Source organism: Neophocaena asiaeorientalis, unplaced genomic scaffold (assembly GCF_003031525.2).
Source record: "Neophocaena asiaeorientalis asiaeorientalis breed wild unplaced genomic scaffold, Neophocaena_asiaeorientalis_V1.1 scaffold100, whole genome shotgun sequence".
NCBI classification, from domain to species: Eukaryota; Metazoa; Chordata; class Mammalia; order Artiodactyla; family Phocoenidae; genus Neophocaena; species Neophocaena asiaeorientalis.
The window spans coordinates 4,722,271-4,794,359 of record NW_020173955.1 but is presented as its reverse complement, the minus strand read 5'-3'; the positions used below and the strand labels follow the sequence as shown (position 1 = coordinate 4,794,359).

At 39.3% G+C, this 72,089-nt stretch overlaps 1 pseudogene; it reads left to right on the top strand.

The window, feature by feature from the left end:
* Positions 1–35,013: 35,013 nt before the first annotated feature.
* On the top strand, positions 35,014–35,841 carry LOC112404829 (ubiquitin thioesterase OTUB1 pseudogene; annotated as a pseudogene).
* The last annotated feature ends 36,248 nt before the right edge of the window (positions 35,842–72,089 follow it).

Genomic DNA, 72,089 nt, shown 5'->3' with positions numbered 1-72,089 from the left:
CAATTATGCATCTAATTGTGGGTTGGTTGGTTGGTTGGTTTATATTTGGGTACAGTCTCCCTCACAATGAATTTGAGTCAGTTCTGAAAACACATGGTGGCAATTTGAAGCTATGTCCTGCCCCCCAAGTTGTATGAGGCCATCACACTTTTCATTCCTGCCTTCCTTGTCCCTGACCAGGTTGATGTTGTTCTGATGTTCTGCCAGCTACAGCCAAGCACCCCACAAAGCAGATCAATTCCCTGGTGAAGGCTGTTGAAATTCAAATATACGTATTTATCAGTTGATTTTTACATTTCTCCCTCCAAAATGGCTCACAGTTCTCAAGCCCCCAAAGGTGCAAGGGGCTATTGTAAATCTGGCCTGTTTGTGTTAAAAAAAAAAAAAAAACCACATCAGAATGGGCACCAAGAAGCTCTCAACTCTGGCTTCCCTGTGTGTCTATTCTTAGCCTGAATATGACCCTCCTCAAAGGAGGCACCCAGCAGCATCAGGGAAATGCCTGTACCTCCCACTCTGGCTGCACTAAAGCTCCGTCTCCTTGATGCCAGAGACCTGTCACCTTGTATTTCTTCTCATCCTAACAGAGTACATGGTCCCCCTCAAGGATCAGAATGCAGCCCATCAGGGCACTTAGAAACTGGAAAAAAAAAACCCAGTCTTGAGAAGCTAGACATTCATGTCAGTATACTCTCCCCAGATCTATGCACGGTTCTGAACGTGGTCACGCGACTTGTCTTCTTGACTCACCTGCAGGGAGCTTTCTTCTCCCAGTTGCATCCCTGTCTGAACTCCACAGTGATGTCTTTACTTTCCTTGGGGATTTCCACTTGATTTCCAAATAAAGGAAAGAGAATGGCAGGGCCAGGGGGACTTGCACCATTTTAGCTGCACCGGCTCCCACCACCCTCTCTGCTCTATGACCCAGCCAGCACTTATGATGCATTGTCCCATCACCTTCACCATTTATAGCACAAAAGCTATTTAGCGAGTGCCTGCAACCCTTCAGCCTGCAGTGCCTTGACAGCAGAGGTTATAGGAAAAAAAAAAAAAAAGAGAGAGAGGGAGATGAAGAGAGAGGGAGAGGGAGAGAGGGAGGGACGGAGGGAGGGCGGGACGGAGGGAGGGAGGGACGGAGGGGGAAAGAGAGAGAGAGAGAGAGAGAGAGAGAGAGAGAGAGAGAGAGAACAATGTGCAATCGGCACTGCATTAGAGATGGAAAAAGTACTTAAAGCCTGCAACATTCATCAAGACTGAATACATAAATGCCACATTTTGAATAAGCGAAGCAAAAGACAATGACAAAGGAAAGGCGCATTGCTTCAGGAATCTCTATCATTTTCATTTGCTGCTGTCAGGAACCTGTTTTTTGCCTCTCACTCTATCAACCATTATAGCATTAATGAAGTAACCTCACATAGTTATTGACTGGCTTGTCAGAGGCCCTGCCTGATCCCTTAATAGAAACCATTGGTCTTCAGTTAAAAATGGGGTGAGCTGGGAGGTGCTGTGGGCATGTGCTGAATTTCAAGTGCACTCCTGAGGTTATCAAAAGCCATGAAATGCAAATTATTATATTTTTTAAACACACAGATTTCATGCAACTGAGCATATAAAATTGACTAATACTGTACTTTATGCACACCTTATAATGTTTTCAAATATGCTCTGCATATGTTCTTCTCCCAGAAAGTTGTGGGTGGTATTTGAATTAAGCAGAGGTAGGCCTAGTTTATTTTGTTCTTGAGTTCTCTCCTGCTTGCTGTAAGCTGGTACTTCTACCTAGCATAGAGACATGCTGATCCACTGTCTACTCAAGCACCACCATCAGTCTTTTGTCTGAATTTCAGTCTCAGATCAAAATCATTTTTCTTTTGTGATTTTCTTTCCCCATCTAAAGTATCCAAATCTTTAAACCAGTATATCATTTACTAGCAACTGCAGACTGGCAGGAAGTCTAAGGAATAAATTCTTGTCGCAGAAGGCAGTAAACTGGAAAAATAATCCTAGATGTAGAGTGTTTAATTCCAGTACCACAATACCACAGAGCAGATGTGTTAAAACATAAGCACAGTAAGACAGAAAATGGCAAAAAAGAAAATAAAAAGTCAAGGACAAAAAACTTGGAAAGCTGGTTATATTTCTGAATCAGGAGGAGCAAAGACAATGACTACAGGGTCAAGCTTGAAGGTGTCTTCAAAGAGACACTGATAAGAATGCATAGCTAGCTTTGTTTTTTGGGCACATAGCATGCTGGCTTCATATTGGTATTTAATTGGATCATTCTCCCAGTATAATGCTTTGACCTTTTCTCAGCTTCTCTGGGGAGGAAATGTGGTGTCTATGTCTATAGCATTATGGTTCCCCCAAACTGGCTCTCTCTGACAGTAGATTATGTGCATTTCTTACCTTTGGGATCATCCAAAAACTAAGAACAAGAAGCTCAAAAATTTCTTCTCTGCATATTTTACACTCAAATACCTTGCTGCTTCTCTTTGCCATCAGCGCTACCTCAGCTCAACTGCTTCCTCACATGGATAATCTGTAGGCTCACCGAAATACACTACATTTTCTCATTTAGAAGCAAAATTTAAGACTTAGCCACCACATAAATATTGATGGTTCAACTTCCAAAGGTTCAAAGTAGTTGAGAAATATTGACCGGCTCCCATCTTTAGTCCATTACATTCAAGCAACTATTTCATTAACCTGGATAAAGAATGAAAATGCATTTCCTTCTGAGCCATTTGTTCTCTTTTCGATTAGACCCAAATTATTCAAGAAAAACATATTTCTCGCAGTTTCTTTCATATGTCCACAAAGCCAACAAATCCCCACATCGTCAGGGTGCAAACTACTCTTGATCTCGGGCATTAAGGTGACCATTCATTGACTGCATTAGAAAGATATTTATCATGAGGTAGAGAGCACTGATCCAGATGTGAACAAAGATCACAAACTTTTTAAAGGTATAAGCGCAAATCAAAATTAGAAACGTATCACTCACTCACAGCTACTTTCAAATTTCTATTACATTTCTTGCATGTTAGCACACATATAAAAATAAACTCTTACAACTTTAAAACTGGGAGCCACCTTCATGTCATTTTAATTCAGTGTTCTCATGCTACTCATGAAGAAAATGGTGTCCCAAGTAAGATAAGTGACTTGTTCAAGGTCACGTAATAAGTCACCGACATTTATGCATTCATTTATTCAACATACATTTATTTGAGCACATGCTACATGTGAGGCACTGGAGTAAAACCTGGAGACATAAAAATTATACATACTTGGTCCCTAATCTCAGCGAGCTTATGGAATTGTGGTGAACCACAGACTGTTTAATGATTTGTGATAAGTGCTCTAATAGAAGTAGAGAGATATTAGCAACCTGAGAGGGGAACAATCATAGAAGGCTGCCAGACAAAGGAATATTCAAGCTGAGACTTGAAAGATAAAATGGATTTAAGCGTAAGAAGATAAAGAGATGGAAAGAAGAGCTTACTCTTAGGTATTAGGCCAAGGACATGACATGTGTGAGAACTCGCAGGTGAGAGGTAAGATGGTGCACCCAAGAAACAAAACAGGATCATGCAGACTGGAGGGTGGGCTATGAAGTGAGAGGAGGCTGGAAAGCTGGAGGAGGCCATGTTATGAAAGGCCTGTGGATGGAGGTAACAACTCTGAACTTCCTCCTTAGGGCATTCTGAAGTCATTTACAGTATTAAACAGGGGAGTGAGCAAATCAAATTTAAAATTTATAAGATCAATCCGGCTAGCACTCGAAGGAGAAAAGTACAAGGCTGGAGAAAGGGAAAGTTTAGTTTTAAAACTAAAACGAGATGAGAGAGGAAGATGTGGACAATAGCAGTGGGGATATTGAAGAGATTATACAGCAGTAAATCTGACAGACCCTGGTGACGCAGTGGGAGGAGGTAAGGAAGAAAGAGGAGGGAAGCATGCTTTCCACATTTCTGGTTGGGGCAAATGAACACTTGATAGTTTCATTTGCTGTCATAGCAACAGGTGGAGATCACTTTTCCATAAAAGAAAATGATGAGTTCTACTTAGGTTAAATACTTAATGGTCATTCAGGTCATCAAGTGAATAAATATGGCAAAAATCTAAAGCAAGAATGGAATGTGGGCCTGCAGATCCCCCATCCAGTGCTTTTTCTCTGTAACCGTATGAATGATTCCTTCTTGTCTAAAAAGCTGAGTAGTCAAAGCAACTTTCTACAAAGTAAATATTAAACAATTTTGAGACACAGTAGAGAGCTTCCTTGGAATATGCACTTAGACTTTTCAGTTCTCACTAGGTTTTATAGTCTCAAAAGTTATGGTACAATTTTCACCTAGTACATTATTAGTTATAAAAGAAAACACAGAGATAATCATCCTACATTTCATGCATTTACCACATTATAGCTCACAAAGAACTCTAACAAATGTGAGTTACCACATTTCATCTCCCAAAGGAAATGTCCTTTGCATTGTTTCCAGTCATTGCCATGACACAGATTGTCACAACTTCTTGTGAAATGTCCATGTCAACCCTATGACATTGCTTGAATACCCAGATCCACAGCCAGCTGCCCTCTGGAATTCGCTCTACACACGCTCATCTGTTAATAAGGGAACTGAATTAGAATATCCTCAAGGTCCCTTTCAGCTTTAAGTTTCTATGATTCCAAGCCTGAGGTCTAGGGTTCTAGGATATTGAATTTTTACTACATTATTTGTAAATTAGAGACACACATAAGGAAGAAAAAGAAATGCAGACGATGTTAGAAAACTCCAAGAGGGAAGTGTTATTAGCAGGAGGAAAGAGCTTCAGCGGAGAATCACTGAGATGGTGAGACCTCTTAGCTGGCAAAAGAGTAAGAAAGTCATGGGAAATAAGGGGAGTTGGGCACATTATTTAAGCATCGTGTTGACTCAGATCCATGCAACAAACACTCCTGTTTCCCCAACTTAATGTGCAGGAGTAGATTCCTAGACGGAATCAAAAATCACAAAGGGAATAATTGTATTTTCATCTTATCACCATTAAGAAGCGGTAAGCTCTTCTTTTTCTTGTTTTTCGTGGTGACAAACTGCAGTAACTAAGAGCAAGGAGTCAAAGACTGTAGGAGAGGCAGAGGGAGGAAAAGGTGTTCGTTATTTTATCAAATCATGGGTCATGTATATAATTTTTTTTAAACAGACATACCCACACACAACCTGCACACCCGTCACACATACATATGTATCTATATGTCCACATGCTCCCCATGCAAATGCGTGTGCATACACCCCTCACACACATGCACACGCCCACAATGACACACGTGCATACAAGTGGCCATACACATACTGGCAGCACACTTCCTCTTTGCTTGGGCTGCACAGCCACCCTGCCACTCATGCTTCCTTCCAATGGACTGGCCACTAGAAAGACACTGTGGTTTGATCTGGGAAACAGCAGCTGGAGCTTCTAGAGGTGTGGTCTCCCAAGCTATACTTCTCTTGTTGATTTTTCTTAATGTGCTATCAGCATGATATTGCCAAGTGCTCTTTCCCTCTAATGACAATATTGCCCACAGCTCTCTTCTTCAAAGGAGTAGAGAAATGAGTGGGCCATATAGTGTTCTGCTCAAGCCCATAGTTTCTGCTTTTTAAAATGTGTTTAATGAGAGGACTTGTCATTTGTAGAAAGGAACAAAAAAGTCAAGGGCACATTTAGATTTTCCATACTAATTAGATGCTTATTCCCAGGGAAGCATTTGGGTTTTCAATCAAATCTCCAAAGTTTGTTGGTCTCCTGGATTAAACAAGTCCCCTTCTCCCCAACCAGGCTCTGCTTTTGTTTCATTATGTAGATCTGACCTTTACGCCACAGAGGTGTTGGCACTGAGAAGACACAATGAGAACTTTCTCCCCTACTAAACTGCTGAATTCAAGATGGCTCCCATGGACAGCCACTGCTATCACAAGGCTCCTCTGAGCCTTGCACATACTTTTCTGGCTGCCCTGGGGTACCGATGCTCATGAACGCCTTCTCTGGTGAGCCTCAGAGATTTTTCTAGCCAAAACCGCCTAGGCCAAACCAGAATATCTCCAAGCAAACTAGAAAAGTAAATCAAATCCCCAGTGGCATCCTGAGACCTGAGAGTTGTCATAATGTCTCAAGCTTCCGCGCTTCATACAATCTTCGGCATATTTTAAGCATGCAAATGGGCCATCTTTTCTTCTTGGTCTTTCTTTCATTTTATTTTTAAGGACTCAGGAGTGGCAAAAGAATCAGCATTCACTGGACTCAGTAGGGCATCAACTGATACTCTTACAAGGGGGTCAAAGTGCAGGATGCTGCCCTGCCAGAAACTTTTTTTTCACAGAGGGGATACAGTCTGGAATATCCAAATGTATCAAGAATTGAATCCCCATGCTGGGTTATTTGAAACTCCAATAGACACACCACTATGGGGAAATTACTTAATCTGCTTCAAGATTTATCGCTATTGTGCTCCACGCATCAGGTTAAAATAGAATACCTCAGAGAGGCCTCAGCAGGTCAGGAGTCTAATTCGCACTGCAAGTATTTCACAGCATATTACAAAGTTTCGGACAGAGCCTTTAATCCTCAAAATCATTAAAGCCTACCTTTGCATTGATATGCATATAAAAACATTCTGCCAAATGAATCTGCTTTACATTGCCCTCAAAATACTGCTGCAACACAGAAAAGAGTAGGAGTCTGAAACATTCTCTGGTTCACAGGGGTAAAGTTTATCAAAAGGTGAAAGAGAGTTTGTGTAAAGCAAAAAAAGGAACTCTTGTGTTGGATTAAGATTAAATGTACGCTGTCAAAAAAAAATAGATTTTTCACCTGTCAGGCAGTCATTTTTACAAATGTAGGATATGGGTACTGATTAGTGAAAATGCTCTTTCTTATGTGAATTGTAATATAACCCTTTGCTTCCTTGCCCTTCATCTTAGAGTTCCCCCTTTTGTGGGACTCCCTTATACGCTGTTTCAGTTTCTAGGAAAAAGGTTAAGAGGTACATTCAGTGCAAAGTAGGATTGATCTTTCAAAATCATCAAGTGGGCTTACAGTGAAAGAGGAAAGCAATGCCCAGCAAAAACAAAGAAACTTCTGCACCGTGTGGAGGCTGTCAGTACATAAGGCACCAAATTCCATTTTCATATAAGAAACACATGAGAACTGGCTCTCCTGACACTCGCGCTGACATTTCTCTGAAATTCTTATGACTTTGTCATCAACCCACATATTTTCAAAACAAATAGTCTCGTGTTTGTTTGCTTTAAAAACAAGATGCCATTGTCCTAGATGAAAACGCGACTCTATGGTAAAAATGTCAGCATGAAAACACAAGGAAAGAAAAAAAACTGAGAGGAAAATAAAAAATAGAGTCTAAGTAGCCTTTTCTACAGGCATGAATATTGGTGATTAAAAGTGATTTCAAAAACTATGGCAAATATATTCTTATCTCTCATAAGAATACTGGATGAATAACGATAGGACGTTTAAAAGCAATTTGTTTTTATGACACTTTTTTGTGAACTTGCAGAAATTAGTGACAACAACAACAAAATCAAGGGCTATTGACATCTCATAGCTGAAAAGCATAAGCTGGCATCATTCTGCAACCTTGTTTTCCTTGGTAACACGCAGAGTAAAAATAAAATATATCTGGCAGTTGACAAATGGCAGGGTGACTTCTGGAAATTGTATTATAGATTATCCACCAAATGAATTGTTTCTCTTTACTAAGATGTAAAACTGTAGACCTCAGGAAAAGCAATGCAGATGTAACCGAAAACCATAAGGCAACCCCACCTCCATCCCACCACTTTTTCAAGTAGGCTGTGCTAAGCTGCAATTTTCCTATGTCTGTTTGGACAGAATCAATGACTCATGTCAAAAAGCTGCCTTTCTACTCTTTTCAGAAAGTCAGACTTGGAAAGTGATCAGATTAAGATAAGACCACACAATCTATTTTATATTTCTTAAGAAAATACATATGAAAAAAATTTAAGTGCAAAATCAGGTCACAGAATCTCACTCATTTGCTTAATGATAAATAGAAAATATAAGCAGCAAGTATGTGACAACTTTTATTGGATATTTTTCAGCCCCAAACAATGAGTCCTAGAATTCAGCTCCTAAAGAGAAGCTTTCTGAGGTAGAATCTGAAGGAATGGAAAGAAGGATGACTGAGGGCAGGAAAACTCATTCTAGAACCAGATCTCCTTCAAGGCACCAGTAAGCCTAGTACTACTTATCGCAGCCAAGTTTCCTCAGTTCTTACTGAAAGATTAGCCATGTCTATGGCCTCATCCAGCTGGAACAGTCTAATTTGTGTAAGTCATAGCAATTGTAACAGACTTAATTAAACTTGCCTGTCAAATTTTATTTCAGTTGTCTTCATAACTCATTTCTGAAGTCAGTGATCAAATTATATTCAGTGTTGGTCAGAGATTTTCAGTGGCCAAGAACACAGCTGTGACTATTGACAATCTTGATCTAGATGTCATTGTCCCTTATTTCTGTATAGATGTATATTGCTATTAGAACCTCTGTGCATTCTTAGGAGTGGAGGTACAATCACCTGTACTCCATCTTTCTGCAGCTATAAATGCCCTGATGCTGGTTGCTTTGCCATTAACACTTGGGAAGTTAAGAAGGTTAGCAGTTAGGGAAAGAGGCCACAAAAACAGGCAGTGCTAAAAAAATAAAATAAGCCCAGAAGCTTAAGGAAATAAGAGGAGAAAACAAAATATGATACAAGAACTCTGAAGAATTAGGGAGTAGTCTATATAGATAAAAGGAATGGATTTAAAACAAAAAGTGTTGCTAATGAAACATATGTGTGTGGCTAACAGTAGGAAGACAGTAATTTTCAAAAATAATAACACCTGGCTAAGGGGAACAAATTAAAAGTGACGATTACCATATATGATAACATGTATTCACCAAATGTCTGTCCTCTCAGGTACCCATTTCCTACAGATGGTTCCATCCCTGCTGCCTACAGAATGAAGAAAGAAGTGGCTCCATTCAAATAGAGGATTATTTAGCAGTTGTTTGAATCCAGGGGCCTATAAAGTCATTTTAAGTCATATTTTTGCTTTTTTTTTTAATTAAAAAGGCTTAAACTCTCCCCTCATCACTTGTGGGCTGAATTGGTTTGATTCAGAGAGGCAGTTATATATAAGAGCAACCACTCTCTATTGAATTAGGGGATCTCTCATGCAACACATCTCACCAATTACAAGGTAGGGATGCAATTCTATGATTTATCATACATTATACTGTTAAGTCATATAACATTATAGATACAATTTGTACCTATCTCTCTGCAGATTAGAGAGGTGGCACATGAGGAGAGGATCATTAAACACAGAGCAAGGGCAAGGGCCAAGCTCTCCTCTTTAACAAGCTGCTCCAAGTACCACCTCTCTAATCCATGGAGAGGAAATAATAAATTGTTCCAGTAGCTTATTCCAAATGGTGCTCTTTGGGGCTGTGGGTTTTATTAAAACAAAGAGATGCAGGAGAAAAAACATCATTTCTATGTGCGCAAACAACAACTTGGGATTTATTGGGATGATTTCTCTCATTCCAAAGGTGATGGGATTCTTCACACTTGCATGAATATGGGTGTGTGTGTAGATGCACAACATACTCGTGGATGCAAATCCATATCCCACACGAGCAGAGTGAATATTGACATTCTAACGTAAATAAAGACAAATTACAGAAATTTGATGCTCAGATGACATCATTTAGGCACTGCATTAGACCGCTGCTACCCACTAAAAATATAACGCAAGCCACGTATGTAATCGTACATAGTAACTACACTTTTAAAGTATAAAGAAACAGGTGAAATTAATTTAATATTTTATTTAACCAGATACATACAAAACACTATCATTTTAACATGTAAGCGAAATACAAACTATCAGTGAGATATTCTGCATGATTTTCTTTATGCTACGTCCTTGAAAGTTGCTATGTATTTTACAACTAAAGCACATCTCATTTCAAACTCCGCATTTCAAGAGATCAGTAGGCACATGTGGCTTGTGGCTACCATATCAGATAGCACAGCATTAGAACTATGTATATCTTCTGTGACTCCACGGTCTCCATTATGGCTTTTCTGCTTTGTTTGGAGAAGGGTGTATTTTTCAGCCACTTTACCCAAATAAGCAGAAGTTCTCATAAGTACAAAATGGATGGAATGGTATTTCACTACACTGAGTATAACTCTTTTCAATTCCACTGAGATCTAGGCTCCTGCTGCTGAAAAGGTGAGTTCTTTAACCTCTATCTGCTTTGCCCATATTTCCTTTCTAAGGTCAATAAACGTGGACATAAATATCAACCTTAACAGACAGCCCAGACTACTCTTATTGGAATATCCTATCTGTAATATTCTTTTCTCTATAAGGCTTCTGTACCACCACTTCCAGTCTTATTAAACTCAATTAGACTTTCTTTTGCCCTGACTACACCCCCTTAATAATAGGAAAATTGTATAATCCGCTTGAATGGCAGTACAATGAGGTAGGCAAAGATGTAAGGCCACCGTTAGGCTGCCTCATAAACCCTAGCTTGTCATGGGACAAGTCATTGATTTCTATTGGCAATCTCATTGTAATTTCAGACTTAATTTGAATTCATTCTTTGCTCCTCTCTGAGGTAAACAATGGGCCAAAGAGTAGAAATGGGCTAAAGTGAAAACACAGTAATTACTCTCAGAAATAATTGGGTAACCTGACTTGTTTGATATCTGAGAAAGCGTAGGTTAGCTGGGCCCCGCGTAACACCTGAACTCATTGCCCCCCAAATTAGTATCCGTCTCTGGACCTTGGAAAAAGCAATTCAACTGTGACTACAGTTAGAGAACTAGTGATGGGAAAGGTGAAAGGCAAGTCATTTGGGGGAAGAGAGGAGAAACAGAAGTCCATTACTTCTATATTAACCTCACTCATTGTACTCATTAAGATATATAACTGTCATACATATATGATTGTATGTTTGTTGGAAAGACCATGAGTTTGGTTGGGTCGGACAGATTTGTTCTAAACTGCGGCCCTACCAGTTATTTGTCATGTGGTACTGGCAAGTTTCTGTGAACCTTAGTTTTCTCATCTGCGGTAATGGCTCATCATGACGTTTGCCCAGCTGCAGTGGCCTGAAATCTGTAGTGCTCCCGAGATCATCGTACACTCAGTCATCTATGAGCTTGGGAAGAGCATGGCTCAAAGTTTGTTTAGGAATCAGGTATATGGTAACAATGAGAGAAAGGTAGTCTTTTTTTTTCTTTTTAAAGGTTCTACACAGCTCCATATTACTTAGTTTCTAGCATTACTTCCTTGCCGGCAAGACCCCATTCCAGGAAGCTAGCCTACATATTTTAGACAGTCAGTCAAAAGTTCTTTGTGAGGCTATGTCTAGTATTTGGACTAAGTTCCTCCAGTGTGGAGTCAGTGCAGATGGGGGGATGGTGGCAGTATTCGTGTAAATTCTATCAGGAAGGGGCCACAATAATTTCTTCGTCTGTACTCCCAAAGTCTTTTGTGTTCACTAGACTATGACTGGAAGCCAGGATTATCGTCACTTCCGTTGTCTATCCCAGTGCTGATGTATGACTGTCCTTCAGAGCTCTCATATACTGGTATATATAATTATATGAGAGAGAGAGTGGAGGGAGGGAGGGAGACAGGGAAGGAGGGAGGGAGGGGGAGGGAGAGGGAGAGAGAGGAAGAAAATAAATTCATATATGTAAAACATATATACAGCATTTTCCATGCCGCTTTTTTTGATCCTCATAGCAGCCCTGTGAAGTGAGTTCCAAATTGTCCCCATTCTAGCCTTCTGATGGGTTAAGGTTGTTCAGTTTGCATCGCAACCCAACTCCTGCCCCTTAGACTAACAGCTCCCATTTACTCATTTATGGGCCTCTGTTGGTCTGTGACAAAATTTTAAGTGATCCAAAGACAAGGCCCGTGCCTTTCTGCTGATATTTTTTTCTTGAGAAAAACTCTCAAGTCTAATATTATGTTATTTCTATGTCTTAATCATCTTTGAAAGTCTTTTATAGTCATGAAGTGATGTCAATAGATAAAAGGAACCTTTTTAAAGCTCTTGGAAAACCAAAATGTTGACAAACTTGTATCCCTTATTAAAAAGAAGAAAATGGAAGGAAGGAAGGAAGGGAGGGAGGGAGGGAGGAAAGGGAGAAAGGAAAAGAGAAATGTTTTTACTAATCAGTGAAAGCAAAAATCTGGGAACCACAAGGTTAGGTAAAATGTGTTATATGGTCCTTTTGCTTAGGTATTCTATTTTCTTTGGGGAAAATAAGGCCAAGACAGAAAACAATCAAAGAATCATTGGACAAAAAAAGTAATAAAGTATTCCAGCTGAAGGGAATCACAGGGGTAGACCAATAAAGACTGTGACATCAGAGAAACAAGTGATATGCAAGGTTCTAGACCTGAAAGAATACATTATAAAAACCCAATGGGGGAAAAAAATTAAAACACTTCAGAAAAACTCTTATATAGCACTCATCATCAACAACATGAAAGGCTTGACCTGAGAAATGATAAGGAATAAATAAGTCCTCGCTATGGACTAGATGTTATGCATCCCCAAAATTCATATGTTGAAACCTAATCCCCAACGTGATGGTATTTGTAAGTGGGGACTTTGGGAGATGATGAGGTCATGGGGGAGAAACCCTCAGGGTGGGATTAGTGCCCTTATAAAAGAGACCCCAGAGAGCTCCCTCACTTCTTCTGCTATGTGAGAACACAACAAGAAGTCAGCTGTTTATGAACCAGGAGAGGGCTATCAAAGACACCAAATCTGCCAGCAACTTAATCTTGAACTTCCAGTCTCCAGAACTGTGAGAAATAAATGTTTGCTGTTTAATTTTTGTATAGCAGCCCGAATGGACACAAACAGTCCACTTGTCTGGGCATCAAGAGAATGTGGACCACACCAAGCTCTGAGACCATTTTGCATGTTGTCTAATAAGTTCTTAGGGTCTCAAAAACTTAGTTTCTTTTTCTGTGACATGGGGAGGGATGAACGAACGTATAGATATTAAAGACATCTTCCAGCTCTAAGATCTCTTACTGTAATGATAATAATCATTATCATTGAGATTATCCCATTTTATTTATGAGATCACTGAGACCAGGAGAGTCAGGAAAGAGTGACGTGCCCAAGGCCTTGAAGTCAGCTAAGTGGCAGAGGTGGAATCTGAACCCAAGTTTGCCCTCTCTTGATTCCATCAAGTTGCCTCACTAGTCTACTGTGTCATGAAACCCTTACCTGAAACCCAATTTTATAAAGAAAGGAATGGCTAAACTATTTAAACATTTTTCATATTTCATAGACGACCATAAGTATGAAAGAAACACTCTGGAACTACCAGCAAAACCCCTTGTGACCCAGAAAACACCCCACCATCACATGCCCAATATGCAATGAGGTAATCTTACCAACATTGCACCTGATGGAATTTTTTCTTTTGAGATGGATTTTTCGTCAAAGCTTGGTCATCATAACATGATATTCAGACTTGAGTCAGACTTGAAATTCCTAAACTAATGAAATCATTAATATTTGCTATAATATGTCCATTTGTAATTAAACAAAGCAGAAATCCTGCCCAGGCCTGTCTCCTCATTCTCTTCCACAGGCTTAAAAAGAGAGAGGAAAAAATCATTATGACTAATATTGCTGGATTTGATCACCATGTGAATGCCCAGTCCCTGTCAGACACCACAGTGGCAGGGGAACTACAGGCCACCACAAATGGTGTGACAACTGTAGGGATGATCCACTGCCAAGGCAGTGGTGACAGAAAAATGCAGGGCATTTGCGTCCACGGGTCCACGTCAGCAAAGTCCTCAGAGGTAGGGAGAGGAGGGTGAAGCAGACTGAGAGGGCTTGAGAGTTTTCCAAACCTGATCCCTTATTTCCCCCACCTCCAGCTCTAAACTGTGAAGTACTTCCCTGATGTCACTGTTTCTGATGCCTGGTTTTTGCCAGTGGCTAAAGTGGTGGTCTGCATGACCTCACCCATGTTGCATCCCCTGCATCCTATCTCAGCTCCCTTCATTGGGCTATAGACTGGAAGTGGGTGGGTAGCTTGGGCAGGAGCACAGAGCAGTCCCCCAGGGCTCCCTGGGACTTTCCTCTCACAAAACCAGAGCAAAAGCAACATGGCTACAGGCAGTGCCAAGAAGCCTCAGGCAGAACAGGAAACAAAGAGGGTCGTTTTTGAGGCCAAGAAGATTTTGATTAAAGCACTTCTCAGGTTTCTCTCAGCCTGTGGCCTGAGGTCAGCACACAGATCTTAGTCTCTTAGTCCTGGCAAAAAGCAGGTGGTCAGGAAGAGTTCTTGCCCTGAGAAGACCCTGGGCTAACTCCTGACTTCACAGTGGTCCTTATTTTCCTAGCTCCTTTCCAATTGTCAGAGATCATATTAGTGCAGTTGTGAAGGTTTCGCATAAGGATGAACAGAAGGGTTGTTACTGGCTAGTGAGAGGAGAGACGCTTCCCATCCAAAGGAGAAAAACAACCCTCTCCTAATGAATAATGCTGGGACTGAGTGATGGTCTCTCTCTCTCTCTGTCGCTCACTCTTTTGCTCTCTCAAGTTAAAATCACAGAGCAAAAGGCAGAAGAAAATAGCAATGTGTTCCCATGTTGAAGTTTGTCCTAATGCGAATCTGTAAGGAGCTCACAGTCATGTATGGGGACAGATCGTCCCTATTTCCCAAACCAAGGACACACACAGAAGGTCAGTATTGAGACACGGTACAGGACTTTGCAGCACAGGGCGATTCCATTATGATTAAGCCTTTTCTCAGCATCCCCTGTCCTCATACCCCCTCAAGCCACCATTAAAACCTCAGCATTGCATCACCTCCTAACGGAAGTGAGACCCACAGTTGACTGGGGAGTGGAGTGAGGGTAAAGATATGAGAATACACCTGGTAATGATCAAAAGGAGAGAACGCTAAGGAGCTCACAGATCCTGAGAGAGGCGGGGTCCAATTTGTGCCAGTGTGGCCAAGTCACCAAGAGGCCAAACAAAAGGTCCTCACTTGGAAATGAAATGCTACGCTTTCCCAGAAAATAAATTAAACAAACACAGTGACCCCTTAGGTTTGATATCATCGCATTAATACTAATAACAATAATAAAGCTGACATAGACTCATAACCTGTAATTTGTAATATTTAGCTCCACGCTTCATATCTGTATAAACGTTAAAGCCTGTTTTTCATTAATACCAATACAAATTGGATTTGTTTTTCTGCCTCTAATTGATCCTGCCCTCCACTCCTGATTAACTCTTCCTCTCCCTCATTTTTGCAGGTACTTCCTTATTCAGTGTTGAGTCAAAAATCTAGGCTGTCCTTCCTGGAGGGCCCTTGAATCCCACTTAACCTGGCTGGTGTGATGTGCTCTGCAGGAGGGAAGCAATGAAGCAGAACAGGGATGATCACAAATTGAGAACTGTTCTTCCAAATAATGGGAAGGGGGAAATTAGACAAAGTGCCTTTTCCATCATCTCCCCCATTCCTGTCCAACTTTGCATAAGGAATCCCTGGGACTTGTGAAAGGTATATTCTCTCTGCATTTGCAGAATGACCTCTAACGAGGTCACTGTCACTCCCAAGGCCTGTGTGCCCTGGCAGGACTGGCCACTCCAGACCAGCCACAGGCAGACAGCAGACTGCTCCGCGGAGCGTTAAGGAAGGTTGCCGGGTTGGCCAGGAGCTACTCTCATCCAGTAGCTGTGTGTTCTGGAACCAACCTGGAGACATTAACACAAAGGCCTGCCAATAAGCTAACATATAACATATGAGATATGTTTGCATATCTTAAACACATTGAAGGGAGAGACAAATGCCTGGTGGGAAAAAAAAAGAAAGAAAGAAATATGAACTCAGCTATTAAGCAGCTATAAAATGTTTTGCTCTCTTCCCTATTTCGAAAGCTTCCATAGTATAAACAGTGGTCAAAAGTTCAGTGAACTGTCTTGTAGTGTGGGGTTCCATTCAAACGGGGCTATTTTCTGCGAGTCTCCTGACACCATATCTAATTTCCAAAATGAATATGCTTTAATTTTCCTTCTTCATGCATTGTGCTTTTTCCTCATTTAAAACAGCAACAGCCTCTGGCAGTAAAGGACATCACATTTCTGTGCGAGATGAAGCTTTTTTCCCCGTATGCAGGGGAATGACATGGGTCAGGGGAGAAAAAATATATGCAAAAAACAGCACACCCCACTGACCCCGGTATATTGTACATTACAATTTTGCCATTTCCAATATAGGTTCATTTTGCAATGGACCATATCAACCATATTTCAGGGTTTAAAAAAAGGCGGGGGGAGTGGTAGGCAAGGCATTGTCTGCATACAGTATGTCCTAGTACAATGACCCAGTTGTCTGATTAGGGTGTAGTGTCACCTACAGAGAACATACACGGACACATACACAGCTCTAACTGCTCAGTGCAGGGTACACTTGCAAAAGAGATACCAAGTGTGGATCCTGCCAATTAAAAGAAGCAGTAAGGGACTTCTTTGTGAATGTAGCCAAGAACAGCTAACTATTTTTAATGACATGAATGTCATATTCAACAACTCTAAGTTCACTTGAAAGCACCAATGTTCCACTGCCTTATTGAGAAAGACCACAAATAGAAACTGGGCACCTTAGAGATCTTAACACCTCTACTTACACATATACATTTACATACACTTGTGTGTGTGTGTGTGTGTGTGTGTGTATCTCAAAAGGTCTAGAATACATAGAGATATGTATTCTACATATAGAATCCTCTGGCTATAAAGAAAGTTGATCCGTATACCCTGTCTGAGATTGTAAATGATGTTTCACAGTACTCTGAGGCTTGGAGGAGTGTAAAATATACACCCAGGGCAATTGTAATAAAAAGATTCTAGAATTAGAAACTTATTTAAAGAATTTAGAATCAGAAACTTATTTAAGTCATCTTTTTCTAACTCAGGTATCTCCTAGAACTCAGCAGTTAAATAAGATGCTTTACATGATAATCTTAAATTTTGACATGTACAAATTATTTAACATAGATATCTATAAAGATGGTATATGGGTTTTTCCTTGCTGGGTCACTTCCTATCATGAATAATTACTCTCACATTAACATATTTTCTATTAGTCAAGCCCTACTCAATCAATCCATTGATCAATCAGCAAGTATTTTTTGAACAAGATATAGAAGTTGTGAAAGGGATATGAAGCATGGCCACTGACTCCAAAACACCTACAGTTCAGCAGATGAAATCAAATGAACAGGCTTGAAATCCCTTGACAGTAAGCACTGGAATTTGAAACACCAGATACATATTTGGTACTTGATTTAAACTGGGCTGTACTGGCAATAAGATGTATAAAGTTGATAAATTAGTTCTGTCCAGAGTAGTCAAAGAAGGCTTGATGAAAGAGGTGGCACTTCATCTGGACACTGAAAGATGGACAAGACAATGAGAAAAGGAAATGATGGGGAAAGGAGGGTAGTTTGGACAGGGAGAATCACAAACACAAAGACACAGGGGCCAAGAACTTGTGATTCCCTTTTTAACTGCCATGAGCATATCTGTGCTTCATACAGGTACACAGTGCTCATAATAATGGCCTTCTCTTGGGAAAAAAAAAATCAATGATCAGCAATACAGACTCAGAGTCCTAGAAACTTAGGCCCCCAGGCACTCATAAAACAAGAGGAAGTGAATGGGGATTCACGTCATTAAGTCCATATGCCCAGTACAGCAACCATCTCACGGTGTGCTCATTACTCCCCTGTGAGTTACTGTTCCATTTCACAGATGAGGAAAGTTCAGCTAAGAGAGGTGAGTGTGCCAAGGGTCACTAGTGAGTGCTGGCGCTGAGCCCAGGCAGTCTACCTTCAGAGTCCAAGCACGTTCAGCTAAATAGCACTTCCCTTCCAAGAACTGGTGACTGTGAAAGATGAATAAACAAGAAAAGGTATATTATAAAAGGCTAGAGACTCTTCACACAAAGATAAATAATGGTTATATTGGAAAGCATATGATAAAATTGGTGGACTTTGCTTTAGGAAAACCCTATTAAAATCTAAACCTAGGCTTCCCTGGTGGCGCAGTGGTTGAGAGTCCGCCTGCCGATGCAGGGGACACGGGTTCGCGCCCCGGTCCGGGAAGATCCCACGTGCCGCGGAGCGGCTGGGCCCGTGAGCCATGGCCGCTGAGCCTGCGCGTCCGGAGCCTGTGCTCCGCAACTGGGAGAGGCCGCAACAGTGAGAGGCCCGCGTACCGCAAAAACAAAATAAACAAACAAAAGAATCTAAACCTATTAATCAGGTATATTAAGGAGTAATTACTCACAGGAAGGCAGTTCTCACCATGGGGTTACTTTAACCAGCAAGATCTCTAGGCACACTTAAAATAGGCCCCCATTTACAATGAATTTCAGGCATGCTATAAAGAACAAAGTGAGTTGCCTAATACCAAAGTCTTTTAAGCCGATCAGTTACAATATTACCTTACGTCAACCTTGCTCAGCACTGTCCAATAGAAATAAAATGTTAGCCACATATATAATTTAAAATTTTATAATAGCCACATTGTAAAGAAAATGAAATATGTGAAATTGATTTTAATATTACATTTTATTTAATACAATATGTCCAAAATATTATTTTGATAATCAATATAAAATTATTGAGATAATTTTTTTTACTTTTACTTTTTTGTATTACCTTCAACATCTGGTATATATTTTATACTTACAGTTCTTCTCAGCTAAGATTAGCTACATTTCAGTTGCTCAATAGCCCCATTCAGCCAGTGGCTATTGTAATGGATGGCACAGATCTAACTCTTTATATCTCTATTTTAAGGTTACACTTGGCTTTTACTGGAACAGACTATTGAGAACCCATACTAGCACCTTAATTCCAGAAACAATCTGTTGTATACCTATATTTAATATCTTCCTCTCTGAGAGCTATCCTAATTATACTGACCTACATGGAGGTAAGCACTGACAGATATATTCTTATGGATACAACTTTCTGGCAGGAATATAGCCATACCTTTCTCTTCTGGCATGGTTGGCTGACATAAAGTACAGTTGAATCATACCACCTGAAATCTTGAATATGAAGGCATTTATTTCCTCCTTTATTATATTTTTTAACATCCTTATTGGAGTATGATTGCTTTACAATGGTGTGTTAGTTTCTGCTTTAAAACAAAGTGAATCAGCTATACATATATGGATATGTATATGTCCCCATATCTCCTCCCTCTTGCGTCTCCCTCCCACCCTCCCTATCCCACCCCTCTAGGTGGTCACAAAGCACCGAGCTGATCTCCCTGTGCTATGCGGCTGCTTCCCACTAGCTATCTATTTTACATTTGGTAGTATACAGAGTGAAGTAAGTCAGAAAGAGAAAAACAAATACCATATCCTTTATTATTTTTAATGTAACAACTTCCAAAAAAGTATTGGAAACAATCATGGTAAGCAGAGTGGGAAGGAGGTAGGTGAGTTAGCTACACTAAGAACCCAAGCATTAAAAACTGAATACGATACATTACAAGAAAATGAAATATGGCCAAACTTTCTCTGTAAAGGAAAACTAATATTGCAGATATTCAATGGGAAGAGAAGTTTTCAGCATACAGATCAGGCAAAGAAGAATGGTTTCCAAGTAAAACAACTTTACCCCTTGTGGAGGAGAGATATTTCAATTCTGTAGCTGCATGTACAATTTTGACTAAGAGAGATCTCTTTAATTATCAGTACTCAGAAATCTGTCACTAACCCTTTGTGATTGGCCCTCCTCCCCTCCATTCACGGGCCTCCAGCCTTGAAAATAGTTAGTTGTTGGATAAGTCATGGCTGTTCATCTATATCTAGTGACATGACGCTGGGAGCAAAGGTCTACTTCCCCAAAATGAATTGGATACCATGACAGTCTCAAAGTACAGCTTCAACCCTTACGGCTCTTCCAAAGGCCTCTGATATGGGGGAATCTTTTGAATTCTAGCAGACCAGCTAGCCTACAAACATTCAGCTCTGTAGTCAGCCAACTTGATAGCCCCAAAGTTCTTTAAAATAAATGAAACAAGTTTAATATTCTCGGGCAGGGATCATTCTTGTAGACAAGTTGTCGACACATTCACCACACACTGTCCAACAAACCATAGGGGAGGAAAAGAGTGCAAGGTGATCTGGAGAAGTAGGCAGCACTCCAGCACGTGCAAGGATATCGTTCCCCATCTCATTTGCCTATTTTGTTAACTGAGAAACAATAACAGTCTTCCAAAATCTCCCAGCTAACTAAAATAACCTGAAGACTCTGGGGAACTGTATATTGGCAACAGTTCAACAATCAACAAAAAGAACAATAAATGAAAGCTTTAATTAGATCATTTAACTTGGGAGTGTAAAAAAAAAAACTATATTAGGGAGCAGCTATTGGGATGTATCAAATGTGGAGTCCAGATACAGACATTGCAAAATGAAATCAGGCAGAAGGCCTAAAACTCTTGCATAGCTGGATCTTTTCCCTTAGTACTTAAAGTCTGCATTCCTTTTTCCCATGATGCCCCACTGATTTGCAATTTAAATTGTGGTATCTGTACCACATTTATCGCACCTATTGCTTATCCATATATAAATCTATTTTAGAGCTGAGCACTAAGTTAGAAAGATTTGTTATGAATGTCTTGTTTTAATATTTTATGTACGTACTATAATGTGATTCAAAGTGCTGTTTGTCTGAAATACGTAACGATGTGTGCTGTGATCAGGCTTCTGTTCTTCAGGAAATATATTTAAGGCAAAACAATTAACTCATCTGTGTGTAACACAGAGTCTGCTCATGTTTTACATCACTTTAATGCACATTCATCCTCTATCCCCTCTTCTATGGAATCTTGTTATAAACTGGAGTATGGGTGTCTCATCTTCCCTAGGTCAAGATGGGAATCGCTCTTGAATTTTCTCCTCTATCCCCCTTTCCATGGTAGAGGAAACCCTCCTTGAAATCAGCAGGCTGTCTCCAAGTAGACCTATGATAATGGGGCCCAAGAATCTGAATGTAGGGAAGGAAACTATTTTTTGAGCCCATACCAGTGCAAGGTACTATCCTAGAGCCTTCAGATATTGTCTTAATCCTCACCAAAAAACTGAGGTGGTTATTATAATGCCCATCTTGCAGATGGAGTCACTGAGACTCAGGGAAGATGCATAAATTACCCAGGGCTCCCTATGGACGAGTGGTGGAGCCTCTTGACTCCAAATTCTTACTCTTTCCACATACCATGCTGCCTCCAGTGCATTCCATTTTAATATACCCCAATTCAAAAGAGGACCATTCAACATAAAAACTACGTTTTGCGATACATCACTCAGCTCTGTTTTCCAGTTCATTGGAAACATCCTCCCATGTCTGGTGAGTGATTGAAGAAACTGCATTTTCAACACAATTCCCACAGTCTCCCAAAGATAATGAGTAAACATGATGTGTGTATGTACCTATGTATGAATAAATAAATAAACAAAATGAAAGTAAAGAGATGAAAAGGTAGACCCAGCTTATTTAAATCATGTGCGTGCATTCACAGACTGATGCGAAGACTGACCTTGGGAAACACAAAGGGGAAGGCAAGCCCACTCTCCCACTCCAAAAAGCATATGAGCAAAATCAGGTAAATTAAAGACAGCCTTCCCTGACAGATTAAATGCCCCTATTATAATCTCTCACAGCACTAAGTAGCTTAGCCCTTGTCACAGTTGCAATTTTACATTTGTCAAACTATTTGATTAACGTCTATTTCCCCTGTAGATTACATCTTTCTTTTTTCTCCATCTGTGGCATCCCTATTCCCTAGCACATAGTAGATACTCAACAATCATTTCTTGAATGAATAACAAATGAATGATTGAATGAATTGTGTATTCCCACTGTTCATTTCATAGGAATTTGTATCATAGAAGGATTTAGTTCCATAAAGCTCAGGCCAGCTAGTAAAGCCACATCCCTCTTCCATATCAGTTGTCTCTTCTGGTCCTAGCCCTGTAACCTGCTCCCTGCCATAGCCTGGAATCATCCCCCAGTTCCACTACCAAAAGGTGTGTTCTGAAGCAATTGCACTGATATATTCCATGTGGGTTAGTACTAACGTGTGTGTGTGTGTGTGTGTGTGTGTACAAAGGTGAACTCTCAAGGCAAGAAGAATATCACTGCTGGTGCTCCTTTACTGGTTAAATGTTAAGTCCTTCCTCTCCAATTATTTGGAATAGTGGTTACCTAAGAGCAAGGATCTTGATTTTCCATCTTTGTATCCCCAGCTCTATGAAGAGGACTTGCACATCTAAGGTCTCAACAAAGGGATCATTTGAACCAGGTCCCTGAAGGGAGGGCTCAGAGGAGAAGCACCCTGAAATCATTCGGTAGGGGCAGGCAGTATAGCCTTCTCACGAACTTCAGGCCAAATGAAAATAGCCTCAGCACCTTCATAGGGCGTTCTCATCCTAGGACCTCTCAGTTTATCTCTCATAGCTCCTGCCAGGCAGACCAAGAGCTTATGACTATGGCAGGAGAGATTCAAGTGCCAACCATTTGCCGAAGTCTGCATTCAGCCCACATTCCTTTTCCTCCATCCCTGCCATGCCTTGTTGGTAAAGGGACTGTAGGATACCAGATTCACTGGTCTGAAAATCCTTATGTTCACCAGTAAGGAAATGTACCTGCTTAGCCAAAATCCATGTGAATACTGATTTTTAACTTGTTAATTTTCTTCAAACATGTATTCACTAATACCTTTGGCAAGTGCCTGTGTTTTTGCTAATTCGGTTGAACTCAATGAGCAATATACTGAGTTCCTACTATGTACATATCATGATGCTAAGTATCACAGGTGACAAAAAAAACAGATTAGTGTCTACCTCCAAGGAGGTATAATAGGGAAGACAGACATGTATGCAAATAACTGCCACTCAGTTACTTATCCTTTTGGGTTCCAAACTCTGATAATGTAGAATTTGTGTCTTGTGTCTTTTCTCCCAAGGAAATTGCTTAATACTGGGCTTATTGGCAGTCCTAAAATGTCTATATATGAGAGACTCAGGGATTAAAATTTGTTTGGAAAGGACAGAAGAGCTTGAATTTTCAATTACTTCAAGCTGTGTATGTAAAACTGAAAAATAAATGTTAGTTGTGCATACTTCAAAGATTAAGAAAGCATGTTAGAGGTTTGGTATGAGGAGAGGATGGGCCTTAGCACCAACCGGATAAACTTTTAAGAAACCCTAGTTCTACTCTTTATTTCTTTCCTGGAAATCGTCACAATCTATAATTACATTGTTTATTTATATTTACTTGATGATCTGTCTTCCTCACTAGAATCTCATATGAGCAAAGGCCTTGTCTGTCTTGTTTACTGCTGCATCTCCAGTGGTTTCTGGCACAAAGTAGGCTCTGGATCAGTATTTGTTGAATAAATGTATGACAAACATCAGAGAATACTGACCTCACGAGAAGAAAAATGTGTACTGGTATCATACTTTACCCAAGCCTAAGTCTACGGAGAGAAGTAGACACAAATCTTCTCATGGGGATAAAATGAGACTGAGAGGAAGAAGTATCACCACTTTGCCTGAAATAATTATTCATGACATGTCATTTCTGATGGACAATGGGGGAGGTGGTGATTGCATTTTCTTATCATACCTAAGTACCTTTGAATAAAAAGTGCACAGTAAAGAAGCATTAAGAATATCATAACCAAAAGACCCATCTGGATGTCAAGGTCAGCACCCTGGAGAAACACTGTAAGCGGTCAATACTCATCCTCTGGAGAAGCAGCGCACGGCGCTCCTGGCCTCACTTCTCCATCCAAAGGCTTACTTGTCAGTGTGCTTGCATCTGTCTAACCGTCCTTTTTTAAAAATAAAAATCCTGAAGAAGAGTAAGTTCTCGCTGAGACCACTTGTCTGGCATCCTGGGAAGAACTCAGAGGACTGTTCATCTATTTAGTGAGAGAATTTTCTGTGCTCAGTAAATTCTGTTGCTTTGTAACTGCAACCTGGTGCTTGGTGTATTCCCTTTCCAATGCTCTAGATCCCTCTTTGCTTTTACAACTATGGGTCTGGTACCCTGTAGGTGGTTTATTCTGGGTATTCAGTGATCTTAAAGCCACAGAGCAGCAATCTCTCTACTTCATATCATGAGTACTCAAGGGGATGTCTAACTCTGGAAATTAACTACATAACTTTTAGCAGGAAGTGATAATGAAAACAAAGAAACACTTCTTCTCTCCAACCTGAATCTCCATCCAAATAGTTGGAGGGCTTCCTTGGCGGCACGGTGGCTAAGAATCTGCCTGCCAATGCAGGGGACACGGGTTCAAGCCCTGGTCCAGGAAGATCCCACATGCCGCGGAGCAGCTAAGTCCATGCGCCGCCAACTACTGAGCCTGCGCTCTAGAGCCAGCGAGCCACAACTACTGAGCCCACACGCCTAGAGCCCGTGCTCCGCAACAGGAGAAGCCACCGCAATGAGAAGCCCGTGCACCACAACGAAGAGTAGCCCCCACTCACTGCAACTAGAGAAAGCCCATGCTCGGCAACAAAGACCCAACGCAGCCAAAAATAAATAAATAAAATAATAACAAATAGTTGGAAAACTTAAAACTGAAAAGCAACTCATTTCTAAAGAGAAAAAAAGCAACTGAGTAATGATAGTTAATTCTCCTTTTATACTATTTATAAATGAGTTGCTCATTAAAGTCTGTATTCAGGCCAGAACTTGAGGCTAGAAGAAACAAGCAGCATATTAAAGCACCCTTTGGTCCAGAACAGATCCAGACAGAAGCCTGAATCCCAGGTAGTCACTGCACGTGAATGTCAACGATTCCAAGGTGAGAGCAGCTGGCTTTGTCCATTAAATCAGAAAGTTGTGAAAAAGATATTGCCTAGTAGAAGGTAGGCTCATTAAATGGTTGTTCCATTATCCACCATCCAAATCCATTCCAAATAGAGAAGAAAAACTCAGTAGTACATTGATGGGTTTTGGTATCATCTTTGATATAAAAGAAAAGCTTTATGTCTTGTTAGGAGTGGAGTATATGTTGATCCAGTATATATCTGTATCTGTACCTATGCCTGTCTTGGGCCACACTTTTCCATCAGAGACCCATCCCTGGTCCTTCATCACTGGCCAAAGCAGAGGAAGAGAATGAATCAAGGTCATATGGGAATTTTTTACTCAGAGATCACTGGCAGTTACCCAACAAAATCATTTAATGCCAAGGAATACACTTCACTAAGCCTCCAATGGATCTCCTAATTTTACTCTTTATTTCCTTCATAAAACTCCTCTCAGTCTATGATTACCATGTTACCACCTTAATTTATATTTTCTTGTTGATTATCTGTCTACTCCGTTAAAAAGTAATCATCACCGTATGTGCAGAGATCGTCAGTCCATTAGAACCTAGAGATAATTGTCCAGCCCCTTATTTCTAGCACCCCTTCATCCCTAAGACTTCGAATATGGAAAATAAAAATTTCCCTCACTGACCACTTGCAGTTTTATTTTAATTCTACTACATGCAGTTTTTTTTTTTTTTACTTGTTAGCAGAAAACTTTACTTCCTACTCACACAAGAAACCGTAGACCCTCTGTGCCCTAATTGGTTGCAATGAACAGAAACACTCTCACACTAGTGGGAAGTTGAGAGGAAGGGAATTTTGTTGTAGGGAAATAAAGAGGTCTCATGGGATCTGGAAAAACTGCAGAGCCAGTTGTGAGAGCTCAGGAAACAGAGAAAAACATGCAGCCTCAGCGATTCTCGTCTCTCATGGTGTGGTTGCTTTTCTCTTTGCTCCACTGTTTTATCATAGCTTTAATCTGTACATAACTGCCAAGGCCACATCTAACCCTACTCTCCCTTCCATCTCATAGTTTTGAATTTCGGCACCTGCTGATAATCAACAATGGTACCTCGCGCACAATCGCAGAACTGCAGAGAAAGGAATTGGATTGGCTCCATCTAGCTTTTTTTAGAGGTGTACCATGTTACTGACATGCCTCTCTGGAGCCACACCCCTCCACCAGAGGTCCATCCTTGGTCTATCATCATTGGCCAAGACAAGCAGGGAAGAGAACAGATCAGGATCATATGGGAAGCAGGAGCTGCAGAAGGGCAGAGCTTCAGAGAAAGGGGCAGTGGGAAGGCAGTGCACAAAACAGGTCATGGCACTGTCAAGTTCCTATTAGCCATGGTGGTGCTATTTATAAGTATCTTAGAACATATTACATGTAGCTCAGATAATGTGGTTCACTCCTATCTTCCACCAATATATAAAAACATAATGATTAAGAAAAATGAATATACCTTTCACAATAGGTTATGTAGTATATGTGCTAGTATATTCTACTTTTCACCCTTCTAGCATGAGTACTTGATAACAGTGAATATGTTGCTTGTCTTGATGATGATAATAATAACTAATCATATGATGCTTATTATATGTCAAACAGTTTTATAAGCTCCTTATATCTACAAGGTAACTTAACTCTCACAAAATCCCCATAAGGTAGGCATGGTTATTAATCCAATTTTGAGATGAAGAAACTTAATCACAGAGAGATGGGCTACCATGGAGCTAGTAAATGGTGTGGCCAGATCTGAATATGGCTCATCTTAAATACTAAATTAAAAAAATAGTAACTGATAACATAAAGTGCTATTTGATTCTAAACTCCCCTTTGATATAAGAAGCTTCACTAATGCCATGTTTTGATGACAGCTATTAATAAGTGCCAACTTTGTGCCTTGCCAAAGAATAGGTTATATGCAGCTTTATTTTTTGCCTTGCATTTGCCAGTTATTTAGAACCCAAGGGGGTCCCACTACTAAAATACAGACACTCCCAAAGAGTTCTCTTCTCCCAGCTCTAAGAGAGTCATGATTGAGAGGGAAAAGATGCCAGCCCTCAACCACTGGCTCTCAATGTCTAAGGGAGAAGAACACTGACCAGTCTCACCCCAGGAGATTTCCCTAGTTTGCCCTCCTCACTTCCATTTTTAGAGATTTTTAATTTCACCCTCTTGATAAACAATAACAGATTTCTGGGGGAAAAATAGCATAACAACTTTATTTTTTTCCCCAGAAAGCCACTTTCACAGCAGATGGAACTCAGCTTGCTATCGCCCAAATCTTAAGCAAACCTGAAATGCGAAGATTCCCTTACACTGAGGGCCAAGCACCATCCCATTTTGTGTCTCTTTAACGGACACTTTGAACCAGTGTACACTTCCTTAATCTGGCCCCATTATCAGCCTAATAATACCTCCCGATATTCATAAATGCCTAGCAAGACTTTCAGCTATTTTGTATGAAGGAGAAATATCCAGCTAAATTGAGAAGATTACCACATCACCACATACATCAGTGACAGGCTCTGTGCTATTACAGTTGATTTTTGTTGACAGTTGGCTGTAGGCAGTTGTGTTTCAAATGCCTTTTTTCACTGGGAAATTAAACAAAATCCCATGCAAAATGCAGCCCTCCAGTTCAAAAACTGTAAATCCCAAATTAGCATTTCATACTTTAAAAGGTAGCACTGCACAATTTTCCATTGAAAGGTCTCTACAGTTGACACAAATGGGTGCTTCAGACGTGACACTAATGCTACTGGTGTCTTTTAAGAAAGCCACCTTTTCAGATATTATTCTTCCTCTCTCAATAATCTGCATATACTACAGTTCTCGCCTATGGAAGAATAAAAAAGAGGAGAGAGGACAAAAATATGACTTACTGCTTTAAGTAAATTATGTTCCCAGAAATTTCCAAACAATAGGGTAAATGAAAAAAGAGATGGGTTAATTAAACCTCCTTGAAAAGAATAAAGGAAACCCTGGCATCCAAAGGTTAAATATCACTTCTTCCACTAAATATTAGCAAGAAAAAGGTACTTCTATAAGCTGGAAAGATATCTGTATCTAGGACAGTCCTGATATAGGAACTTCTCAACTTTGCTTCGAAACAGATTAGAGCCCAATTTAACGAAATTTTAATATGGGGGGAGGAGAGTCATAAGACTGACATTGAATAGGGCCATTTGATTCTTAAGACTGGAAATCTATTTTCCTTCCTACCAGGAGACTCTTAGCGTGAAAGTGTTTTAAACAGTGCCATTCCTTCATCCAGAACAATTGCTATTTAACTGGGGGGAAAAAAATAAAGACAATAGTTGCCAGTAGGCTATCCAGGACACAAATATATTTAGAGAAAGAAATTTAATATTTCTGGACTGTAGCACAAGCATAAAATACTAGTGAGGCAGTTTCATGCCAATCCTTTTGCAAACATTTCACCAACAGCACTTGACTCTTGGCCATAAAAAGTTAAATGTCCAGTGGTTAGAGCTGTCATGCAAAGGTCAAATGGAGATGAGAAATCTTGGCCCTGTACCTTGACCACCTTCAAAATTTAAATACAGCAAAGTTCTGCACTCCTAAAAATAAGTGTTTATATCCTGTAAGTTTACACAGTCCAAGGACAACCACCACCTTATTTCTGAATGAACATGTAAAAAATAAATATTATAGCCCATTTAGCTTAGTGATGGCTAAAAGCATGGGACCAAGTTCATATGAGGAATGGAAAACTTACTTCAGCGAAGTGGCTGGAAAACTTGAACTTCCTCCTAGATGCCTCTGAATTAAATGGCCCAAATGTAAATTTCATTCCAATTTTGTTGTTCTTGGCTAACCACGTTCTAAAGGTAACTACCAGCCTATGACTTCAGATAAACCTTGCTTCCACAAAATTTAGTGCTTATCAGATCTGAAGCGATTTACTGGAATAGATGCCTCAGCTCTGCCTTTTCCTTCCTCCCAACCATATAGTTTATCTCCTCATGAAAGAACTCAACCTCAAAAAGGTGGGCTCAAGAAGAAAGTCATGCAAACTAATCTACGGTAATGGAAAGCGGATCCATGGTTGCCTAGGGCTGGAATGGAGTGGGAAATGACTGCAGAGACGCAGGAGGGATCTTCTGGAGGTGGTCGAAATGCCCTGCACCTTGATTGTGGTGGTGACTACAAGGATATTGCATGGGTACAGTTTACTGTACATACAGCATACTTCAATCAAGTTGACTCAACAAAAAAAGAAGCAATTAAGACATAGGTGTCACACTCCCGTGAGACAGAATTTCATACAGAAGCATAGTGGGACACCTAAGAAGGAACCCAGCTCCACATTAATTTCATAACAAGGAAAATCTAAACACTATTTAGTTTGTATTCTTAATCAGAGAGTAAGCAAAACCTAAATTACATTCTTGCCCAGGTGAGGACAAGAAGTGTCCTGATAAAGTAGGGGTAAGTAACATCATAATTACATGAGAAACTAACTCTGGATTAATTACTCATTTGGGGTCAGTTAAAAAGAAAAAGAAAGAAAGAAAGAAAGAAAGTCTCCAATTCTCTGGGGAATTATTGAGCGATGTACCTTTTGTCTTAGTTTAAGATTTCCCGAAGTTCCTGGAACCATCACCTTAATGCTTCTTTACATATTTCTCAAAGACACAAATATCTGTTCACAATTCTGAAAATTATTGTTTGCAGGACAGAGGCTGTGTTCATGAACATAAGTTCAGCTTCCCAAAGACAATAAAGGCAGTTCAGTGGTGGATATTTCTTCTCCACTGCCAGTCAATTATGGCTCATTAAACAGAAGAGGAGACACAGTCAGAGGAATATAGGAGGGTGCTGCTTTAAGAGGTTGGTATCACAAGAAAATTCTAAATTACAAAACAAATACAAATTACAAATCTAAATTAAAAATAATTGTTCCCCTTCAAGAGGATTTTGTACTCTATAAAACTGGTATAGACCAAAAATATGCTTTAAATACAAATCTCCTTCAGTCCATTTAAAATGTTATTTAATTTTAAATCGTTTAGAGAAAACTTCAGGAATATCTTGAGTATAAAGCAATTTGATTATGAACAGGTGTTAATGTATCCCCCCCAAGAACACACAGCATACCTTCTTTTTCAAAAAAATCAGCAGATATCACGTAATTGCTCTAATTTTGGCCTCCATGACATTCCTAATGTCAGGCAATGGGAAATGCAGATTGCCCTATTTTGGATGGGAAGTTGAATGCTGAGAGCCTAAGTGATTTTCCTGGAGTTACTCACCAAATTGGTAGAGATGGCCCAGTAACTGATTTCCAAATACAGTACTGTTTCACTAGACAAATGCTCCTTCATTCTGTAGTTATATTTGAAAAATACCATTTCCACGTTGTCTTTTATTCTTTTCAAAGAGCTTCTCATACATTATACATTCATTAATTTATTCACTCATTAAAGAAACATTCATGGGGCTTCCCTGGTGGCGCAGTGGTTGAGAATCTGCCTGCTAATGCCGGGGACACGGGTTCGAGCCCTGGTCTGGGAGGATCCCACATGCCGCGGAGCAACTAGGCCCATGAGCCACAACTACTGAGCCTGCGCGTCTGGAGCCTGTGCTCCGCAACAAGAGAGGCCCGCGCACCACGACGAAGAGTGACCTCCGCTTGCCACAACTAGAGAAAGCCCTCGCAGAAACGAAGACCCAACACAGCAAAAATAAATAAATTAATTAATAAACTCCTACCCTCAACATCTTCAAAAAAAAAAAAAAGAAACGTTCATTAAAAATCCACTAAATGCCAGTCCCCAAATGAGCAACACATGACCCTACCTTCAAGAGTCTCAGATTGTAGTTGGGGTAAAAGATATATAAACACTTATAACCAATAGTAGAGTCCAATGATATAGGTAGGTGTAGGTGTTAAGATAACACTGAGGAGACTTATTAGTTAAGCCAGCCTCTTGTTGCCAAGAGAAATTAAAGAATTCTTGAAAGAGATAACATCTGAGCTGAGTTATGAAGACCTTGTTAAAGTTAGCCAGGAGAAAGAAGTGGTAGAGAGGTATGTGTGCGAAGGAGGGCTGGGAGTAATGGCAATAGGATAAAGGAGGATAAAACGAAGTCCCAACATTTTAAAGGAACTTAGGAAATAGAGCATTTGCATTTGAATAATAAAAAAGTAAAGACTCAGGGGTCTGAAGCAACATACACAAGCTGTTAGTTGACAGCAATCAGTTGATTCTGGCTTCTACTTAGCTCTTTTTCCAATATTCCTCACTGCCAATTCAGGTGAAAACAGTAATTAAATGTTTGGTTTTTTGTAAAAACATGGTTTGTTATTGGTCTTGTTTCACCTTCAAAAAAATATAAAATACTATATCAGAATAATAATTTTTGAAAACATTAGTTTGTAGTTGAGACCATCACCATCCATATCATTTTTTCCCAAATGGTCCCTACATCTTATTTCAAAATAAACCAGGGAGTAGATCCTGTCTCTATAGTGCAAATTGGGGGTGTTAGGGTTGGGAGAAAAAAGGCTAAGAGAAGAAAATTAACTTGACAAAATCACATGGTAAGTGGCAGAGTGCACACTTGAATCCAAGTTTTCTGAATTCCCAGTTCAAGGTCTTTCCACTATACTCCAAGTTATCTCTGTGAAGCATGCAAAGGAGGATTTTTAGTATTTTTTGCCTTAATACGTCACTGTTCATTTTTTATTATTAATGTAATACACGCCCATTATTCCTCACCTTAAAAATCAGAAGTATTATTACTGTGGGTGGGGGAGGGAGTTACATGGTGGTAAAGAGGTCAAATACTTAGAACCTTCAAACAGAAGCCACCAATGTCCAGGTTACCGGAAAGCTACACACCTATAATGTCACAGTTAAAACATGCAAAAAGATTAAATCTACTTCTGATGTTAGAAAATAACAGCTTTTATCCACTTGTTCCCAACACCCCCTTCTAAGACACAGGGCGAAAAAATCTTTGCCTTATTTTGGTACCATAAGTTCAGAGGAAGAAATAATTTGCCATGTGATTTTTCAATCACCCAGCTAAATTCAAGTTCCCTTTGACACGGATGCTATTCCCAATTCAACACTGCTAAATTTTAACTACCCTCCCTTTCAATTAGCTGGGTTTCCGTTTGCTTACTTTGTCCGTGGTTATAGCCTTCCCTCACAGACCTAAGATCACTGTTTTCCTTCCTCTTTATGCTCTGTGAGCATCAAGTATCATGGGGCATGCGTGTAATTGTCAGTGTGAAAAAGCCAGCTGGAGGCATCACAATCATGTCAATATACCAGCCAGCAAGAAAACCTCCGAGGCCATTGTTTCTATTTAGATATAACATTACATGGATTGAAAACTGCTGCTCCTACAAACTTCTGGGTGATATGATAGTACCATGTTTTCATACTTTTATACAATCAACTAATAAAAATATGTGTGTATATATATGCATAAATATTATATATTTACATATATAAATATATATAATTGTAGCAAAGAAAATAACATTCATCATTCAGAACATATGCAGAATCAGAAATTATTTAATTACCTGTACTACAAAAGATGGAATCTTAGGGCTCTGAGAGACTGCGAGAGGTTAAGTAAAGCAGATCAACTCGCTTGCTAAGAACTGAGGTGAAATTCATCCAACAAAGACTGCTGTTTTCTCTCAGCAGAAAATTCTCCACCCTTAGAAAGTCTCTCTTTAGGTCTACCTTGATATCATGTGTGGTGTCCCATGTTCTTCCTGGGTACCAATGTCTTGTTCAGTAATCACTTAATCTCCCTTCTATTGCTCAAAAACAGTGAACAACAGAAAAGAGTTTCACTACCACCATGTAATATTCTTACGTATTCAGAGCTAGTGGCCGTAGATAAGTGGAACAGAAAATGTAACAAGATGGAGAAAATTTTATTTTCTATATCTCCTCTAGGGGAGAGAAATATATGTGGTAAGAAAAAATACTTTGCTAACCCCTGGGATGACGGTGAAGGAAGTGAGGCAGGCATTCTACAGTCACAATAGATAGTTGACAAGCTACCCTCCAAGAAGATTCAAATCTGGTCAACTGTAGACCTACCTGTGCTGACAGAGAATGCACGTTTGGAGCAAAAACTAGATTGTTCAGGATGTTAGAAAAGGATTGAGAAATGCCACAATAATCTCCTTCTCCTGCCTTCCCCTACATAACACAGTGCTTTTACCCTAGTTAACTGTGGAACAAAGCCACCAAGTTATTATCCTGCCAAGCAAGCCTACATGTCTTAGTCCAGCTACCTGGCTGAGTAGCCTGGAAACTTGATGACTTTGAATAAGGAACCTGAACCTTCTTTGCCTAGCTCTGAACTAAGCACTTGATATAAATCAATGATTTCTAAAATTTTTTAAGCTAAAAATTCTTGATTCAAATGAAAGCTTACCATTAAAAAAAAATAATAATAGTGACAAACTCTGAATGACAGGTGAAAATGGAGGAGAGTGACAGTAAAGAGCCTCAAACATTCTGAGTGTCCCTGAGGGAATGCCATGGAACCCCTGGTGCTCTGGGGAGAAGGGTTACAAACTACCAGACTACATGATCACAAAAGCTTCTTCCGGTTCTGAAATTGTAGGAGTCTCTTAAACCTTTCCAAAAGAATGAAGTGGTTAACTTTAGAGTGGGAGTGACATTGGCAAAATGGCAGAGCTCTCATTTCCCCACCAAAAAAAAAACGTTGCAAAACAAGAAGAAATTGTTAGAATCAACTTTATCAGAGCTCTGGAAAACAGTCAAAGGTTTACAGCAACTAAGTGGACGTCGAATTAAAAAAAAAAAGGCAACTTTGAGACAGTAGGAAAGCTTTATGGCATTTTTACTCATTCACGCCCCATCCCCTCCCCAGAATAGTGGTGATATCAAAGCAGCAGCAATTCAGATTCCCACCATAGGACCCTGGTCCCTGGTTCAGCAGGGAGCAGAGTAGAAATTATCCACCAAGTGTGACCTGAAGGATTAGTACAAGGTGCTCACCTCTGTTTCATCTAACTAGAAACTCAAGCCATAAAAACAGTTGGTATTGCTCAAAAACACGCAAGCCAAACTAACCAACCTCAGTTGCCTGGGGCAAAGGATTATAGTCAAAACATACAAAAGACCACCTAAGGCCTGAGAACAAAAGCTGAGGAGAGTTTCTTTAGTAAATCAGAACATGTAAAAGCAGGCATATATGCAGGGAAATACAGAAAATCATGTGCATGTCCAGAGTATGATGAATGCTCAGAGAAGACTTGAGAATACACTAAGCTTTTACCTCAGACGGATCCCCACACTCAGTGCAAGCCTGCCTGAGTGCTGAAGGAGTGCCCTGGCATAGAGTCAACCTGAAAATACTTGGAGAGGTGTTGTTTGTTCAGCACTGGCATTCAAGGAAATCCATGTCAAACTTCTAGCTGAACATAAGCTAAGGTATAAAGACCACAGTGGCCACACACAACAAGGAATACACAACAAGCCTTTGCAAAAACAGTTTGGGGAAGTCATCAAACAAATGAACTACTACAGCATTCAGCAAACAAAACAATCATCAAACCCTAGGGAAAGGGGGCGAATCTGATTTCCAGATTGCAGGATATGAGAGAGAGAAAGGGGCAGAAAAAAATATTTGAAGAAATACTGGCTGAAAAGTTCCCAAATTTGATGAAAAACATGAATCTATAAAGCCATGAAGCTCAACAAATCCCACGTAGGATAAACTCAAAGAGACATACACTGAGACACATTAATAGGCCACAACACAATCCTCAATAAATTTTAAAACATTTAAATCATACAAAATATATTGTCTGATCACAATGAAGTTATAGTTTTGTAAGAAAACTGGAAAATTCGCCAATATATGGAAAGCACACTCTTAAGTAACCACTGGGTCAAATAAGAAATCACAAAGGCAATTAGAAAATAATTAGAGATGAATTAATTAAAAAGAACACAAACTTATGGAGCAGAAGAAACATCTGGGCAGCAGCTCCAAAGGTGTTAACTGTCTTGTCTGTGCTGAAGCCATCATGGCTCAGCAAGAGAATGCTGTGCAGAACTCTGGTCTCTGAGCATCTGGAGCTCTCAGTTCTGTGCAAAGAGTATGCTGAGGATGACAGTGTCTAGCAGCATGAGATCAAGAACCTCCACGAAAAGTAGTCGTATATTGGCAAGATCAGGCCTGATGGGAACTGCTTCTATTGAGCTTTCAGATTCTCCTACTTGGAGGCACTGCTGGATGACAGGAAGGAATTGCAGTGGTTCAAGGATATGCCTGCTAAGAGAAAAGAGGACCTGGTGTCCCAGGGCTAGGTCCACTGTTGAGGCTTTCCACAACATATCCATGAACTTGACTGAGCATGTAGAGAAGTGGACCCCAGTAGCAGACCTGTTGGCCTCCTTCAAAAACCAGAGTAACTCTGATTACCTGGTGGTCTATCTGGGGCTGCTCACCTCAGCTACCTGCAGTTTAAGAGCAAGTTCTTCAAGCACTTCATGGAAAGTGGGAAAACTGTCAAGGAGTTCTGCCATCAGGAAGTGGAAGCCATGTGCAAGGAGAATGACCACATCCACATCATCACACTGACTCAGGCCCTCAGCGTCTTCATCCAGGTGGAGTACATGTCCTGCAGTGATTATGGCACTACTGACACACACACATCTTCCTCAAGGGCTCAGGACCTAAGGTCTAACTTCTCTACTGACCTGGACACTATGATATCATCTATAAAAAGGGTTGGCTCCGGCCTGCTACTGCAATGCCTGCTCTGCCCTCTGCCAGGTGCTAGACATGTACAGAAGACTTTTTGTGGTTTTAAAGTGATCATATTTTACTCTTCCCACTTTCCCTGTCATAAAATCTTCCATGTTTTGTTAAAGGGGATGCTGGTGGTAAAAAACCAAAACCAAAACCAAACAAAACTCATGGGATGCAGTGAAGGCAGTATTCAAAGGGAAATATATAACTATAAACATTTACATTTAAAAAATAGATCTCAAATCAATAAACTAACTCTGTACCTTAAGAAAGTAGAAAAATAAGAGCAAAGTAAAACCAAAGCTAGCAGAAGTAAGGGAGTAATAAAAATCAGAGTGGTATCAATAACAGAGAATAGGAAAATAATAGATAGAATCAATGAAACTGAATGCCGGTTCTTTGAAAAGGTTAACAAAATTGACAGATCTTTAGCTAGACTAACAATAAAAAAAAGAGGACACAAATAACTAAAATCAGAAATGAAAGGGGATATTATAAATGATTTTACAGAAATATAGAGGATTGTAAGAGAATACTATGAATAATTTACTCCAACAAATTATATAGCTTAGGGGCTTCCCTGGTGGCGCAGTGGTTGAGAGTCCGCCTGCCGATGCAGGGGACACAAGTTCATGCCCTGGTCCGGGAAGATCCCACATGCCGCAGAGCGGCTGGGCCCGTGAGCCATGGCTGCTGAGCCTGCGCATCCGGAGCCTGTGCTCCGCAACGGGAGAGGCCACAACAGTGAGAGGCCCGTGTAACACACACACACAAAAAAATTATATAGCTTAGATAAAATGGACCAATTCCTAGAAACACAAATTATTTAAACTCAGGAATAAAAAATCTCAACAGACCTATAACAAGTAAAGAGATCAAGACAGTAAACAAAAGCCTCCCAATGAAGAAAAGTTCAGAACCAGTTGGCTTCACTGCTGAGTTCTACAAAACATTTAAAGAATTAACAACAATTCTTCTCAAGCTCATGAAAAAATTAGAAAAGGATGGAACACTTCCTAACTCACTCTATAAGGCCAGCATAATCTCAATACTAAAGCCAGATAAAAGACATCAAAAGCGAAGAAAACTACAAATCAATATTGTTTATGAGTATATATGCGAAAACCCTCAATGATATTATCAAACAAATCCAACAGCATATCAAAATAACTATGTATCATGACCAAGTGGGATTTATTTCAGAAATGCAGGGTTGGTTAAACATGAGAAAAATCAATCAATGTAATACACCACATTGACGAATGGGGGGGAAAAAAAACACATGATCATCTCAATCAACCCAAAAAGGCATATGACAAAATATAATACTCTTTCATGATAAATCACTCAGAAAACTAGAAATAGAAGGAAACTTCCTCATCATGATAAAGGGCATTCACGAATACCCACAGCTAACATCACACTCAGTGGTGAAAGACTGAAGGTTTTCTCCCTAAGATCGGGAAGAAGACAAGGATGCCCACTTTCGCTATTGCTATTCAACACTGTACTGGGCAATTGGACAAGAAAAAGAAACAAAAGTCATCCAAATTAGAAAGAAAGAAGTAACACCTCTATTCACAAATGGCATGATTCTAAATGTAGAAAATTCCAAAGAACATACAAGACAGTTACTAGATCTAATAAATGAATTTAGCAAAGTTGCAGAGTACAAGATCAACACACAAAAATTAGCTGTGCTTCTGTACACCTGCAATGAATAATCCCAAAAGGAAAGTAAGAAGCAATCCCATTTACAGTAACATCTGAAGAACAAAATATTTAGGAATACATTTAACCAAAGAGATGAAAGACTTGTAAACTGAAAACTACTAAACATTGCTGAAAGAAAAGGAAAGACATCCTATGTTCATGAGTAGAAAGGCAATACTGTTAAGATGGCAATACTACTCAAAGCAAACTGTAGATTCAATGCAATCCCTCTCAAAATTACAACAGCCTCTTTTGCAGAAATGGAAAAGCTGATCCTTCAAGTTCATATGGAAGTGCAAAGGGCTCCAAATAGCCAAAATAATCTTGAAAAGAACAAAGTCAGAGGACTCAAGTTTTTTATTTCAAAACTTACTATAAAGCTACAGTAACCAAAGCAGTTTGATAGTGGCTTAGGGGTAGACATAAACACCAATGGAATAGAACTGAAAGTCCAGAAATAAGTGCATACATCTAAGGCTGCTTTAACTTTTGACAAGGATGCCAAATCTACTCAAAAGGGAAAAGAACAGTCTTCAACAATAGTGTCGGTACAACTGAATTTCCACATTCAAAAGAATGAAATTGGGCCCCTATTTCACACCATATACAAAAATTAACTCAAAATGGATCAGTAATCTAAATACTAGAGCTAAAAGCATAAAAGTCATAGTGGAAAACAGGGGTAAATCTTCATGACTTTTGATTTGGCAATGAATTCTTAACAATCGCACTAAAAGTGTGAGAAACAAAAGGAAAAATAAATAAATCAGATTTCATGAAAATTAAAAACTGTGCAGCAAAGGACATTATCAAGAAAGTAAAAAGTCATCTTACAGAATGGGAGAAAATATTTGTAAATCTTACAAGGGTATAAGATCTAAAATAGACAAATACCCACTACAATTCAACAACAAAAAGACAAACAGCCAATTCAAAAATTGGCAAAGAACTTGAATAGACACTTCTCTGAAGATGATATACAAATGGCCAATCACGTGAAAAGATGCTCAGCATCATTAATCACTAGGGAAATGCAAATGTAAATCACAGTGAGATACCACTTCACACCTACCAAGATGGCTCTAATTTAAAAACAGAAAATCATAAGTGTTGGCAAAAATGTAGAGAAACTGGAACCTTCATACATTGCTGATGGAAACGTAAAATGGTGCAGCTGCTTGTGAAAAACAATTTGGTGGTTCCTCAAAAATCTCAACATGAAATAACCACATGACCTGGCAATTCCACTCCTAAGTATATACCCAAAAGAATTCAAAACAGGGACTGAGACAAATACTTATGTGCCAGTGTTTATATCATTTATAATAACCCAAAGTATCCATCCATGGGTTAATGGATTAATAAAATGTAAGATATAGCCATCCCTCGGTATCCTTGGGGGGACAGGTTCCAGGACCCTCTATGGATACCAAAATCCACTGATGCTTAAGTCCCTTATTTAAAATGGTGTACTATTTGCACATAACCTATGCACGACCTCCTGTATTCCTTAAATCGTCTCTAGATTACTTATAATACCTAATACAATGTGAATGCTACATAAATAGTTGCTGGCATGCAACAAATTTAATTTTTGCTTTTTGGAACTTTCTGGAATTTGTTTTTTTAGTATTTTTGATCCGTGGTTGGTTAAATCTGAGGATATGGAACCCACAGATATGGACTGACAACTGTATACTCACAATGGAATACATTTAATCATAAAAATGAGTAAGTTCAAATACATGCTGCAACATGTATGAACCTTGAAAACATGCTAAGTGAAATAAGCTGGAGACAAAAAGACAAATACTGTATGATTTCAGTTGTATTAAATATCTAAAATAGGTAAATTCATAGAGATAGAACATAGATTAGATGTTACCAGGGATTGGGTGGTGGTAAGAATGCTGAGTGGTTGCTTAATGGTTACAGAGGTTCTGCTTCGATTGAGGAGAAAAACTGGAAATAGATAGTAGTAAATGATTGCACAACATTGTGAACGTAATTAATGTCAGTATACTGTACACTTCAAAAATGGTTAAAATGGCAAAAGTCTGGAATATACATTCTACCACAATAAAAAAATTTAATAGGGTGAGATTTAAGGAGGCTGTTCAATATTCCTTAGTGCTTCACCTTTATTTCTGTTTTGAGTCACTGGGTTAGTGGTGCCTCTTTAGTATATCCAATAATCTAGCAAAGTTCTCCTTAAGCTAGCACAAGAAAATCTATGGAAGAAGAAGTGAAGTGTGTGTGTGTGTGTGTGTGTGTGTGTGTGTGTGTGTGTATAATGGCCTACTCTTTTGCATTCGGAAATATAATTATCCATAAAGCAACACAGAAGTGAATAAAATTAATGTACAAATATAAACCTACATATAAACACATAGGGTAAAGGGTATACAATGTTTTTGATGCAATAAAGCTTCTGTTATTATAATTTTGCATGGGTTTTCCTGCTTTTCAACACATATTGTGTCTAATCTTTTCATGGTTTTTTCCTTCTTATTTTTTTCTATAGTGTTCAAATGTTAAATATGACATCAACACTATTTTGTTGCTTAGAAGCAATGTTTCAATGAACCCCATTAAGATTCTCTTCCCTGTCTTATTTGAAGTCTGCCACTGCTGAAATGTCTCCTGTGTTCTCTTGTCTTCTGAGGGCATCCTTTTCTTCTGGGTTTCTCCATGAGTTCGAACTCCAATCTTTGCCTACCCCAAGCTACTCCTGATTAACTTTGCTCTTTCTGAGTAAATAGGTCAGCACAGAACAGCCTGACTTCAAAAAGCATCATTTTTCTGTAAAACCTAACATAAGCTAAATAAAGTTTTATGATTCAACACAACAAAACCCTCATTAGGAATGCATAACTGAGTTTTTTCATGGTCTACATATGCATAGTGAGGTAAGAGAGTGGAGAAGAGAATCATCTGCATATCATTGGTCAGGCTCCAAACAGCCATGATATTCAGTGGACAGCTTTCGGGGGAGGCAGAGATATCTGAAACAGGGGCCGATGGCGGGAATAGAAAGAGAAGGACTGTAAGTGACACTGGTGAGGGATAACTATAATATCTATCAACTGATTAGAAGTCTGAAATATGGAAGAAGGAAACTCAAAGCTCACAGAGACTGGAAGAAGGTGAAAGAAACCAGCTGTTTTCAGGATGAGAACAGAATGGAGGAAAAGGGAGTTTGAGGTTCTAATGGGATAGAACCTTAAATAGGAAGAGTTTAAGTAGAACACTGAGATTCAAAAACTGAAAATCTCAGGAGAGAAGACAGAGCAAAGGACTCAAAGAAGCAGCAAATGACATGGAAAAGGACCAATTTTAGAGGTAGTAGGACCTAAAGGATAGCACGGAAAGCAAGCACAGAGTGAGGGGCAAAAAATATTCCATAGAATGTAAGGTGGGAGGAGTGACTTGGATTTGGGAGATAAGGGGTTATGAATAATATTTAAGAAAGTTATTTCTTTGTGGTTATGGAACTGGGAGTCACACAGCAACGGAATGAAGGTGGTGAAGTAGGCAGGGGTGTTAAAATACAGGCAATTCCTTCCCAAAGGCTAATAATGAAAAGAAAAACAAGAGGAAAATAGCCTGTGGAGGTAACAAGACAGAAGGAGGTTTCTATTTTATTAATATTTTTAAATATAAAGGTGGAGGTAAAACTCACAGAGAAATAAATCAATTCATGGGAAGAGAAGGGCTAAACTGAAGGGGGCAAGAAAATGGAGTAGAAGAGAATGACTGAAATCCAGGACAAAGCTGAAAACCTAGCCCTGGGAAGAGGAAAACAACTTCTAAAACAGAGACAGGAGAAATGAAAGCCTAAATAAAAGAAGACACAGACGAATCACCCAGAATGACTTCAACAGCCTCAATTCAGCAGGCCCAATGTTCTCCGATGAAACTGAAGAGAGAAGAGGTGGCTTTGCGGTTCAAAGGCAGAAAAGTGATTTGAAAGAGAAAGTCAGCAAGATAAGGAGGAAACAAGAGAGGAATAAAGGAACTACTAAAACAATAAGCAGATGCCCTCTTGGAAGTAATGGAAGTTCAAGGGAAGCCTAGATTTCATTAAAGCAGGCGTTGAGAGATTCACATGTAGAATAAATGAAGGATGGTGTAGCATTTGCTTATGAGAAAAACAAGGCTCCTAAGAGATAGGCAGAGGGGCAGAACAGGAGAGGAACCCAGGACGCTGGGTAGAACTGTGGGGATGGAATGAGATAGAGATGTTTTGTACCTGCTAGGAAAAGCCGTGGCTATCTTATTTACCAGCATGACTCTCCAAAACTGGGTGGAATTTCATTAAAGATGTGGGATTCAGTAAAGGAAAGGCTATCTGGTTCATGATTGGCAAATGATACTTGCCACCTCTTCCCCTAGGCTCAGGAGAGGAATGTGTGGTGCTGAAAGGGACAGATTTTGTTTTCACTCCTGTTGGCTGCCGGCATGGGGCCCAGCAAAAGCAGAGTCACGCAAGTGCAAACTTGCTGCTTTTTAAGCAACGAGCTGGCAGGGAAGAGATCCTCTCTTTATCATGTATTTATTTATTTATAATTTGTATAGCATCCATATCCAAATGGATTTGAGGCAGTCTGCAATAAAAACACATGTACACATGTCACAAGATACTTAAACTAAAGGTCAGAGGGAGCCTAGAAAAAGGAGGATAGCTCTTGCAGCGTGTTGCTCTGCAGGAAAATAACTAGGAAGAAGAGACGGCAGCCTGAGGACAAATGTTTCTCAGGGGCGCGCTCCCATTGCTGGTTTTGTCCATGACAACCACCAGAGAAAACCTTTTGCCTTGGAGTATGCCCAAACCAAAGGTCCCAAGCCCAGAGAGAGAAGAGTAGGGTCTGGTGCTCAGTGAGAAGATGCTGTCAAGTATATGTGCATTGTTCCCACTGCCTTCAGCCCAGGAGGTAACACTGCTGGGGTGTGAATGGATTTCCTGATGTCAGCAGAGGGGACCAATCCACCTCTGTCTCCAGGAGACTTGTCAGATGAGACTCTCGAATGCCAAAGTCAGTGTAAGCTAAAGGCAAAATGTCTAGACCCCAGGGCCTTGGAATCAGCTCCATTTCACTGCTTCCTTTACACACAGCCTCTTCTTCACATGCATTAAAACCTCACCGAGGCTGGTTTCTAGGTCTGCACAAAAGACCATTGAATGCCATCCAAGAAGTCCTCACTCTCTAAGAATCCTAATGGAGCACCACCACTGTGACCACACACAGGGCAGGCACAATGACCGAGTGGGAAGCAGAGGCCTGCCATCCAGTCCCAACGGGTGTCTGTGACCTCACTTTGTACGCCCACACAATGCAGCTTTCTTTTGATACAGGGCAGGATGCTGCCCTAAGAAATTTCAGAGGGAGCCCTTCTCTTCTCACACTCTACCCCCTGCCAGTGTCCACCTGAAGCTGACCACAGCTGGAGCATTTTCTCACAGGCCATAAAGAGTTGGCAGTGGCAGGTAAGTACTAACAATCTGATACCTTCTGTGACCCAGACACACTCTCCATAGTTGGCTGTTGCTGCAACTGGGATTTTTTATAAAATGGGCAATGCAGATGGGTTAAGGGATTTCACTTACAGTGTCTTGAATCTTTTGCTAGTAATATCCAGAGGCAGCTATGTTTATTAGCGAAAGAAGTAAATAAATAAACAGAAAAATGCATAGAGTACTGACATCAGAAGGGAAGAAGTATAAAGACATTCATCAGAAGTTTTTACTAATTTAGTTCTATTCCTGTTTGAAGAAAATGGTTCTCCATTGTGCTTAACACAGCTGAGGACATCTGATGGATTAGAAGTGTTCTAGGACAATGATATCTCTGGTAAATGCAAAGATCTAGGTGCCACTGGCATAGAGAAGAGCCAAGTTTTGGCCCACTCATGCTTTTCCTCACTGTGGCCTTTCCGAGGACTGAAGAAATGAGTCTCATGGGAATTGGCAGAGTGGTTAGTTTGGACCAGCCTCATCAACAGTGTAGGTCACAACTTGGTCAGTTCAGGCCACTCTGCTTGTCAACTCTCAAGGTCAAAGAGTTGATAAGATGGGATATCACAGTGCCTCCATCAAGGGGGCTAGTTTCCAAGCTATATGTGTCCAAGATTTACCATATTTCTCTGGCAGCTTGAGCGTTACACTACTTCCTTGTTCTCACAAGGAGATGAAAATGGAGGGAAGACGTTACAATCTCAAGTGTCTGTGGAAATCACCCACTGTAGCTATTTTATTAAGGAGGGATGTGCTTCCTGCCCCCATTATTCTAGGCAATTGGGTATTAACTCTCACTATATTTGCTACACTAATGGTTTCTCCTAATAGCCCCACCCACCCTAACCACTAGTTGAGTTCAAATGCCTTGACATCTGTCTCCATAACTTTAGTCTTTCTCTCCACCCAGCCTGAGTGAGAGGCTTGCCTTCCTTCCATTCCGCGTCATGATCTACAGTAATAGGTTCAAGAGGGCGGAAACTTGGTTCCAGCCTCCATGATGCTTTGACTCACCCTCATAAAAAGTTATTGGTGTCAGCCCTGGTCTAGCAATTGCCTCTCCCCCCACGCCCCCTGGCTTGAATAATTTTACTTCCCCCTCCTGCACCATACAATAAACTCTAATGAGCTCTCACATTCCTTCCTCAAGCACCCGCTACCTCCATGTCAAACAAGGAGAGAAAAATAACTTCCTGCTGAAAATCCACATGGCCGTGAAGTTCTAAGCAACTTAAGTAACATACAGAAGCAGGTCACACTTTACAGAAATGCGAATCCATCAAGTATAGGGAAAAGAGAGAATATGATCTATGTGCAGGGACAGCATCAGCCCTAGCCCACAAAAAAGGGGGGAGGGGAAAAAAACAAACAAAGAGAACTTGAGAACCTGAGCTGAAAATAACTTTTCAATATTTTGTCCTAGGATTTGTGTTATATACTTCAATATGTAACAGGAATGCCAATATAGATGACCTGTTCACACTTTTATAGTTAATTTCACCAGGAAATGAACCAACATTCCTTAGCCCCCCACTGTGTGCTAGGCCTGATTATCTTCCATTATCCAAGAGTGGAAATATGGGTTTAGAACCATTTCTCTCCCCTCTCCCCATACACATTTTCTGAATACTTCCATCAAATATATATATATATATATATATGTAATCACACCCCATAAAGACATAGACACAACTGCACATTCAGTTTCCTTTTTTATCTCTTTGCCCCTTTTCCTGGCTCACATCAGGTAGATTTCAGCTTAGAATACTCCAAGGGCTATGGGATGGAGAGGTGATCAGCTCTGCTTCTCAAACTACCATACAACCACTGTAATGATTGTCCTGCATGGGACCCCATGCTCCTTGCACGAAGAAGGATATGACTCGGCAGCTGCCTAACCTGGAGCTCCCTGTGGAGGTCATGTTTCCTCCTTGGGCCTCCTGGGCCATAATGACCCCATGAGCACTCACTACCCCTCTTGCTTTCTAAACTTTCACATACTTGTTAATTTCTTCCTTGTGTATCTCCCTGTGGTAATAACTGAAAATCTCTTAGAATATTCTTCAACGTTTTCATACTTTCAAAGGGATAGCTGGAGATAGAGCACGTCCAGGTAAGAATACCCCATAGGCCATGAACAAGGAAGAAATACATTCTGAGCAGAATTAGCAATGTCCATACAGAAGAGGAGGAGAGATAAACCAAGATTCTTATCTCATGGACCACTTAGTATGTGAGTGGGTGGGCTCAGAAAGCAAAGAAACTTACCCGTGGGCACTCAGCAACTAACTGGGAGAGCCAGAGGGTGAACATAATGCTTTCTGATTTCAATTGCAACACTGGCTGCATTAAACTCCACCCTTCTAAGTTGGCCTCCTGGACTGTAATATATGCTCTAATTAATCCTTGCTTCACCTGGCTTCTAGGTTCATCATAGAAAATCACTTTCCTCTAGATATCACCCATTTGAAATTTCAATGGCTCCAAGGCCAGTTACTTACAGCTGAGATTCTCAGGTGTTTCCCCTGCCTCTGTACGCCTGATGGGTGATGTTCATGCGTATGGTACTGGATTTCTTGTGCTGACACAGTAAGCCTTGTAGCTCTAAAGCCACCTTCTTTCTTACCATTCAGTGATTGCACTGGTATGCAAAAGAATGTGAGTGACGCTGCTTACCCAAGTAATCAGTTACCTGCTTCGGTAGGAAGTCATACTCTCCATCTGCTGAAGCCCCTGCCTCAAGTACTTCTGGAAACTTCCAGAGTATCTCACAGCATCTGAGCTGTTCTTTGTGCTTCAGTCTTTCCAGCTACTCTATTAAGGACAGTAACTCTCTTTCAGCTGTCCTTTACTGCTGAGGAGGTATGTGGCATTCTGCGTGGCATTCTATTAGAAGACCCCAAAGGCAATGTTCTTTAAGCCCCAATACGGGATGTGTATTTATAGCCTCTGTCATATCAGGGCCCAGATATGCATCATGGGGCTGGAAAAGAAGCAGATTCCAGGAGCAGCCGCCATGTGAACACAGGCTGCTGTGTGCTGATGAAGGCTTTGTCACAGCCTCACTCGCTGTATGCTGGATTTATTCACCCTTAGATTGATGGCCTTCAACCCCACCCAATGGATGTAATGGATATGGTACTGCATGTTCCTCATTCTGTCCCACTAATTGGCCAAGCTGGCCCAGTCATACCTAAATTCCAGCAATGGACAGTAGAAGACTTCATGGTATGCTAAGATTCTTACCACACGTGATTATAAAAGTAGCAACTTTAATTTACATAAAGCAAATGTAGGTCAAAGAAAATCTCTACTAGATAGTCTTCCTAGAATCAAATTACTGATACACCTCACAATGGATTATGACAGGTCAGCATGTTGCAATACTAAAGTAAAAGTGGCTGGCCCATAGGAGGAAAGCAAAACCATCACCCAGCAATTTCCAAAGTGGACATGCCCAGCATCATTTTCCATTACTTCTTGCTTAGAGGTTGCACTTCAGTCCATGGTTGGAGCACTGCCCTGGCAAAGGTAGTGCTCTCATCATTTCTGCACCATTCATAATGGTGTTCCCAAAGCCTAAAAACACTCCCCACGCTGTTCCCACTTAGGGAATGCCTGTCAAATGTTAACCACCATTCAAGGCCCGAATGCTGCCTCCGCCAGGAAGCATTCCCTGATAACACCCATCCACACTCTTCACCATCGAGTAAACCTGAAGGTCGGAAGTGCTCCTTGAGCACAGAGACTATATTAAATGGCAAGCAGTATGTGTCATTTGGTTGGTTGAAATGCTAAGAATGAAATAAATTAGATGGTTATACTGGGGCTTTAGGGTCCAGAGTTGAATTCCATGATGTTGCATTTTCTCTGTTAAATTTCCTATCTATAGTGAACAGTACAAAATAAAATTTCTCATAACAATATTTGTGAAAAAAATATTACACGACATTGTAGGAATTTGAACGGTTTACGCATTCATGTCTCTATATGTAGGTGCTTTCACAGGCTCAATAAATATTTTTTTCAAAAAAAAATGTAGATTATATAGGAAATATCATTTATACTTACAACATAAAAGTTGATGTAATAATCCCAGAATATATAAAACTCATACATCTCTATCTATTGATCTATTTATCTAAAGAAGTTTAGTAGATTCATGGCTGAAAATACTACCCACCCATGCTCTGCAGTGAACAGAAGTGGAATGTTCTATAAGGTAACCAGGTTGTCTGAAAGCAAAGTAGATTCTCTGTAATTCCCATTTTATAGAAATTTATAATGCCATATGAATCCTAGTGGTGTAATAGCCACCACCTCCTCCTTATACTTCACACTGGAGTTGCTTTTGTGCCTTTCTTTTGGGAGAGGTAAATTTGAGGGTAGTAGCCACTATTTACAGTAAAAGGCTGTTATAGCATTTTTCAAGGAACCAAAACAAAAAAACGTTCTAAGTGGGGATGTGGTAAAAGGAAGAAACAGTGTACCTCGGGGAGCTTCTCAAGGGCTTTCAGAATTGAATAGCTTCCTTGGGGGATAAAAATCTAGAGTTGGGATGAAAGGAATGAGATTTTTCTTGTAACTTTTTGACAAGAATAAAGGTGGTCAAATGGACTGTAATTTGTTCCAGGGGAATACATCATCAACCACACATATTTACTGAGCTCTGATGATGTCATTCTGGATCCCAATCATGCCGCTCTGAATCCCACACTTCCCGGACTGAGCTCCAGGAAGACGAGACAACCTTTGGCAGAGCCGCTGCCCATCCCCAGGATTCCCCTGCCTCTGAATTAACTGTGTTCTTAAACACACATGCTCTTAGGGATGGCGTCTCTCAGAGTCATCTAATCCATTGCTTTGCATTCTTCAATTATCCATCAATATTTATTGAGAGCTTACTATGAGCACAGCAGAGTGGGGATCTAAAGGTGTTTGCAACATATTGAGAGTTTATAACCAAGCTGGGGTGATCCTCTGCTATGAAAGTACCAGTATGGCTTAAAGGAAAAAGACAGAGGGGAGGAAAGGGGAGGAGAAGGCAGGAAAAGGGAGGGGAGGAGAGGCAAGAGGAGATTTGACTATCAATCACGAGAAGTTACTAAACCTGAGGTGCACCTTCACAGGGTGATGGGAGGATTCCTGGAGGAGGCGGACGGGTTAGACTTGTAAGAAGAACACTAAAGAGCCTTTGACCTTGACTGACAGCCTGACAGTTCAGCTCAAACAGCATTTCCCAGACTGGTCTGCAGTACATTTTGTGGGAATTATGAAGGTGTGACCAAAAGAGGGAAGGGGAAGGAGGGCTGCAAATCAAGTAAGACTGGAAGAACCTGGATTCACCAGATTTTTTCTTTTAAGGCAGAAGCACACGGTCTTTTAATATGCTGATAGTCACTGCAAATCTGCAGGAAAGGGTGTAGGAAATAATATTTCCCAAATTTATTTAATGGAAAGAAAGGTTTTCACTGAAGACAGCCACAAGACTAGTGTTAAATAAGCCATAGTATGGGAAACGTTGCTAGTGCGTATAAGTGACTTAGCCAGGACTGACGAGGTAGAAAAGTCATTCTCCTTGGGCCACTCCTACGGTGCAAAGGAATAACTCCTGGATCAGCTCTGAGTCCAAGACTTCTCTGACATAATCCCTTCTTTGCCTCTTGATGTGAATTTTGCCTTCTAACGTAAAGCAGCAAAAGCACTGTTTCTGCTGACCAATGACAGCTTCAGTTGCAGCGGGAGAGAGAAGGATCTGACACATAACATTTGGGGGGCCTTCACAGAGCACTGCTTACTAGTTAACCTCTTGGGGGCAGGCAGGAGTTACTGCCTAGAGGCATTAATATAGCTGGGGAAATATCCGTTCCTAACACCATCAGTATATTGAGAAAATACGTTGCAGATTAGTTCTTTTAATTCAAGGTACCATCAGACTGAAATGCTGCACAATTCCTGTGCTGCCCCCAAATTAAGTGACTGGAGGCAATTTCCATTCTATTTAAAATTTTGTCTTTTCTACCAATAGCACAGGACATCCTTCCCTGCTCCATTACCATGGATGGTGCTGGGTTTTGACTTTGATTTCCAAGTCAGCTTTTTAAGACATCGTGTTCATGCAAGTGGACTCAAGGCCTTCAGAAGTAGGTCAGGCATTTGCTGGAGGTCATTACAAGGCTACAAAATAGAGCATGCTTAATTCCGTTATTTCTGAAGATTTTTTTCTCCTCTCTCATGTGCATAGAAGACAATCAGTACTTAATTAAATTTTGGAACTGTTCCTGAAAATTTCAGACTGTCAAAGATGCCTGTGACCTCCTTTCACCCCAGTCACCCAAGAGAGGTTTAAACAAAAGCATGTAAAAGGAACAAAGTGGGTTTGTCCACCAAAGACATGAGAAACTGCATCAATTGTTGCATTTTTATTTTAAACCCTGATGCTTGAAACATTCCAGCAAGAAAATCCTCAGTACACAAAATTCATAGATGGAGTGATCTAGTCATGAGTTCGATCTTTGCAATTTACATAGAGGTGGAGTGACTTAACTGAGATAACTGATAATGCAGTGCTATTCCAATAAACATTCAGATTAGAACTCAGGAGTTTAGCAGAAGCATTAACTAACTAGATAGGGAATAGACTCTGCTGTGGCCAGGTCCTGCCCTCCAAGATGAAGCGCTCATTTCCCCAGCAGCTGGGTATGTGGTTAGTGACAGCCGGAAATCCCTTCTGAGAGTCCTTGGCTGCAGAGAGCCACCTCATCAAGGTTAGGTCCTGTTCCTGAAACAACCACACCCAATGCGAGCTCTAAAGAATCTTTCCCTTGAACCAACTGGAGACAACTATGCAGGACCATCCCAGCTGCCGAGTGCTCCAAGGGATCACTAGATGAGGGCTTTGTTGTCATTGCTTTGTAATCCTGTTGCTCCTTTGGACCAGCCCTGCTCCCCTCACTCCTCACAGGTCTTGTTCCTAGAACATTCCCCAATCAACGTCTTTCATGCTAATCTCCACCTCAAAGCCTGCTTCCTAGAGAACATCATCCAAAACAGAATTCAAAGCCTGAGGGTAGCTTTGAGGTCCCTATTCCAGTGTTGCAGGTGTCCTATAGAGCATGATTGGATGGGCCTGTGTGTGTGTGTGTGTGTGTGTGTGTGTGATTTTGTTAAAGTTTCCTGATGGTAAAATTTGTGAAAACGGACAGAGTAGAGTGCAGACAATTTAGATGTCAAGAAGAAATTCCCTGGCCAGAGCTGTCAGTTCTCCCTCTTCTGCCTCGCTGGATGGCAACACAGAAATATAAACTTGATAGAAGAAATAGAAGACAATGTTTCATTATGGCAAATTTCCTTTCAATGAGTAAGAAGGCATTTATCAAAATGAGCCTCGTCAACCTTCAGCTCTGGACTGCAGCCACTTATTAAGGAAGGGGAGGAGACAATTTTTCATCTGCTGGGGACCTCTTATCAACTGATTTCATATGACTAACTGTGGGTTTTTATTCAACAAGAATTATGAGCTGTTTCCATGCCTGCAGAGACCCAATATTTTTATTGTGTGGCACTGTCCCCAACTCTGCCCTAGTCTGTCTTGACATTAAAACATGTTCACAGACACTGCCAATATAGCTTTATCTTATATTGACATTGTTACCCTCTCTCCATAAAAATCACACTGGCTCTGTCATTAGATTATGAAAAGATATGAACTTGTCACATTTAAGTAGTGGAGAAATCGGCATTACATTTAAAACATTATAAAAAAGCTTCTGGGTGTGTTCTGCAAACCTAGGTATGTGAAGGTGGCAAACAAAAAAGTCCAATACTGAGAATTCCAGGGACTGTGGCTTTGGTTTGCATGGGTTCATTATTTAAACCAACCAGTGGCTAGTTTAATCGTTTTAGAATAAACTTGATACAAGAATCAAGCAACTGAACAGAGCATCTCCTTCTGGTAGAAAGAATCACTAAACAAACTCAAGCATACATCTAAGGATGCTGCTGGACACAGAATCCTAGTAATGGCAGCTACATGTTCAGAAGGAATGATTTGCACATGATCTGAAAAACTGATGGATAGCCTTCTTCTACAGAGGAAATACATATTTCTGCCTGAGGTAGCAGGATCAGTGAAGGGCTTTACAAGTGAAGCCCCTCTTCCTTTAGTGTTTTCTTAAACTTATTTTATGCAATTAATATTTGAATGTAATTTGGTGATTTTGAAGAGCAGAGTTATAGTTATGATTATTAAGCAAAAATTATGTATATAGAGTAGTATCCCTGCTTCCGCACTCCAATCTCATTTCCCTTACCAAAGGTAACCAGGATTATCATTTTGGCATGTATTATTTAAGGCTTTCTCTATTTATTTATATACATAGGCTTAATTTTTGTCTTTTTTTCTGAGCTGCATGAGCTGCTTGTAAATTTTGGCGATTAATCCTTTGTCACTTGCTTCATCTGCAAATATTTTCTCCCATTCTGAGGGTCGTCTTTCCGTCTTGTTTATGTTTTCCTTTGCTGTGCAAAAGCTTTTAAGTTTCCTTAGGTCCCATTTGTTTATTTTTGTTTTTATTTCTATTTCTCTAGGAGGTGGTTTTGTCTTATTTTAACATAAATAAGAATCATACTATATGGACTGTTCTGCATTTGCTTTTTTTTTTTTTAACAAAACAAAATGCTTTGGTGATCTCTCCATGTCTTTTGGTATCTCCCACTGGTAGTCATTTGTATGGTTTTACTTCTTAGTTCTTACTAGCAGTACTGAAATGCACATTCTCGTCCATGTTTCTTTGTACACATTAGCAAGGATTTTTTCCCCCTAAGATATAAATTTAAAATAGTAATTGCTGGGATAGAATGTACACACGTATATATGTTGATAGATACTACCAAATTTAATAGGGACTGATTTTACCAAATCCTCCCCACCTCTCCCCAGAGACTACTTAGATTACTATATTATTTTACCCTTTTAATCTATTAACAGAGTAAATGTCATTAATAATTTCCAAACATCGTATATCCTCGCATTCTCAGAATAAACCCTAGCAGGTAAGGATGTACGATTCTTTTGAAGTACTACTGAATTTAATTTTTATTTTTTGCTTTATCATTTTATTTAGGGTATTTACATCTATAGTAGAAGCAATATTGGTCTGTAGTTTTATTCATGTATGCCATGATTATAAACTTGGCAAAATCACTTGGGTAGATTTCCATGTGATTTTTAATGCTCTAGAAAAGTTTATAAAACATAGGAAATTATCTTTTTCTTATATTTTTGGTAGAACACATTCTAAAACTTTCTGAGTTTAATGTTTCTGTAGAACCAAATTCTTGACACATTGTTCAGTTATTTTTATCATTATAGGTCTATTAAAATTTACTAATTTTTATCTGGTCAATTTTATTGGGTCAATTCTAGAAAACCATCCATTTCATCTAAATTTATAGAAATATTATTATTCATACATTCTTTCACAATTCCCAAAATCCACCTCACATCTGTCAATTTTTCCTACAGTAAATGAGAACATTTACTTGTTCCAATTTTTAATTTCTAAGTGAAGAGAACTTTTGTCTATACTTCTTTTGGTTAATTTTTAATTTTATTTTTTGTTCTCAGAGAATTTGGACTAGTTATTTCTATGATTTAGAATTCATTGAGATTTTTCTCTGGACTAATACATTATTCAATTTTTTTAATGTTTCACTGAATCTGAAAAGAACATACATTTTCTGTTTATTGGGTGTTATCATTTATATCCAGTACACTTATACCCAACAGGAGAACAATTATACATCTACACAGAGATCTATAACCAAGTGTTTTCATTATATTATTTAAATACCTAGAGCTTCACCTAACTTTTGCCCACTGGTTTGTTTTTTAGAGAGGTGTGTTAAACTTTTCATCTCTGTTTACAGATTTTTGTCACTTTCTCCTTGTTTGCAAAAGGTTTTGCTGTATATATATTTCAAAGGCATATTTTCAGATACACAAAATTCATGATTATTGGATATCCTCACCAAATTGTATCTTCAATTAATATATGATAGTCCTCTTTGTTGGATCTAATGTATCTATTTTTAGTTTAATTTTGTCATATTAATATTGAAATGTTTTATTTTTCAATCCTTTTATATTCAATCCTTCTGTGTTATATGGTTTTGGTATATTTATTTTAAATAACATCTGGCTGGTTATTATTATTATTATCAGACAACTAGAAAGCAAATATTTTAAAAGCAAATTTAATCCATTCAAATGTAATGTAGTTACTGTTACTTTGAGAAATAGCCCTTTCATTGCATTTATACTTTAATGAGCCATATATTCTGATTTTCTTTGTTTTTTTCCATTTTGCCTTTTGTTAAAATAACATTTTCTTGCTCCAATTTTTTATTTATGCTAATAGTTTCAAAGTTATAAACCCTATTCCTAATGGTTACCATCATTTAAGCCACATTTTTAAACTTAAAAGTTTTCTATCAATATGTAGAATTTATTACAATTAATATCCTTCCACACACCAAGACAAAAAATTCTTAGCAAGATTTTATTTTCCTCATCTTATGTTCAGAAACCACGACCTCCTTATTCACTACTTCACCACCAACATACTATGATCTTATCACATGTTGGTATATGTGTCAATAACTGCTGATTTCTAAGTATCATTGCTCCTATGCCTTATTGTCCTTTCCTCTCTATATTGTTTTGCTTTGTTGTTTGTATGTATGAGTCGGTTTCCAAAGTAGGTCTGAAAGTTATCTGAAGAGTCTGTCTTTTGCTGTCCTGCTTGAATGTTAGCTGACTCTATACCTTTAAAACCCTGAAGACATTGTTCCATTGTCCTCTATTATCAGTGTGGTAAGTAACAAGTCTGATGCCAATCTACTTCTCATCCCTTTAATTATGGGTTTCTTCTCATCTCCTCCCTGTCACCCCAGAAGATTCTAGAATTTTTATAACTATACTCTTGCAATTTAAAAAATATATTTCACCATGTTTTAACTCATTAATTCTGCTTAGTACTTTCTAAATGAAATATTTCCATTTTGAAAATGAATGCTTTCAAAATGAAAAGATTTTCTCCAGCTCAGAAATTAAAAAAAATTTCCTGTTTCTCCTTCTATACCCACTATTAATTATGTATTGAGCTTCTTGGATTATTCTCTATTATTCTTACTTTTCTCTCATGTTTTCCATCTCTATCTCTTTTTATTTTTTTGCTTCTTGTCCTAGGAGGTATATGCAGATTTCTCATCCAGATCGTTAATTCAGGTGTTCCCAGACAATTATTTAGCTTTTCCTTTGTAGCTTCAAAAATTATACTTTTAATTTCTAAGAACCCTTTCTTATTCTCTGACTGCTTATTTTTCATAGCAGCCTGATTTCATATATTATGGATGCAATACCTTCTTAAATTAGTCTAAACACATTAATTTGTATATTTAACATTCTCTTCTGTCCTTGCACTATTAATACTCCCTCTGAGATCAGTTGTGTTTTTTCCTTTGTAGTTATTCACTCAATTTTGTAAAAATACATCTTATAGATCCTTGATTTTCCATATGCAATTATGAATGAGGGACCACACTGATTCACATAAGTAGGTAACATTGGTTTCCTTTGTGTTGTATAGGTTTTTGGCCTCAATAATCCTCTCCTTTATACAATAGAGCTCACTGTGGGCTGAATACATGAGCATAGCCATGGAGGAAGCTGAACTCTCATTCTGGTACAAGGACATCCAGACATGCCTACCACATGGTATTTTTCAAAGGGAGGTCTACAGAGCATCCAATGAAAATCAGCTTTAGTGGTGAAAAGACTGCATATTTCTGAGCTCTACTCCAGAGTTCCTCCATCAGATCATTGGGCTTATTTAAGCCCATGGGATCTACATTATTTACCAATACAGCAGCTTTACCTGTTGCACAATAAAGTCTAAGAAGCACAATATTAACAGCTAAGAAACAGGTGACCACGGGTGCTTATATGATTTTAAATAAATACACATCCAGATACTGCATCTAAGAGCAGTGATCCAGATGAATGTGAATACCTGTATATACACAGGTTTACAAACTCTTTTAGACTACAGAAAGAAAATCTTAAAATTAAAAAAAATCATTGTAGAGAACTTATGCGTAGATAAGTAATTTAATCCTTACAACTCCCATGAAGCATTTTTAACCTTCCTTTTATAAATGAGAAAACTGAGTCTGAGCATTATACTTATTTAGGGTTATAGAACCAGTAAGTGATGGATGTGGGGATCACATCTAGGACTTCTGACTTTACGACACTCTGATGGGTTGAATAATATCCCCCAAAGATATCCAGGTCCTAATCCCTGGAACCTCTGAATGTTACCTTATATGACAAAATGAACTTTCAGATGTAGTTAAGGATCTTGAAATTGGGAGAGTATTCTGGATTATCTAGGGGGGCCCCAAATGTAATCACAAATGTCCTTACAAGAGGGAGGCAGAGAGAATGAACTACAGAGAAGGCAGCAGTGTGAGGATTGAAATCAGAGGCTACTGCTGGTTTTGAAAATGGGGGAAGAAACCACAGCCAAGAAATGCAAGAAATGCAGCTTTATACAGTGGAAAAGCAAGGAAACAGATTCTCCCCTATAGCCTATGGAGGGAGCATGGCCCTATCTACACCTTGATTTTGGCCAAGTGAAACTGATTTTACATTTCTGCCCTCCAGAAGTGTCAGAGAATAAACTTGTGTTGTTTTAAGTCACCACGTTTGTGGTAATCTGTTACAGCAGCCATAGGAAACTAAGGTAGCCACAGGTTAGGATGGTTCACAAATATTCCAGTTCTCTTCCCAAATCCATGATAAGATTGTATTTCTGTCTCACACTGAAGTTAGGAGTGACTGACCATGTGATTTGCTCTGACCCATAAAGTGTGAGCAGCAAAGACATGTCAGTTCTGAGGAGTCAATGCACAATTCATCACCTTCCCTTTTCACCTCTGTGGTCAAGAGGAAGTTTCCATCAGCCTTGGTCCCTCAGTGACTATAATGAGCAGAGCCTCCTGGCAACTTATACTAAACATATAGCAGAAGGAGAAGTCAACCTTGGTTGTATCAAGCCTCTGAGATTTGGTGATTGTTTTTCACTGAAGCATAACCTAGCCTATCCTGACAAATACAGATTATAAAATTTGTGTTCATTCCACAGAACCAAGATGCCTACATGTTCATCTGACTACTCTCCCCAGTTTCCTATCATATTCCTAATATGTTAAGGTCATTTTTACCTGACTCCTCCACAATTCTGAACAGTCTGTGGTGTACCCTATGGAATCACTGACTGAATGGTTGCAGCAGATATCCTAACAAAAAACTGAAACTGAACCCCAACTTCCTTCTTATACCTCCAGGTCCCACTGTTCTCTTTTCACTAGAGGGTGGTCTTTGTTTGCTACCATCATAGAAATCCCTCTCTTTCCTAGTGCAATTGGCATGAGTGATGTCAGTGTCTTCATGCTGACATCAGAGGAGAGGGAGGCCCAAAGCATGCAGACTTCAGTATCAGAGTCACATTCTCTATCCGATTATAGACTGCTACATGTGGGCTACCCATGGGCCTTCATCACACAGCACCTGTTATCACTGTTACCTGCTTGCTTCCCTTACCCAGTGTGGCTTTTTCTCTCGGAACATCCCAAAGAGGTTTCCTGGCAACCCCACCTCCTCCCTAACCCTCACCCCCTAGCTCTGAGCATGGTAGTTTAGGATTTAGAGTGATTTGGTTTTCTTTAGATGGATTAAAAAGATAATATTCTGAAGCTGAGACTGCTCAGCTAACCTGTACAGAGAGTGCAACTCAGACCTCCAGTGACAGGCACCATCTCCAAAATGTACACAGGGCTGTATCACACTTAAATGCAGGGCTGTACTGTGCACGTGATGGGAAGATCTGTCTCTCCTGAAGCTATGATCTGAGATGGACTTTGGAAGGCAAGGACAATGTCAAAAACAAGAAGCAATGTATTGAGCAAATCCCTGCCTCAAATTAAAGCCCTGCCTTTACTGGTGCAGAGATCTGCTAAAAGCTGTTATTTGAAATATCTGCAGATAGTTTGGATCTGTGAATAATTGCTATCTGCACATCTCAAATTCTTTACAGTTTTCTGTTAGACATATCTGCACGAGGCTATAAATAGTGAAGCAATGTCGTTCACTGTATAATACAGTCTCTCCGCTTTTACAACTCATCATGAACTTCTATGTAATTTATTTTTTATTGAAGAATTCCAATTAATGGCTTCCTGGTGATTTTAAAGCCTCAAATTATCAGTCTCTGAAAACAAAGCAGAGAACATAATTATCATAAACCGAGAATTTTTCATTTTGAAGCTTATCTGTTTGTGCTAAGTATCTTGTCTGTAAGTAATTAGTGCCTTTATTTTTTTTTCAGTAAAAATAATGACCATTCTATGCTACACATCCAAATTTTGTTAACTGCTAGATGTACTGTATGTATTATATTTGAAAATGGACCACCTTGGACTAGTTTTAAAGTATTTCATCAAATGATAATAGCAACAACAAAATACATCTGTTTGTCAGAATAAATTATGTGCCATGTATTTAAAAAACCTATTATATCCTTTTGCTTTCTTTCTAAGAATAAAAGCCTCAGAAAAATATGTACTTGCCATTTATTACCAGGGCTGTATAACAAGAAAAGACTCGTTTTATCTTCCATTTATAATTCCTAACTGCTAATCAAATTGATCAGCCAATAGCTTGGCTATAGAGGGTCTTTCATACGACCATTTCAAAATGTTTTATGAGAGATAAAACAAAATTCAATGAAATTAAACCAATTTGAATGACAATGTGAGCCAAACATTCCTTTAAGTATTCTGAGAACTCAAGTTCCCCCCCTCCGCCGATTATAAAAAAAAAAAAAAAAAGGTTCTATCGATGAAGCAGGAATTGCCACATCTTAAGAGAGACTCGGTTGCTCAGGGAAAATACTGTCCAAGAGTAGTTTCCCCTTTAGGCTAGGAAACTGACCTGACCTGATGTTAGGATCAGCTTTCTTCCACTTAAAACAACATTTTCTCAAGTTAAAAAACTTGAAAATTACAGACATATATGATGTAGAGTGTCCATTTAGCCACCTTTACATACAAAAAGTATTCATTTTCCTGCTTTTAATATTTTAGCATGCCGATTCGGTAAAAAAAGAAACAGAGAGATTTTTTTTTTTAAAGGATGAAATAGATACAGTTGCGTCTTATTTTATGTATTAATTATGAGTATTTCCCCATACCATAAAATATTTTTTCAAAATATGAGTTTAAATAGCCGCATATTTCATAACAGTGCTGTATATATCATAATTTAACTATTTCCTTATGTTAGACATTTATGTCATTTCTAAACTTCTTTATCTGATAAATAATGGTGCAATATGTCTGTCTGTGTTTTTTTTAATATCTCTTATTATGTCCTTACAATAAAATCTTAAAAGACAACTATCAAGTCATAGGTTTGAAAATTTCAAAGCTCTTTACTCATGTTAAAAATCGGCTGTGCGGAAAGACTGTAACAGTTTATATCCCCACATCACTAAGTGAGCAAGTCCTTTTGCCCATATTCATGACCATGGTGAGTGATATAACAACTTGCTTAAGATTATGCTGACTTAATACAAAATGTGGGGTTTTGTTATTTTTGTTTGCATATTTTTAATGGGTTGTAAGGTTACATATATTTAATATACTTATTCTCTCTCTCTCTCTCTATATATATATATATATACACACACATATATGCTTACTTATATTTACTTTTATCATATTTTAAAAGATTTCTTCGCATCCATTTGCAGTAACTTTTTATACAGTAAGTATGCCTTTTGTCTTGCATAATTATTGCAAGAATTTTACCTCAATGTCATTTGTCTTCCAATTTTGTTTTATGTTTTTGACATGTATATATTTTTAAATTCTGTGACTGTTTTTATACATACAAAATCCTTTTCCATTAAAGATATGATAAATATCTACTTACATATTCTTTAATGACTTTATATTTTTAAATTAATATCTTTATTAATAATTTATTTTAGTATAAGAGAAGAGGTAATATTTTAATTTTATACTTCCAAATTGTAGAGTGATTCTCCTAACACCATTTATTGATCAACTATTTCCTTCTCTGGAAATTTGTGATATGCTATGTATCACATCCTACATTCTCATGGATCTGAGTCTGTTTCATGGCTATCTACTTTACTCCATGTATCTATCAGCTACACTATTTTGATTATTTGTGATATGCTATGTATCACATCCTACATTCTCATGGATCTGAGTCTGTTTCATGGCTATCTACTTTACTCCATGTATCTATCAGCTACACTATTTTGATTATTTATATTTAGTAGTAGGTTTCACTGTCAAGCAGAGAATTCTTATATCTGTACTCTCTCCTTATAAAATAATTGTGCATTTTTGACAATTTTTTTCAAATGAATTTTACAACCATGTTGTTAATTAAATAATCTCCTTCTTGCAACTGCACTAAATTAATAAAAATAACTTGGGACGATAGACATCTTTACAGTAATCAACCTTCCCATCCATGACAAGTTACATCTTTAAGTGCTTAATGCCCCTCAGTAAAGTTTTATGCTTTAATTCATACAGTTTACCCTTTATGCTACCCTCTACTGAATTCCCAGTGTCTAGCAAATCCCTGGCCCACAGAAATCACACTATCATTATCTGTCTACTAAAGTAACTAATTTGTAGATTCAAGCCCATGCTCTACCATTTACTAGCTCTGCAACCTGAAATGAGTGCCTGAACATCTCAAATTCTGTTTCCTCAACTGTAAAATGGTGAAATAACTGTATCAACCTAATAAAATTATCATGAGAATTAATGGGATTACCTCATCGACTTAAAACAGCAACTTACGTATCTTAAGCTCCAATAAATATTCATGAATGCTATGGTTATCTGGGAAGGGTGTTAAAGGAAGAATCAATAAATTGCAGCCAGAGATGGAAGCATAGGGAAAATGAGGAACTGATCATGAGTCTAAAGTTTTAAGGTTGACAGAAATAGAAATTTTAAAAATAACAACTATTGGGCTTCCCTGGTGGCGCAGTGGTTGAGAGTCCGCCTGCCGATACAGGGGACACGGGTTCGTGCCCCAGTCTAGGAAGATCCCACATGCCGCAGAGTGGCTGGGCCCGTGAGCCATGGCCGCTGAGCCTGCGTGTCCGGAGCCTGTGCTCCGCAACGGGAGAGGCCACAACAGTGAGAGGCCCACATACCAAAAAAAAAAAAAAAAAAAAAAAAAAAAAACACAACTACTGATTGTGACAGAGAAGTATTTGCTTTTGGAAAACTGTAAGAACAAAAACTTGGCTTAGAAGCAAGCCCTACACACCTAGGGGAGGGTTGCAATGTTGGGAAAGAGCTTGATGTGACCAGACCCCAGGATGATCCCCAGGCCACAGAAATCTTTTCCTATCGGCATTAGCAGTGACAACCCCAAATCGAATGGAAGAAACACAACAGAGAAGTATTTCTGGAAGAGTAGAATACATTAAACTCATCCTCAGTTCAAATATAGCCCATATTTACCCCATAAATAAAGTGGGAAATTAAGGAAGTAATCCAAATAACTCATATTTTCTTCCAAGAACAGCACACCACTTGGCCTGCAATGATTTGAAGATATGTACTTAGATATTTGAGCCCAACTGCCCTAGTTGGATAATAGTTTCCATTCTCCACTTCAATGTTCACATAGACCCAGCCATAGTGCCTTTAAAAAGCCAAGGACTAACTTTAGCCACTGGTCCTGCTTTCAATAAAGTCTTATTTTAATAGAAACACTGTGTCTCTCTTCCAAGTCCCCACCTTTTTTAGGCTGCTTGCCAGCTGAAGGCAGAAAGAGAATTCTAGCACATTGTCCCCAAATTCCAGGCAGAGCACAAAAATAAACTGTCCCAGAATGTATTCCTTTTAAGAAAAATTGCTTATTCAAGGCTTGCTTTTCTTGTTTGCCTTCCTTCTTCCCTTTCCAAACACTTTTTCTTCTAACATCATGCTGTAAAGTTGCCATCTGTCTCAAACACACACATACACAAAAGGGAAATCCACTTACAATGAATACTGGAAAGAAGAAAAATAAGTTGGTTACAAGTGGGTGTTCTGCAGCATATGACTTTTCCAACCCAGTGGCCAAATTCTGAATTATCTCCTAGTCAACTGTCTCCCAGCTTGGCTCTCGAGACAAAAGTAAAGCAAAATGAATAATCTATTGTTTTTTAATTTACCTGTGCACAGTATCACCAAGGGAACACTTAATTTTTATAATCCTGTGATATAGAGATGGTCAGAAATTAAATTGTATAAACAAGAAAACTGAAGCCCAGAAAGGTAAAGATCTGATAAAGATCACAGGTGAGTTGAGAATTTCAAAGTGTGTGTTTGAGGATCCCCTGAATCAGCAACACCTGGGACACTTGTTCAAGGGCATCCCTTTACAGCATAAATTGGATATCATCCCCCTCCTAACAGTCACTCAATCACTGCCCGTTCATTTAGAAAGGAATCCACACTCGGATTTCACAGTCCACACCACAGACCCCAGGACGTGGCCCTGTCCTCCCTCAGACCTCATGGCTGCTCCTCTCTCCTCGTCCATGCTCTCTTCTTAGTCATCATTCGCCTGAAACGTGTCCCTGTCTCAGGTTTTGGCACAACTGTTCCCCCTACTTGGAAGCTTCCCTCAACTCTCCAAACGGCAGGTTCTTTCTCCCTGTTGGAGCCCTTGAAAAGCCATCTCTTTCCATACTAGTAAGTGCAGCCCCACACACCCGTGTACCCATTTATTATATCTTTTTATCTCATTTAGCAATCTCTGAATTTAACATTCGTTCATGGTGTGTTCATGAGTTACTTCTCCTGCCTCCTCTCTCTCACACGCACACACGTGCACACACACACACACACACACACACACACACATTTGACGCAAAGCTTCACGAGGCAGTAATTTGTGTGTCTTACTCAGACAACAGAGAACAGTGCAAGGCATTTATTGTTCAATAAAAATGCAGCCTACTTGACACCCTGTCAGACCTACAGAGTCCCCACCTAGGAGCAGGGACCTGGAGATCTGCATTTTTAAATAGTTTCCTAGATGATTTCAAAGCATATTAATGTTTCAAAGTCCAGACAACAAATCCTTTAGCCAGAGCTGGACAGAAACCCTTGGCTCCTAGTGGTACGCTCTCCACCACACTGAGCTGCAGTTTTTAAATGGCTGGTCTATTTCAAACAGCAGCTTTAGCAGAATAGTTGTTTGGAAAGTCATACTGGGCTTTCACTTAGATGAAGTGATACCTTAAACTGCTTTTCCAAAATTCAATATATCCGTCTCTGGTTTAGGCTTTGGGCTTTGATGGGAAGCCTCAGAATTATTTGTGCAGATCGAGGGAGAGAATATTCTACAAGCATCTATATTCCACGAGTCACTAACTACTTGTGGGAACTTTGGCAATTTTATTAATTTCTCTGGGTCTCATTTTCCCCATCTGTAAAGTGAGCGTGTTGCATTAGATTATCTCTGCAGTCCCTCTGGGCTCAGATATTTTGTGATACCAAGTCATTCCAATTAATGTGAAAGAGCCCTTGCAGTTGTATTTAGTATTGTTAAAGGGCTCTGAACAGCCCGGCAGTCATATCATGTGGTCCAGGCACCCCTGCCTAATGCTTAGCATCTTATCTTGCATCAGAAAGACAAGAAAATATCCCATTCACATTGAAAACAAAAATGCATTTGTGCTAAGTCTAGCTGATTCCACTTAGAAGGCTGGTAAGGGATGTTTTGGTTGGGCACCTGGTAGGATGCACAATTGTTCTGTTTGTTAGAAAATCTTAACATCTGTCAATGACCCAAATAGAATGTTTCTCTGACCTACATCTTACACACACACACACACACACACACACACACACACATACACACACATTTTGGGAAAACCTACTAAAAGGAATCACCAGTTGTTCTTTTGAGAGACTCTAAAACCAGAGAGTCACGCTTCATGTTTTAACTTAAAAGTAGGGTGGAATAATAAAATCATCCTGATGTTTCTAAAGGTAAGAGGAGGAGGGCTGTCTTTATTTGCCAGAACTGGCACTAGGCAGTCTCTGATATGCGCTGCCCGCAGTTCTTTAAAATCGGAGCCAGTTGGTATACAAGGGATGGAGGGGTCTTTGGGGCAAGCAGAGGAGGTGACAGGGTGCGAATGGCAGGTGGGAGGGGAAACTGCTGAATGAGTAAAGGTATGACTGGGTTATCACATCCAGAAAGCAGGCAGGATAGATCATTTTGATTATGTATGCCAAGGGGAAGAGTGTGGGGAAAATAGAGGAGTAAAATTAACACTGAGACAGAATTTTTCTTAACTAAACTTTTAGAAATTTGGTTCTCAATCTTGGTTGAGATTGCTTTTTGGTGTTCAAAACCGACAACACATTCTACCCTACCTGAGATCCATCCACTTTAGAAGGAAAATGTTATCACCTGACGAATTACAAAGCTACTCCGCTTTCAGTGTCACTTTATATTTAAATGAGTTTAGATGATTTATATGTATGAATGCAAACATAAGATGCATGAGGTGTGAATATAAGCACACTACCTGATTTCTTAAGCCTCACGCACAAATCAGTCTCTTTAAGTCTCACTTCTTATGTAAATGATAACCACTGGAACCATGTTTCTATGTTAAAAAAAAACAAAAAATGAACTATCAAGTGCCTTATATAGGTGCTTCTGTTATCTTTTGATGCCTGAGGGTCCCTGCTGGGAGAAAGAGAGGAGGACTTGCCTTAAATTTGATGAGGCCACACCAAATAATGCAGACCAGCAGGCCTTATTTGTTCAATACACAAACAATGGGGTGGGAAGCAGATCTGGATCTCACCTTCCCCAACCTGCAAATGTGTTCTCCTTCATAAAACATTACACAGTTATTGACAGTTAGCCACAACATAGAGGGTTTCATTAAGACTGTGTACTTTTCAATTTCAACTCACATTGTAGATGTGAACAAGAGTCTGTAAATGCTATTTAAAAGGCTGACAGCATTATACAACAGTGCAAAATGTTATCCAAGGAGAAATGACTACTAAAGATTAGAAAGGGAATTATTGTATCCAGTGGCTAGCAGACTTTTTGTAACCTGTATCAGCTAAGACAAGGAAATCCATTGCTCATTACCAGAAAGTAGGAGATTTTTCCTTATCAGTCCCATACGGCAAACTACTAATACTTAAAATGTAAAAGTTAAAACTGCACAAACATCTTATAATTTCTTTTCAGACTATTCTTAGCCAAAGCCTTTAAAGGAACTGCCCCACGAAGTTGCCCTCACTAATTCACGGGGTCCTTTTAAAAACTACATCTTCAGGTTGAAAGGGGACTGTCCAAAGGGCCAGAGGGCTCTAAGTTCTGATAGTTGTTCTTTGTGATTTAGTAATGCCAACGGGGGGGAGGGTGGTGGTGAGAGAAATGGGTAATAAACAGATCCAGAATTTTCTAGGAAGACAGTCTAAACAAGGCTCTAGGAAAAGTCATTGAAAATGTCAGCCCAGTTAACAGAGACAGGTTCAGGGAGCAGCAAAGGCATGGCATATACTTTTTCATCTATTCAATCTGACCCTGGGCCCAGTGCCATAATCTTTTTTAAGGTTACTGTGGTGGGAAGGTTGCCTCCTGAATGTTTGCAGAGGTCTCCTAACATCCTCTGCTGAGGAACTTTAAACCTCAGGTACTATTTCAGAGGAGATGGACAGCACAAAACACAGACAGCAAATTAGCCACAGCAGACCCTGGATCTAAATGAGGTCCACTAGCTTTTCTGAAACCATTTAAAGGCTGAGGTGTTGTTGGGGGCACTAGAGGGGCTGAAGAGAGAGAGAGAGAGAGAGAGAGAGAGAGAGAGAGAGAGAGAGAGAGAGAGAGAGAGAGCGAGTGTGTGTGTGTGTGTGTGTGTATTTTTCCCCAAATTGGACCTCTGCCGAAATATTTTAATAGGTACAGAGAGAAGGAAAAAAAATTTTTTTAACTATTTAGCTAAGCAATTTAAAAATTCTTTGCAAAAAAATAATAATAAAAAGAAACACTAACAAAATTGCAGCTATAGCAGGTCTGTGAGGGTAACTTAGTAAAATACTCAGCGGATGGTGGCAAACCTCTAATGGAAAGTTTTGTAAGTGGCTGAGGCCAAAGTAGGCATTAATTACAATGAAAAATCAGTTTAGAGTAGGCCACAACTAAATTGGAAGCTGGTCCTCTAGGTAAAACAAAGAAAGTGAACAGCAGCCTCAGATTTGATTACATGGCAATACAAGAAAAATGTGCTGTATGTTGTCTATTATTAAAGCTGCTTTGGGGCCCTGTGTTGGGTGCCTCAGGGATTTTAATAAAAAATTAGTAATAGGTCGGCTGCCCTGGCTCACTGTGGCTTTTTGGAGTATTTGCAGGTTCAGTGCTGGTCCTGCAGTGCAAATTAAGTCATTTCAGACAAGCAGCCTCAGAAAGTGTTATGTGATAGCAAAGTTCAAATACTGCACTTTGGCTCTAAAAGAACACAGCACCCCACTGGAGTGTGATTCAGAGTTTCAAAGAAATAATAAAATTACATCATAAGGAGAAGGTGGGGAAATGAAAAGCTAAGAGAAACAAAAAAAGAAAAGAAAGGAAAAAAGAGAAAAAGAAAAAAAGAAGCAACTGGTTGTTTTTGTATGTCTTCGATTACTCTTGCCAAATACTAGTCCTGGTACATAAACTATATGAGTGCATAAAATATTACCAACGAGTGAGTTAATGGCAGTGAAGGCAACTATTAACCTGGGATTTTTCTTTTTTTTTTTCATCTTACAAATGTTAACTCTATAACTCTTTTTATAGAGGTAGTGATATTAATAATATTGTCTTTATTACTAATATCACCACTGGGTCCATGGCACAACCATATATATCCTAGCCATGAAACATTAACAAAAGTTCACCCTGATTAAGAAATCAAGCCTATAAATCTACATTCTTTCAAAGATGAAAATGTCTGGGGCAAATTATTTTCTACAAGACAGTTACGTGAAGAGTATATTTCCCAGCTTTTTCTAGGTGCACCATAGACCTGATGGCTGGTATTTGCTATCAGAGACAAACAGTCCCTGGTCTGAGAGTCCTGACTCAATCAACTGTGGGTACTTGGGTAGGGGGTGCGTTCCCAACCTGGACCCTTGCCCAAATATCTGGATAGGCTCAACAGCGAGACAGAAGACAATGCTGCTCTAAGATGTATGTAAGAAGTACGTGCCTGTGTGTGCCTGAGTGAGGGTTTGGCAGTGGAGGCAGGGCCTCTGAGTCAGAAAGAAAATGAGCTTTTATCCAAGTAATTTAAAAATTCTTTGCCACTGTCATTTTTTAAAAATTTTAATAAATAAGGAAAATCCCAATCCACGACCCTGTGGAATTTCCCTTGTCCAGCGTCAAACAATATCTACCCAGTTTTAGGACCTGCCTAATCTGTTGGTAGAGGGTGCGGTGGCATAACTCAACTGATTTCAAGAGGTTGCAGGAAATCCCAGTTGGCCGCAATCACCTTCTTCCCCTATCTGCTGACCAATACCTGAAATTACCTGAGTTAGATAGCTACTCCTTTAGTTTAGCTCACACTTTCCTGCAAAATCTTCTTAAGATTTAAGAAGTAAAAGAAGTATATGAACAGAAAGCACAGGGAAAGAAGGAGGGCCTAGATAGATAGGGAATTGGTCTAAAAAGACTGAAAATAAAGTTCATCACAGCCGTAACTTCCCTAAGGGTCATCTCTGAGAGCCTCAGATGGTTTCTATGGAATCATGGGATCGCCATTCCTCTTTTGAGAATAGAAGCAGGAGAATGGAGAAGGTGCCCTTCAAATGGGAAAGCACCAGGAATTCAGTCCACGGGGATTACACAGACTTAAAAGCAATCATGCCCCTCCATTCAGTCCTACAACAAGTATCTGTTGAGCAACTACAAGGCATCAGACTTTGCTCAAGCTGTTATGAAATCAGAAGGGAAAAAGACAGTCCCCTTAAGTCAGCATCCCCGGATCTCAATGGCCAAAGTTTCATAAAACTTTGCTCTTCCCAAGCTGTTGAAAAAGTGGAACCAAAAAGCAAAAAGAAGACAAAAGAGAGTAAAAGTATAGGCAACACAGAAAAGATGATAAAAGGGTCACAGCTTAGTTAAAGTGTACAGAGACCCGATAATACTAACATTCATTCAAAGTTATCAACTGGAAGATAATAGATGGCTTCAGTTCTTCCAGCACTCTGGTTGGGAGTGATATTTCCTTTCTGATTATACTTTTTAAAAAACCTAGTAGCAATGATTAATGTTTTGTACTCCAGCAACAACACCTGTTTCAACACAAGCTGTGCAGTACCATCTTGTACTGATAATGCATTACATCGTCTTAAATATTTTCAAAGTAAGATACTCAGTTTTTCAGAAGTTACATAATGATCTTGATAAGGATATTTCAAATGTATCTCTTGTTCAATAGCTAGCAGGCTACTAAGTTATGAAATATATATATTCATGTATATACACAGCAATCTCAGAATAAAAACCTCAGAATGGAAAAATCACATATTGAGATTTGAAGCAATGATAGACTACTTCTGTTTATACATATATATTTTTAAAGATTATTTTTAAAGCTCATCCTTTCAGAGTAGAGATTTTTTTCCCATAATTTGTTATAAACAGAGGACCTTAAAAAAGTAAAACGTTCCAATCTGGATATGTTTTCCCAGTGCTTATGACTCCTTTCTAGACCTGTGCCATCTGCACAAAACCTTAATGCAGGGGCTTGACTAAGTTTACAGGTATCCAGTATTTAAATAATGAGTATATATATTCCCATATTATGCAGTAAATTTTATGTTGAAGTCAAAAATACTTATTGAAATTTAAATTGAATTCACTAAATCATCCCTGGCTTCAGATGAGTTTGGAGAGAAATATATTTCCTACCCAAGTGAAAAATTATAGAAATTTCTAGTGTAACTCTCTCCTCCACAGAGTTCTAATTGTGAAGCTGTAAAATTCAAGTGTTTAATATGTCATATGGGGAAGGATAGATATACAGAATTTAAATCCTTGAACCTTCAACCAGCCCCAAAAGGTAGAGACTGTGTCTATCTTAGGTCTTATTCAGAACCAAATTCCCATTACTCATGACAGTCCCTAGCACTGTCAATAAATAAATATTTGCTGACTGGCTGGCTAATAGCAATGTCAGAAATGTTTTGGTAACACCCACTAAACTTGAAAGGATGCCCATTCTTAGCATTTAGGAACCTCAGGGTGTATATAAGGGCAATCTTTTTAAAAAAAAATTTTTGTTTTAGTTTTTGGCTCCACCATGCAGCACATGGGATCGAACCCACCCTCCCCTGCATTGGAAGCCTGCAGTCCTAACCACTGGACCACCACAGAAGTCCCAAGGGCAATCTTTTTAAGTCAAGTTTCTCTCTGAGACAACAGTCCTTGGAGTCAACAAGGGAGTGTGTGTGCGTGTTTCTCACTCAGTTTGCATTTAGGAATAAAGCCCAGTCCCTCTCTTGAAGACATCCATTATCCATCAAGTGAGACAGACAGAACCCCATGACAATAGAATGTGACAATGCTGTAGTATGAGTAGAAATAAAGTCTAATGGAAGCACCGTAATGGTGATGTTCCCCTCGTGCTTCCTAAGGATGTAGTATTGGAGCTGGGCTAAGAACTGAGGTCCAGCCCCAACTGAAATTGCCAATCAGGAGACACTGGGAACTTTTGCAAGCAGTTTCAGTAAAGAGTTAAGGAGATTCCACAGAGCAGGAGACTGACAGCGAGAAGAGTACACTTGTGAGCTACGAATAAACTTATTTTCAAAAAGTATCCTTGAAAAGGAAAAATTCAGAGAGATTGGATGTTCACATGAGGAAGATGTGTGGCCATCCAGATTGAAGATGCAAGAAGGAACGAGAATAGCTGGACAAATGGTCCATGATGCAGGCTGCAGTCTCCAGGAATTAGTCGTGAAAGGAGTTGCTATATCTTCTTCCAAACAAATGGGGAAGGAGTAAGAAAAGACAAAGATATAAATAAACTTGAAACTAAATGGAAAAGAAAGTTGGAAGCACTGTTACCTAATAAAAACAATAAGAGCTACAACTGAGGATCTACTGTTTTCTGAGCTCTTTGAACACAGCATGTCATTGAATTTTCTTGACAAATCATATGAAATAAGTAAGGTTTTCAAAATAAGGAAATGAAAACTTAGGACTAAGTCAACTGGCCAAGGTCACACAGATGGTAAATGGTGGAGCCAGAATTCTAACTTAGTAAGTCCAGAGTCCCTCATTTTTCCACCATACCAAGACTGTCATCCATGACCTTGCAGGCTGCCCACTAATAGAAAGGGGGCTAAGGACAGAATTGGTTGTTTAAGAAGTGATAAAATAGTCATCCCTCAGTATCCTCCAGGGCTTGGTTCCAGGACCCCCTGAGGACACCAAAATCCTTGGATGATCGAGTCCCTTACGTAAAATGGTAGAGTATCTACTCATAATCTACGCCCATCCTCCCATAGACTTTAAATCATCTCCTGATTACTTATAATACCTAATACAATGTAAGTGCTGTGTAAACAGTTGCCAGCATGCAGAAGACTCAGGTTTTGATCTCTGGAACTTTCTGGAATTTATTTCCGAATATTTTCTGTCCAGAGTCGATTGTATCCTCAGGTGTGGTACTGCAGACACAGAGGAGCAACCATATCAGAAAGGAATGGAAAGAAGTTAACTCGCTATTAAAAAGTTATTTTCAGCAACTTTAAAAGTTCATCTGAGGTTGGAAATCATAAATTTTTATCAACCAATGAAATCATGAGATTTCCCTCAGCATTGGCAAGAAAAGGGAGGAGGTATTTGAGTTGATCTGGACTTGGCGGGGGTGTGGGCAAAGTCGATAACAAACTGAAGGTGTGAGATAGAGTGTAGTTGAAATGATTGACTGCTGTGCCCAGGTCAGATGGGAGAAAGTGATTATAAAAGGGAGATTAAGGATAGGTATAAAGATGAAAAGATCTTGATAGAGTTGAATTAACATGAAGGCATGGGAGGGATGGCCTACACACAGTACTCAGAAAGGAAAAACTCAGAGTAACAGGTTAAAAGGGTTGAACAGTAACATCATAATCCAAGCCATTCAGATGAGCTGCTAAAGGACTGAAGGTGAGAGAAGACAGTAGGAAAAATGAACACCAGAGAAACATATATCAGCAGCATTTTAGTGCATTATCAAAATGGAGTTTGGGAAGACCCAGGATAATGCAAAAGACTGGAACCTATTGGAACAAAATCTTAAACAAAACTGAAGAAAATCCTTGAATTCTATAAGTACCAATGGGAGAGATGGAGAGATGGATGGGTGGATGGTGGGTGGATGGATGGTGGAGAACGGGCGTGTACTTCAGAGAAGGAAACCTGCTGAACAACAAAAAATGTGCATTGTCTTAAAACACCAAAATAAATAAACCAATTTTGCCACAATTTGTTTCACACAGAGGTATACCACCTTCATCTTAGAGGATAATAGGTTGAGGACAATCAAAATTAAAAAGTAGCCTGCTTGAATGCATTTGATTATAGAAAAAGTTTCTTTCTCTCTTCTGGAGGGAGAGTATAAATAAATAATTTCACTCATTTGGGGAAAAAAAAAAAGTAGCCTGCTTAGAAAAAAATAAAAACAGAGTAATAGTGGTTTTCTTTACATAGTGGTATTATGGAATTTTTGTGTGATTTTTCTTTCTTTCTTTGTACTTTCCTATACCTCCCAAATGTTCCACAGTAAACATATATTACTAGCATATGAAACGTTAATGTTTTAAGGAAAAATGTATTATATCACTCTACAGGCATAAAAGACAATACATATTATAAGCATTCTGCAGGCCTTGTTGGAAGTCTTGGGAATTCTGTAATATTTTATATTTTAAATATATAGATTGGTACAACATTGTAACTATACTTCGATTGAAAAAAATGATAAAAAAGTTAAAAATTAAAAAATAAAATTACACATATGAATGCACATGTGTACATATAACATACATATATGTATACATATATATTATTCTGTATAAACACATATATGTATACATATCTTTTTCTGTATATGCACATGTGTGTATGCGTATATATATGTGGTGTGTGTGTGTATTTAGGTTTAAACATGGGTAAAGAGGACACAAACATACATATTACCCTCTAAGAAAAGAGTAAATACTAAGTGATTTTATCCACTACTGTAACAAAAACAAAAAGCTTTACCCTAGAATATTGAGCTAAATATTAGTATTTCTCAAATTCTGTGGGTGGTCAGCTTTCATTAAAGAATAAATACATCCATATTGCTTGATGGTGTTAATAAGTAGCCCGATCTATATAATATAGCTAAATGTAACTATTCTATTTGCCTCTTTTCTGATCCACACACTACGCATTGGAATTCTATTTTCTTCTGTCTTTTGTGGGAGTTTTTTGGGCTGTGCCACTGACTTTCTGCACATTGCTCTCTGGAAAGGCAAGCACAGGGATACGAGGGCATAAAGGATTCAGACACAAAATGAGGCCTCTCCTTATGGAAACAATTATGTGACAGATTCCACTTGGCTATAAGAAAGCTACAGAAGGGGAAAAGAAGTCCCCCTTTGTTTGTGGGAGGGTCCCTGAAAACACAGCCTAGGACGATTGTTCAGCCCAGCTCAAGATGCTCAGGCCCACACTGGGGGCCCCGATTAGTTCTACATTCAAATCTTCAAAGAAAGATGATAGTACTATTTCTTCAACAAAGATTCTTCTGCATGTGCTAGTATCAATAAACACTTTAATCAAAGCATGTTTCTTAAGTAAATAACTGACATCACATACA